At 31.9% G+C, this 60,948-nt stretch overlaps 1 protein-coding gene across 1 annotated transcript; it reads right to left on the bottom strand.

Annotated features, from left to right (window-relative positions):
* Window positions 1-3,544: 3,544 nt before the first annotated feature.
* Window positions 3,545-42,006, bottom strand: LOC108778260 (titin homolog). The gene is given in 7 exon segments (XM_083287330.1): window positions 3,545-3,900; window positions 8,262-8,404; window positions 17,453-17,636; window positions 23,291-23,510; window positions 27,271-27,512; window positions 41,753-41,849; window positions 41,851-42,006. Coding segments are annotated over 7 exon segments (1,161 nt in total). The 3' UTR covers window positions 3,545-3,781.
* Between the last annotated feature and the right edge of the window lie 18,942 nt (window positions 42,007-60,948).

Raw genomic sequence — 60,948 nt, 5'->3', positions numbered from 1 at the left:
TTGCAAATAGAACTAGTGTTTCAGACATCTCTTCGTTTCCCAATCAATGAAAATCTCGCATATGTATTCTGGGTCGCGTTTGTAGCGGGAAATCGAGTAAGCTCCGAGTGAGAGAGGAAATACCTCGTTTGAACGAGACACGCGACAAACTACGGAAGAGACGATGTCGTCAACGTCAGCTGTACGTGCGGAATTCTAATTCGCCATGCTCGATTTACAAAACTTCGCGCACGATTTTGCGTCAACGATCCTACTTTCCGCTTTGTGTAGTGCAATGTGTATACATTGTCAAATTCGATACTTTTTCCGATTCAAATAAATAAGTCAACGCGTGACAATCCCTTAATATGATCAAACAAATGTTATGTGAAAGGAAATGTAATCTGAATTCTCATAAAATGGGATTTGAAGAATTTTTGTGTAGTTTCGAGTTATTTTGAAGTGCTATTGTAACTTTTATATATACCTATAACAGGATAAAATTTGGTTACATAGTTTTGTGTTTATCAAATCAAATTAGTAATGTATTGTACATTAATAAAAAAAAAAATTATAGATTGTTATATTTTACTAAATACACAAAATAATAATTGACGTTTAAAATATTTACCTTTAGCTTCGATTCAATGGGCGAGTTCAAGCGGACAAAGCGCGGCGGCTAGGCATATTTGTCGAACAAGTGAGCATGATTGATTCTTACTTGTGGATCCAATCAATCATAGTTAATGGTCGGCAAGTAGACCTAGCCGCTTTGCTAACTTGAACTCGCTCAATTTTTCGAGAATGCATCAACGCACATCTGGCCGCACATCTTTCTACAGATAAATTCTCTTATGCCCAATTTCTTCACTTCCAGATAAGTTACGGATAACTTTATCCAGGAGATATCTCCATTGTATTCTGGGAGATACCTTCTGGATAAAGATTATCTAGAAGAAATTGAGCATTAGACAGTCAATAGATCAATTTTCAATTCATCGGTTTTTTGGTGTAGGATTTTTTTTGTATTTTAACTCTTTAAGGAACAGAGTTTTCTAACAAGATAACTTACAAAAAAGTTTACTTTTTAAAAGTCATCGGGATCGCTGAATTTAATTCAATTCTAGTCTTAGAATTCTAAAATTCAGATTTAAAAAAAATAATTTAATTATCGTGAAACTCAGATGTAGGAGATTCTTGATATCTCTGAGTTTGAATGTAGTCTGAAAATATCGAATTTCAATAGGATAGTAATCTCCATGAAAGAGGATTTATAGTGTCACAGAATTCATAATCAGAGTGTGAAAGTCAGTTTGGAAACTATTCAGTACCAACTGAAGTACCAATCGTTTACAGAGCATTAATAAGCTTTAAATAAAGCGAAATTGGAAATTTGATATTACAATACATATAAATTTCGTAATTAAAAATTCCTTAAAATTGACTTTTATATTAATCAAATTATTTCTTTTAAGTTTTGTGTCTGTCATATTAAATTCACGATTCTAAAGTTTTTTATTTTTGATCTCAGATTCTAATAAAGCATTAATTATTATTATAAACAATTGCCCTATAGGCTAAGTTTCATAAAAATTGAGCAAATAATTTATACAATAAAAAAAGTTGATCTCAAAACGACGTATACAAGAGATTAATATAACTTATAGTAGTTCAGGGTTTTTTTGTAAATATACATATGTTATGTTATCACATAGCAGGCTGATATTAATAGTCGTCATTTTGATATTAAAAAAATGGCATTTTTAATGCTGACAATGTTAGCTTGCTACTTATTTGTAATAATTTAATAAATACACGAAACTTTGTCATACCAATTTTTATGTCACCTTCTATGCGCCTTTTAAAGTAAATTTTATTCAGAGTGTATTACTTACCTGAAAGAGAGATCACATCCGATTATCATCCAGGCTAAACTTCTCAAATTAGTACTGTGAGGCATACAAAGAGACAAGGCCAGTTCTTGTAAAACGCATATTATATATTACGTAATTTTTCGTTTTCCTCACGATAAAACGTTTGGCTTAAATTTATATATTATAGCGCGTAATTTCTCTCTCATTTTCTTTCTTTCTCATACATACACGCACACTTTCATAGCATGAAGATTTGGTTGGCTGCATGAAAGACAAGCGTACCTTCATCACTGTACAACACATATTCAGATGATGTTTACGCAAGCCGTGTTTTAAATTTTGCTGTTGAGATAATATAATTACGAGATATGAATTAAATTATGAAACGTATTTGTCTTCATATACGCGATAAAAAACATAGCATCTGAATATGTATCTTGGCGATTTTATACAAACATACAATACGTTAACACCCTGTTACAAAGAACCGGCATCGATATTGATAAACAGACGCGCAATCGATTCAATGTCTGCTTTAGTATCATTCTCCCTTTAGTACTTTTCATTAAAAGTTATTATAGATTAATTTAATTTACAGCGCGTATAATATATATATGCATCCATATTGTACAATATTATTATATTATAATTAACAATGATAATTCATTATAATAATCAAAATAATCTCGAAATATTCAACAAACCCTATATCAATAGGCAATAGCAGTCTCCGATAGACCGATAACCAATGTTGTCGACGAGATGCCTTTTAATTATCAATAATAAAATTATATTCGATAAAACGATGGAAGCTCGTGATCCCGTTAATTAAAAATTTACGAATCGCGTGTGAATCCTCACACTCGTTTCACGTTAAAAAAAACGCTTCGATGGATGCCGAGAATTTTGTAATATAATGGTGTGAATAGTGATGGATGGAGGCCGAATTGAACAGCGCAATTTGTCTCGATTATCACAGCCATAGTGATACGCGATAGCAGCCACTCCAATGGCTCGGTTAGCAGTTTGTGCTCCGAGCCTTTATTGTTTACCGGTTATTGGTTATTTGGTTATACGCAGATTTATGATTTTACTGTAGTTTTGGTCATTTCTAGCTGCGAGAGCGACTGAGCTATGATAACTTACCGAAGTGCTAATATCGAGTAATCAAATGCGTACCGTATACAGCATACGATCGATATTAATAGCGTCGCCGTATCGTTTCACAATGACCGAATAATTTGCTTCGCATCTGGTAAGCGACATGCTATACTTGCGGTAATTTAGTCGGTACGAGCGCGTCTTGTTGGGTGTCGCATGGAAATATTTAATGGAATTTCGCAAAGTAAAATTCGATCGAGTCGAGCTAAAAATGAGGCACATTAGTGCCCGATATCAAGAACGACTTATCATTTTAACAAATAATAACTAAATCCATAATACTCTTATAAATGAGTACATAATATTGTTAGTTCTCGGACGAATTAATTAGCTAAAGAGATTAAAACCGGCCATTCACTGAGGCGTCTAACCTGCGTGGAAAATTTTAATCTCGTGTATAAACGCTTGAATAAAATTGTGCTAGAATTGACGAAGGTATTATTTTGCGATATAGAAACGCTTCGACATAAATCTCGCAAATGCCGAGCGATCTACATTGCGTTTAGAATAACGTTTCAAGACAACGCAGCCAACCGCCTCTGTCTTTTCGCCTACGTCTTTTATGTCAACGTAATATGTTAATGTAACACACTCCCATTTTGGCCCTCATGTCCATTCTCGTCACGATAATAGAAAAGTTCGTGCGGTGCACAGGTGATAACGTTTCGTTCACCGTTGAGAAGCACTGTCCCTTCGTCATCGCCACGAAGTGGCTCTCTCATCAACCTGGGTAGTTTTCGTGGTACCCAAGGAAGCTGGTCGAGCCTTCATCTGAGCACCTGACCTGATCGGGCTAGAACGGCAGCCAAGAAGAATAGCGATGAGCTAGCGGCATCCGCTCGAACGAGCCGTGCACCGCTATGATGTAACTCGGCTAAACTTTCTCCTGAAACAGTGTTAAAAACACTCACAAGGAAGTGCTCGCAGATCCTTCTTCGACATGAAAGCATCGCGAATCTTTACGTCTGCCTAGCTGGGCCTCCACATAATTAAAATTTATTGAATGAATTATATAATAATAATAATGCGCTACGCTTATAACTCTCGGATATTTTATAAAATAATAGTGCGTAATTAAAATAAAAGTTATAATACAAATTTAAAATCTAATGCAAACATTTTAATATTAAAAGTACACTTTTTTTTTTATTAAAGATCTCTTAGTTTGAGCTAAGTAAAATCCGAGGTTTCTCATAAAAGGAGGACAACAAAAAAGCTTACTACAATAGTGGGCTAATCCACAACGTGGAAGATGTGGTAGAAATGATGAGTGACAGAGTTCTCTACTTGTCAATTGAGAAAAATAAATTTTCGGTCAAAGCGGATCTTAATGCTTAAATATTTTACAGTAAATTTATGTACATATATCCAATCCTGCAAACCATGCGTTAAAAATTTTTTTTGGTCTTGAACGTAATTATAAACAGAATTAGAGTAGGGATATTATTATACATATTAAATTGACAAGCAATTTAATAATTTTCATGCTAATAAGCATCTTAGAAGAATTTATAATTTAATGCTAATCTATAAAGCGTCTTAAAGAGAGGTAAATTATTTAATTTATTGTGAAATAATATTATCTCAGCCATGATTCGAAGCCGAATCTCCCGTATTCTATTCATAGGTTTCACTCATCATTCGATCACCAAGACTTTAGCAGTAATTTGTCGCAATAGCTAGGAAATCCATGAGATCCGGGTCCAAATTCCGGTTGAAGTATAGTATTTCTCGCAATAAATTAAATTATTTATAATTTTTAAGATGCTTAGATTAGCATCGAATTATGAATATTCTTTTAATAGTAAGATGTTTAATGATTAAAATTATTACATTCAGTTTAAAATGTGATATTACTATTCTAGTTCTGTTTATGACTGCGTTTCAAGACCGAAAAATATTTCAGTGAGTGGTTTATAGAATTGGATATGTATTGTACATAAATTCACTTTGAAATATTCAAGTACTAAGATCTGCTTTGACCAAAAATAGATTTTTCTTAATTAACTTATTCGTAGGTCTAATATAAATTATAGTTTTCCTGTTTGTCCCGGAAGTTAAACTCACTGTTATTGCTGTTGTGATCATGCAGTGATTCGTATTTTTTATCACTGTAATGTAAACATCTGATGCAGAACAATTTTATTCTCTGCATAATATTCCTTATTTACGATCTGTAATAAACCTTTTGAACAAGTGTGTCAAAATATGAGAATTTTTATAACAATGCATAAATATGAAATGTATATTTTCCATCATTTTATAATTTTAACAGAAAATTAATTTCTTCGATTTATTTTCTTTTACAAAATATATATTAACCTACTGTTGTAGCTAATCCTTTATTTAAAGACATTATAACAACAATCGATAAATTACATTTTATAAAAATAGAGAAAATGAATAAAGGGTTTTATCATGCACCAATTTCAGTATCACATATTTAGCTACATTGTGAATTAGCTTCTATTATTGTTGCAGTAAGATCTTCAATGTAAACGCTTCCTTGTCAAATAGTGTGAGCTTCGATCAAATTTAAACGCGTTTAGTGAACATTAGCTTGTAACGAGCTACATAATGCAAGTATCAAATGGTGCTTTCCAGCAAGCGACACAGTGTGACATATAGTGATCATGTCACCTTTGTTTAACATTAGCAAACAACAAGGATGTAACGATTCACTACGTTACACTGTGTTATCTTACTGGAAAGCACCCAAAACATCTGATACAATTTAGTTTCAATTGAGATGTGTCGAGCCTGTGTGCAGTTCTACGCAGGATAATCGAAATGACGTTTGCGTGAGTCATGTTGTAGCACGAGGTTCCTGTGGGATCGTGAAATCCCCGGCATTTGATTCCAAGTAAAACCGCAGACACAATCGTATATACTGAAAGATGTTTGAATTTATGAACAAACTATTTTTGCATGCCGTGTGAAGTGAGTCTCTTCGTCATCGACATCGTGTCATGCAAAATTCTCTGTTATCTCTTTGTAAAATAGAAATGTTTCTACTATGATATATATATATATATCCTTATTTTTAACTTTCTGTTGAAAAGAAAATATAAACAATTGAAACAATCTTATTAAAGAAACGAGAAAATTATTCTGTTTATTACGGAGCTTTTGTATAACAAGAACGTGCTAGTAATGAATACTCCAAATTAAAAATTGTATTTCTTTTCCTTGACAAACTATAATGGTTTTACAGAAATCTAATATTGATCAATTTAATATTAAAATTAATCATTTATTTTGAGTATTAAAAGTATTGTTGTTCTGCAGTATAATTCAATATTGCCTTTTAGTATTAAATTAGCCAGTATTAATTTTTGTAACAGTAATAAGAAAAATTAATAAACATAAGTAACAAACATAATGAAATAAAAAAAGCTATAGAATTTTTTACAAGAGTTTTCTTTTGTCTTGGAGAATGTCATACGAGTTTGATAGACAGAGATTAACTCGGAAACCATAATGCGTAAGTCGCAACATCAAAGCATTTGTGCAAAGTTTGTCTGTATAGTTAGAAAACTCAACTTGCGTACTTAGTTTCGTCACGAGTTCCTGCGCGAAAGCGTTTTAAGAAGATCCTTTATAACAAGTTCCGACATGCGAACTTTCTCATAGGAGTCAAACACCAAGAGGACTTTTAGGCGCATCTGCGAGCGCAGTTCAAGATAAATATTAAATACTTCAAAAGCATGTACTTCGGTAATAAATAGCCGAGTCTGCAGCTATTACACAGAGAGTTATACTGAGTTATAAGCAAACGTTTCAGCTTTTGTAATAGGAGCAAGCGCGAATACCGTGCATCAGTGAATGTTGTGAATTCGTCAATTATTAAGACTTGCAGCACGATTCCCTTCTAACTGTTATCAGACTGTTTCCTACCACGTTAACCAGCAAAATCATTTAAGACAAGTTTTCACAGGCTGTTCCAAAACCAGATTAAATTTCGACGATAGATTTTTCGAGACAAATTTCAATTCCAAATTAAACGAAACGTGTGTGCACATACAAAGGTAGTACAATAGAATTCCTGTACTATTTAAACACCGTTTAAACGAACATTCGATCGTTCGAACAGCGTCATCAAAGAAACGAAAATAAACATTTCACGTATTTCAGTATAAACAAGTATGTTAGTTACATATACACGAAGTGCTCTTAATTCATAGTAGTTTAAATTCTACAAACGTGTAATATTTGCAAAATGTAAAAATGTTACGTATTTCCTAAATAAATTGATTTCTACAAGTTTTGAAGCATATGTTCCTTTAATAAGTTTCATGATACAAACAAAAAGAAAACTATAAAAATAGCTAAATGATTAATAGAAAAACGAAGAAAATAAAAATAAATATATTAAAGTAGACTGTTAATATAGTTATAATTTGTTTGTTGCGTTTACAAAAAATATCATATAATAAATAGTTTTTTAAGTTAAAACATTATTTTATTCATAATTGATTATATAGGATATATTAGCGGTGCAATTTGGATAACAGGACATTTTGGTTCAAATTTCGCGTATGCTTGTTAACTGCGGAAAATCCCGCCAAAAATGTGAGGTGTGGTTTCATGAATAATGTGTTAAAGCTGTAGGAAGAAAGTAATTTATTTACGGTCGCAGTTTTTAGAATATCCTTTTAACTTTAAGTTTTTACATGAAAAAGCTTCGTTCTATATTTCTCAAGAAAAATTTTAAGTCTTTTTTTGAATATTTTCTTTTATCAATATGTATAGATAATGTTTCAATAAAACTGAAAAAATGCCTTTCAAATATATTAATAATCATTATGATTCAAATTGTCTCAGCCTTATATAATTTGATTTTTAAATCTTTTTGGTACAAAAATTTAGCAGTAAATTGGACACTTTGCTTTTACAACATATAGCGATATTATGTATCTGACATTACTGTCAATATGTACATCAATAGTGAATGTTTAATTTGATTGAATACACTATGCGACTTCAATCTTTGATATACAATTAAAAAATTTCGGTATTTATTCAAAACTCTTTAGTATTTTTTGTTCTCCGATTAAATTAAATATAATGAATTATTATAAGTATATCTAATATAATAGAAATTTTATTTTGTAGCAGTTTTGATATATCCTATGTAACGCAACTGAATCAGATGACACTAAATATCGTAAATTTTATACGCTACGATGATAAAAGTGATTGCACAAAAGAGCAATCGAAAAATATCGATAAATAAATTATCCTCACCGTTCAAAACATGCACGTGAATTGTGGCGGGTTGGTCCGGCATGGTGGTAAGCTGGCAAGTATAATTTCCGCTATCCAAAGGTCCGACTTTAGCTATGCTGAGAGTCGAATTGGCCCCCTCTTCCATCAGGTCCGTTTTCACGCTATAATAGATAGATGCAGTATTGAAATTTCAACGCCCCAAAATCTCGCCAAGAATATTTCATGCACTGTATATATTTTGTACTACACATTGAGAGAAAGAAATAATTTTGCAATTATTGCAATTTAACTGTAATTTATAATCACTTTTGGTGTCCGTATACTTATGTACTAATATTGTAGCAGCAATTAACTATAAAAATGGAGTTAATCTAGTAAAAATATGATAATTTTACATGTAATCTTTTTTACAATGCAGTATTGCATTATTGAATCTGCATATGTTCAAAAATTTTAATTAACGAGTCCTCATCAGAGTATCTGTAATAATCATAAAAAAACATCTCCTACAAAAAGCTATTAATTGAATGACTGAGTACATCTAAGATTAAAAATGTATCAATCACGACAACAGGTTTTTGGAAACATTAGTTTCTCGAGAAAAATGGCCAACGCAAAGTCGTGAATCGTTCGCTGTAGTGCGAAAGAAGAGAGCATCTCCTTAGGCTAACGAGAACTCCTCAATTTTGCCGGTTCTACTGCCCTTGCGCCTTGCTTCTTTGTCCTAACTAATCGCTGATTCTCCATCACCACTCAAGTCGTTTTTCTTCTTTCCTCGACTTCTTTTTATCTCCACTCTCATTCGGCACGCCCGCTCCTCGTTCGCACGCTTTTATGCTAACTTTCTTACGCGGTAGAAGATAAGTTAATTGCAAATTGAGCCAAAATTATCGGTTCTCGCGAGAGTGGTGTGCATATGCGTACTCTGTGCAAACAATATGGAATAATAAGTTTTACCGAATAAATATTTATACAAAGCCGTCGATCTTGATAACGCACTTCATTTCTATCAACGCTTGTTTTTTCTCTTGGCTGCGTTAAATTGCGTATTTCAGTCTCGTGTAAACAATTCACAAATTTGCTTTTATAAACACGAGAGATGCGTTATTATAACATAGTATCACAAAAGCTTGAGAAAATTTTGTAGAGTATAAACAATTTTTCTGTTTGCATTCCTAGAAACAAAACGTGAATCACGAAATTCGAAAGAATTTACAAACACAGTACTTAACATATAATATTTCATACTTTATGTCGATATGTTATTATTCCCGCATGTTTCTAATTCTTCTTGTATCGACGTCACAAAACAACGTTCATCATTCGTATAACATCGGATCTACATAAATCATTGGATATAGCAGTTGCTTATAACGAGATCTGCCCATTTTGTAAAATCGTATTTTGTAAAATCGTAAGTTGAAAAAAATGGCGAAGAATGCGACGAGACAATGACTTCGTTAAAGTGCACTAATTGCAGGCAGAAATATAGCCGGTTTCTCTCGAGGGAGAAAAGTTTCCGCGTAAAACTGCATGCTGCAGAGACGTCTTGCGGAAAATTGCTCTCGTACTTGACGTTCCTATTTTTGTGAGAAACTAGCGGAAAAAGGGGACTGTTCGAGCGAGCATTTTGTACGAATGCGAGGTGCAAGTGACGATTCGGAGCGTTTCAGCGAAGCGGTAAATATTGAGAGATGACGACACACAGTTAATAGTTTTTAACATGATTACGATTTTATATCTTTTCAAAATATCAAAGCTACATGTAATAATAACGGTATTCGGTAAAGTAAAAAAAATATGAAAGAGAGAGAAAAACGAAAGTTAAAAAAACAATATGATTATAAAAGTTATAACGTTGACAATTCTACGACTTTGACGACGATCGCGTTGGAGCTATAACATGACTTTCAGTTCGCGCTTTTAAAGGCTACTTGACAGCTAGAGCGGCAAACGTTTGTCCGGTAAATATTTCACAGCGAAAATTTTTAGCATTTCCTTTTTGCGTTCTGTACGCGACAGACGTGACCGCACGGAACAGAAGTGTGCGCTTTTATCGCGATACCGCCCTGAACGTATTGCCGCTACGTTCGCCATGTATCCTCTGGGAATAATATAAGTTCTCTAAGTATTATTTGATAACTGCTCTCTCTTTTTAGTTTTGTTTTAACGACTGATCATATCGTGCCGAATTTAATGTGACTTTTCTCGCAAGACCAATTGATATCTTTCATGGTATAATGCAATAAAGACTTTTGAGAGTAAAAGGATATTAGCGAGAGTAGAGGGAGCAAAAAAAGAGCAAGAGAGGAATAAAAGCACCACAAAGAATGATTTAATCTGGCAATCTTGTCAAATGGATTCTATTAAGGATTCGATTCACGCTACTGCAACTGTTTTACTTAATTGGAATGCGACTGTCCACGATTTTCCGCAGCGAAGCATTTCTCTCTCCCATCTCTCTCGTTGTAATTTGGCAATGACGTAACCTCACATGTCGCAATTGTTGTTCAATAGTTGTCGTTCCCTTTACATTCTACCACTGTTAACGTGAAATTCCGCAGGGAGACAAAGCTTTCCCTTTTACAGCTGTTTCCCCAGCTTCGTTATCCTTTCGCGAAGGAACGTCCTTATTTATGCCGGGTTGCGTGTCGCTGAGAGTGGAAACTTGACCGAGAAAGGTTTTGAATCGCGCCGAGCAAGCGAGACTTTAATCGAAAAACTTCCTCCATTGCAATTTGTCGCTTTCGTTATCCCCAGCCGGTTGAACACTGGTAGGTGATCGCTCGTTTATCCGTGACGTCGAGCGTCCACTGCCTGCACCCACCAACGTAAGAGAGCTTTTGTGAGAGAATTCTTACAATTAATCCGATACAGAAACGAGAAATGAAAATAGAAACAGTTACCAGGAGTCGTGGGATCAATTTAAAAAAATAGCATGGTCCAATGTAAAGTTAAACTTGGGTATTTATGTTTTTAAATATAGGTTTAAAGTTGTGCTAGAAGCTACACCTTTATTTCAATTACTGTACTGTAAGTAATTTTTAATTTTGTGCTAATTCCACAATAGTTTTTAGAAGAGGTTGAACGCCGCCCAGCGTTAATTTTTGCGTTTGTGAATAAAGTTAAGCTGCGTACGGGCTTAAGTAACGAGAATTAACGTCACTAATTAAAATTTCTATATGCATGACTCGCGTAATTTTAATGCGATGATAAATGGCAATTGGCCAAGTTGCGGAATGCAATAATTTGGAATAATAATTAAGGGATTGTGTCATGTATTAAATTAAATATTGTTTATATATTGTAGAAACTGTATCTTTTATAATCGCTTTAAAACTTGTACTTTATTTTATCCTTCCCGGCGGGCTTAATAAGCAAGCATAAAATTCAAATTTTTTTTACATGTGCGGGCGCGCAAATACTCTTACAGGTACTCAGTTATTTTTTTTAGCAGTACTCGAAAATTGACAATACGTAACATGTGTAAAGCAGTCGGCAAACGATGATTAATCGTATACGAAACACTACTTTGATCAATGGGTTTGATGCGGCTGTTAACTCTATATAAGCGATTAGCTATTTCTTTATTCGCGGCGCAATCAACCGAAACGCATCTCAGTATAGTATAGTACCTACTAGCAATTTATCATTCAACACGATGTTGTCACGGTGAATGCTCTTTTTGTCACTGCGACATGGGACGTATCCGTTATGTAAAATAAGTTCAATAATATATCTGTTAGTGTTCTTGTATATTATGTGACAACAGTACGAAACTGTGCAAAACGAAAATTAATGTTTATCAAACATTACGTCTTATTTTATATATTTTCGTAAATATTAAATTTTAATTAGACAGAATAGCACAAAGAAATGTAGGAATAAAGAAATATAAAATTTTCATAAGGTAAAATAGCTACTTTTTTCATAAAAATTTAATTAATTAACAAACGAGGTATCTATTGTAGCTTTTAGGCAGCGGCAACACAGAAAGTATGATTTTATTGAAATATCTAAACATTTAAAATTATTAGACATAAATCTAAAAATAATTTTTTTTGTTGAACTATTAAAATTATCATATAAAACATTCAAGCATAACAATGCAGCAGAAGACTGATATTTTAGCAACTAATTTAAACGTTCTACGTTAAAAATAAGTATAATTATTTTGACGATCTGATAAAGTTTATTTTCAAATTTGTATTTAGTTAAATTTTAAGATGCTTTATCAAAACTGATCTTTATCCGTAAAAAGATACTGATCTTTATCCGTAAAAAGATTCTTTCAATTTTAATAATGTTGTTACGTGTTTATTTAAAGAAAATCAAGCATCAATTTTTAGTAAAAGTCAACAAGTTCTGTTTTCGCGATTTAGAAATGACATTGGAAAAATTTCAATTTTTTTACACATAATATTTTCTTTGATTCTCCGTTTGGATATGAGCCAGAACTTAAACGCAAAACAGTTGGTGTATATATATTTGAAGATTATAGCAAACATTTTCATTGTCTATTGTAATGACATCTCTTCATTGATTTTAATTTCCTGTCGTGTGTAAAAAAATCGGCGGTCGTTTGTGATGGATCACCACACATTGAGAAAATAAATACACAAAAGCGCTAATATGTTCAAACGAGTAATGTCCTTTATCACGGTACAGATTGAGCCAGGTTAAACCTACAATGGGAATAAATTAAGATAGATCGTAAACATAACGTTGATTCGACGGCGTGGAAAATTCGATTTAACGCCGGTCAACTATGGCTACGCTTTGTGCATTACTATCGTCGTCGTAACCGGAGGTTTAATTACGATCCCGAAAATTTAATGTAATTTGACACTGCGTAAAACGTTATTTTCCACCGTGTAGTTCCCCTTCATTCGATGATCGTTACGCCGTCAAGGGTCCTACTGTAATTTAATGAATTGAACGTGATGTTAAGCGCTATAAATTCATTGTCACGTTACCTTCAGCCCGTCCACAATAATTCGATTAACGATTAATTCAAATCGTTGTTATATCGCTACTTTAGCAACGTCCAAAAATGTATGCATGTATACATGTCATTTAAGAAGATATTGGTGAGAAATTTTCAATGCTCCATTTCCATCAAATATTCGGTATTAATTGGACAAATTATAATATTGTATTTGTATAGTATTAATTCTGAAACAAATATAGATGTAGTTTAGAAAGAAAAGTGATTCTATATGTATAATATAATGCCGAGAGAATAAAATAATTTATTTTTTATTGTTAAAGATAAATTAATTCATGCTAAATAAAAATTTTTAATAAAAAAATTCTATCAAAATACCGCAATGTTGATCGGAGACGACAATATCTGAAAGCGTGAGACCATCAGCGACGCATCGTTAAATTATAGGGGATAGAGAAAGTCGGATAGACGTCAGGTGATTAATTAAATGAAAGATTAAATTAAGCCAGATAGCAATAATTCTTGCTCGCCCACCACTGCAGATGCTACTGTATTGGGGAAACGAATGCAACGGTACTGCAGCTTTATGTGCAGCGTGTTTACGGTTTGTGGTTCACAGAGAATTTCGCGTGAAAGCGAACGAAAGAGAGAGAGAGAGAGAGAGAGAGAGAGAGAGAGAGAGAGAGAGAGAGAGAGAGAGAGAGAAAGAGGGAAAAATAATATTTAAGCATGATTATCTGATGTATTCAAACTTGGCTCAAAATACTGAATGATTAAAAAAACACGTAAAAGGGAAAATGGAGAAAATGCAAAGCTAATAGAAACGACAGAAATCAATCTGAGAGATACAATATAATAACCGAAAGATTTTAATCCATTCCGACATTTTAATTTTTACTATCTCTTATAGAACGGCGTTAATTAATATTTTAATGTGTTGCAGACGGCAAAATATTTAGCGTCGACAGTATTGTTGCCGGGCAGATCGCAGAGGGACGTTATTCTCGCAACGGGATCCACGACCTCGTGTATGTACAGTCGTCCGTATGTACAGAAACGCGCAACGCAAACTAATTTCATTTACTGTCCCACCGTGTCTCACCGGCACCTAACTTTACTGTCAGGGCGGGCCCATGGAAGCGTCGGTTTCGACCAAGAACCGGCCCCCCAAACACCGGAACCTTTCTCGTTGACACGCTGCCATCCTAACTCTCGCGGCTGCTGTCATCAACCACCATGTACTCCGTATGAGCACTCTACCGGTACGTATTTTCGGGTCCTTCGGGGATGTTCTTGTATCCTGGCCCGAGAAATCGCGAGCAAAAAGGCGTACTGAAAGCGATGACATATCTGCGCATCAGATATACGAATATAAATTTCACGAGAAGCTCCTATGAAACTCTCATAAAAAACGCAAATGTTCGATATTAGTATACAGTTTTTTCTAGAGAGAGCTTATAGAAGAGAGTTTATTTTAAAATCTTTTAAATATAATTTTTATGTATGCATATAAACGAAAAAGGATTTCTATGGTTCTTTTTATGATCCATTTAACCGGTAATAATATAAATATATAAAATATAAAAAACAACTTTTGTTTCATATAGTAATAAATCTTGATACATTTTGTACTATTCGTCCGTTGTTATAAAAAAAATTTTCGAAATTCGATTGTTTAATATAGTAACATAAATAAGTTGTCAAAGACGTGTAAGTACATTGCTATAAATTCATTCCTCGTGAATCGTCAAATTTTCATTTCGTTTCGCTTTTTGAGATTGCAGCTATGAACATATATTCAACATGATAAATTGCATCATTTATCATACTTAACAAAGTGACATTGGACGAGACAAGAAAAACGCGAATATGCGACAATGTAGAAATGGGGTGAAATTTTGTGAGTTTTTTTCGATTTTCGTGAAATTTTTGAACTCGACTTGAGTAAAGCGTGTAAAACGACCGGAACACGTTGCATAACGGAATGTTTTATGTCCCATACCTCATATATTATTGAACGATGTGAAACGAACTATATATTAACGAAGCTTAATACGACAGCGCGTCGCTCTTGCCTTTTTCTTATTTCCGCTTGAGTTTTATTCAGCGCGACAGTTGAACGAGCCGGCAAATCTCCCCTCCATTATATGGATCGCGGATAATGAATTCTTACGCTCCAGAATCGGTTCTTTGAAATTATACTGTTCCAGCCAAGTTGCAGAGAATCTATAATAATATATAATCCGAGAGAGACGCAGAGGAAGAGGGAGCCGTATTTTTTAACGCTCCGACGGAACGTACAAAGAGCGGGAATTATGGTACATACGCGATCTAAATTTGACTTTTCCCGGTCGTTTCTACAGGAAGTTGACATAGTCTTTCAACCGCGCATAAATGCCCGTCAAACAAGGAAAAGTTTCGTGAATTAATTACACTTTGCTCGCATAACCGCGTCAAGTTTGTCTGACATTTAGATTATGCATTTCTCATATTTGTCGAGAAGCATTCCGAGCGAGAACGACTTCGCGCGAGCGAATTTTGAATAATAGACCTATTAAGCTTAAAGACCTCTTCGCACCTATGCAATTTATGGCTTAGGATATAGTTGTATTATACATATTATAACAATTTAAAATTATATATCTGTGTTTGCTTTAGCACTGAAAAACAAATTTGATATTCTTCGATCATATATACACACAGAAAAGTACACACTGTACGCAAAAAATAATTACTTGTTTCAAGTATTTCAAAAGTTTATATTTCCGCAAATCTGTTATAAGTTTATCACAAGCATCAAATTTATTCAAAATAATTCTGAATCTACGTAAATTTAATATTCCAATCATGATTGTTAAATTAAAACAAATTCGATTTGCTTATTATAAAGTTGCTTCTCTTTGATCAATTTTATAATATTGTTCAAAAAAAAATTAATTTTTCTTTTAAGTATATAATAATTGTTAAGTATATAATAATTTTTCTAAAATTTGTAAAATAAATATATTTTAAGATTATTCTCAAGAAAATATTCTTTGTTAAAATAACGTTACTACTACTAAAAGGAAGAAAGTAAATTAAGTAACTTTCCTTAGAAATAGAATAATATATTTCTGTATATAATTAATAATTATATATAGACTATTAATGCCAATTTTATATCTGATCTGATAAATTGTATCATCATTACCTAAATAAATAAATTAAGAACCAATAATATTATATATTGTACCTCAAGCGTCACTAGTGATCCACGCTAAATTTTTCGTTCAGGCCATTTAATATTTTGACAAAAGGAAACGTAATTAAAAATAATTTTTAATATTATACATAATTATAATATACAATGCATGATTAGGCTATCTTCTTTATATAATAACTTTATAATTTTTGAAATTGAAGTTATTTAACAAATGTAAAGGCAAACAAAGATACCGTGAGTTACCGATGACTCACATGCGTGGTGGTCATTTAGTCAAGTCACTTAAAAACTGCCGAAATATAATATGTAATACACAAAAGTATTAAAAAATATCTAAAACATAAAAAATATGCATCTAACATTTTATTAAAGATGATTTGAATTCATATAGCCTAACTGTTAAGTTAAAAGCAAATATTTCATTTTTCTTTTCACATTTTAGGTAATATAAATAGCGATTTGTTTCATTTTGAAGCATTGTACGAAAAAGTGGAAGATGCTAATAGTTCATGTGTATGTGGTCAAAGTTGATAATAATATTAATAATAGCCATTAAATATCTTTTATTTAGCATATTCATGCAATATTTAATAAAAACATTACCAAGCATAATAGTAATAGTAACCAACTGTTTAGTAATAATTAGAAGAGTAAGATAATATTTTATCGTTTAATTAATTGATTTAGTAAATGGTTTATAATGTGTTTATATTAAAGATTTTATTAAAATTATTTCCGAGCTTTAATAACTATATTATCTGTATCATCTAGACTTTTATCAGTGTTTTCATATTTGGTCTTATAACATAAAATATATGTTGATACACCACTTTAATACATTTATCGATATTGTGTGTTTATTGTATAAAGTATTATATTTATATTATATTATAGCGCACAACACAATTCTGATGTAATAGATGAAAGACGGACGAAAGATGTTAGCAGCTTAAAAATATATAAACTGGTTAAAGGACAGATTAAGTAAAGAATATGCCTTCATTTCTCTTAGCTAAGCGGCAGAAAGAGAATACAAATTCTCTTAAAAATTCGGATTACCTGATACCGCCTCTCGTCGTATCGTAGTTTAGCACTCTATTGCCGTGGAGCCACTGGACGACGCTGTACTGCACCTGCATCGCTATATGACGTACGACGCACAATAGTTCGATGGTGCTATCAGCTTCATAGTATTTGTCCCGCAGTGGTTCGCCTAGGGCGTCCACTATTTGGACGGACGGCGCTGAAAAATTCAAAAAGTAAAATTCATTAGGTATTAATTTTCGATCAGCAATTATCTTAAGAACTCGGATAATTCTTATTTAATAACATCTTTTATCATTCTCGGAAAGAAAGTGAAATTAATACTCTTTCCAAAAGTACATTGATATCTCTTCGGGTAGCAAACATCCGAAGTGCCCGACGCGAAGTCATAATTTTGGTCAATGAGAAAAAGATTGGGAATGTCGCAGCCAATTCGGAGCTTTCCAAGCGCATCGTCAACTTAAAGTTTTCATCCTCTTACAAGAAGTTTTCGAATCCCTATATTTGAAGTAGAGGTACTTATAACGCTTAGTTTAAATATATCAAAGTATTCGTAGCTTGTGCGAAAGTTTTGTACATGATATATTATGTACGCGGAGCCATACTGTTACACTTTTGTTGAAAAGCTGTCTTTCATTTGAAACGTAATATTTCAACCCATTAATTTCTGATATCCGATTTCCTTTTCAATTTATCGATACTGTCTACATTATCTCTTATTTCGCTCAGATTGTCGTGTAATCTACTATGTTATATATATATATATCGTATATTCTTGCAATTTCTCGGACTTAAGAATTTATTATTTAGTATTGGAAAATCAACAAGTGAAAGCAACCGGATATTCAAAATTGGAGCATACAAAGATATACTTTTGGAACTTAAAGTGAAATATATATATTTGACATTTGGCAAAAGAAAGAAAATTTAGCGAGAAAATTATAGCCCAGAAATAAAAAGCAGACCTACACTTTTTATTCGTCGTAACATATTTTTGTCACGATCACTATCGCAAATGGTAATTCCATCTTACGGCGATCACTTGAAAGATCCTTATTCTAACACAATCAGCACTATTTACCGAGTTTGTCAAGTTCGCCGTGGCAATTTGCGCGTCATGAAATTTGGCCGTACATATGAGCGTGATATTGGATTACATCGAATTCGGCTTCAAATATTTAACTTTATGGCCCAATAAATATCTCTCATATTGACGTCATTGTGTTGTCCACATGATCGAGTACCAAACCTGATCGAGCAAACCGATTCATTCGCGTATCTCCATCTTCCGTTTGGTTGGAATCATTTCCAATTGATTTCTCTATCTATGTAGACTATATCGTGGTCACAAAAATTAAGCAATGTATTAGGGTTACCGGAAGAAATCGTGAAAAAGGGAAACGTTTTGGAGATAGATCAGAATGTTCTCTCGCCGACCTGGTACTCGACCTCATGAATACCGTGCGAAATGTAATCTCTCTTACGCTCTCTCTTTTCTCTTTCGCCCGGTTTTCCTTTCTCTTTTTACGTTCCCCATCTGAGGTAAGCCGCATTTTATTTTACACGCTTTTTTGCAACACTATACAAAATTTTCCTCATTCCAACATCGTGTCCGGAAATATGTTTTTCGCTTATTTTTCTTTTCTTCTCTCTTTACCTAATAATTTTACGTTAACGCTTGCAAATTTCAAAGTACCATATGTTTTCGCAGTTAATACAAATAATAAAACTCCGAGCAGATATTAGTAGTTTTCTAAATACTTAGTGCGAATATTTATTTATGTATAACGTTATAGAGATGAATGTTATTAACATTACAACGTTAAATTTAATCTTAAATTAAGTGAATAAAATTTTTAGACAAATAAAAATTGTTCTCAATAAAACGCTAGAATTTTCGCATATTTCATCGCGAAAAATGTGCGAACGATAGAACTTTAGTAAAGAACAAAGCTTTCTCACTGTTACATTTGAATTTAAAACACATTCATTCTACTCTTGAATGTTTCAAGAGTCGAAAAGCAGATTAGAGATTGTATCGCATTCGTAAAACTTATGCGCTCTTTTGTTAACATCGTAACATCTTCTTTTATTAATATATTAATATTGTATAAAGAACACGCGTCGACTAAATTATAGAGAGAGAGAACGGAGACAAAGAAACAGAGATCAACGGCAGGCGTATAGGAAGACGGACGATGGATAGAGGTCGAGAGAGTAGTACTGCATACCAAAATCTCAGTTACTTTATCTTGCGGAATCTCAGTCCTCTCATGGATTAAGTGTTGATCCTTCTTTTTACGTGCACCAGCACAGCGACGATTCTAGCGTTCTTCAAATATGATACAGCGACAATGGTTGCATTCAGCAGAGAAAGCAGCTCTGCACAACTGTTGTAAAATTCTTTCATATAATTGGTTTACATTTAGATCCAGTGAGGAACTAACAAGAGCAAGATCAAGTGCATTAAGGAATTTTACAACAGTTGCAAAGCTGCTTTCTTCGTTGAACGCGGTTATTGCGTTCAGCTGACAAAGAAGATCAGTAAGCGTTCAGAATTTTTTTAATAAGTATGATAAATATATATATTTATAAATCATAAGATTTATTTTTGTCATTAGTACTTTACTGAATTTAAAAAATCAATCATAATGAAGAATTATTGAGCATTCAATGAGTGAACTGCTTTGTCTGCTGAACGTAGTTATTGTCCACAAAAAGAAGTGTTTGCTAAAATATCTAAAAAAAAATTAGATACACATAAATAGATTTGAAAATAATTTTATTAAGCTATTGAAATAACATAAAAATCTCAAACATATAATAAGCAATGCTGCAAAAAATTCATTATGACCAATTCGAGCATTCTGTGTAATTATTTTAATGATCCAACAAAATTATTTTCAGATTTGTATCTAGTTGAATTTTTAAATATTTCAACGAAACTTCTCCGTGCAGAATTGGACGAGATTACTCGTTTTATATATTTTTCTTTGTATGGCAACTTGTGATCATACGCTATTGATTGTATCTTGGGTATGACAAAATTTTCATGTTAAATTATATTAATTGTAGTGTACGAAGAGAAAATTTTTCAGCATTTACATAATATACTATACTAATTGTAAATAATTACTAATAATAAATAATTATAAACTCAACAGATTAATTAATTTGCCATTGTTATACGTATATTTATCACGCAAACATAAATTCACTCTGTTCAAAAAATAGCATTGATAATTGATTGGAGCTTGCGACAATAGTGAGGCTGGGTACATTCATATCTCTTGCGTTAATTATCGTATGGCGCGATCCATCGATAAAACGCGATTGCAAGATTCGCACAATGGACAATTGTGTTTACCGTAATTTGACTTTCAAAGTTGAACAGATACAGAAAGAGAATAGAGGTTGCTGGGGGACAATGAGAATGCGCAATTCAACGATATATCGTTCTTTCAATGGCATTTGACGTTTCGGACCGCGTTACAAACGACCGCATGAAAGCTCACGCACAAAGGTATCAACAGCGTGAAACGATTAAATTTTAATTCTACGAATATCAAGTGAAATCTCGATAACACGAAGCGCGAAATAAACAGCTAACATCTCCATGTCACCATCGAGATGTAAAAATCATAATTATTCACAAAAGATTATTTATATAAAATAGCAATATTTCCAGGCAATCGATGATTGTCGCGCACACCACAGATATTATTTTGACAAATTACGAAAATGGAGAAATGCTACGAGGATAAGTACGAGGGACTTTAAGTAGATAATCCCTTTGAACTCGCGTTAGGAGTTTCTTGGCTATAACATGAAGAAGCTACGTCGTCTTATCTCGTAGAAGCGAAAGCTTACGATATAATCTCACATCAGCAAAGGCGCGCGAACCAGGAAATAAGTAAAAGAGAAAACTCTTGCCCTTTTTACTGTAACCCTGCAATTCTATACGATTTAGCGAAAACTAAGTCAAATACGATATCGCGTCTTTACTTATCTAGAACTTATTTATCTCTTTGTGCAAATTACTGTAGCTTTAAATTTGAGAAAGATTTTATTTACGATCGTACAATAAGAATGATGGACGGGTATATTTATTTAAAAAGTCGCGAAATCGACTTAAAGAAATACAAAAATATTCCGCACTGTTCAATGTACGCGATGTCAAAGTAAACAATTAGTTTAAAACAAAGTAAACGATTATTTTAAAATATCTCTCGCATGCGGGAAGAACGGTTTTGCTAAAGTAAAATTTAACTAGATACAGACTAAAACATAATTTTTTAGACTACATCAAAATAATTACGCAGGACGCGTCAAAATAATTGTGCAGGACGCTCAAATTAATCGCTAGAATAGCAAAACTTTGTGCAGCATTGTTTTTTGCAGCATGTTTGGAACATTCTACATAATTATTTTAATTATTAAATAAAATGATTGAAGTCCGTATTTAGTTAAATTTTTAGATATTTCAGCGAAATTGTTCTTTTCGCGTATGAAAGGTATTTTAAAATGATTGCAATAATTATTTACATCGTATATATTTGTGCGGAATATTTTTGTATTTCCTGGAGCAATCGATTTCGCAATTTTTTAATAAATGTATCCATCCATCCATCCATCTCTATTCTTTTTTCGTAATGCTAGTCGTGGACATCTTTATTGTTCGCCGTTAGCCTTTAAAATATTATGCATTTTCTCTCCTTACGTTTATTAAAATCTTCCTGCAGTTTGCAATTTTCTATTGTCCATTCCTCGCTCTAGCTCCCCTTAGCTGCCACTTCACCTTTACGTACCATCATTTCGCCGAATTAGTCGACACACCTCGATTACCGGACTACAACGAGATGAAGTTCTTCCGCTTTGCACCGCGCCATCCTTCCGAACCGAACAGACCGTGGATTTTCTCTTTCCTATCCCCGTCTCTCTATCTCAACTACAAGGTACTTCGTTTTCAATTATCCTTTTAAGCGATCTCCGCCGCAAGAACATTGCAGACGGAGGCAATTTGTCCGATCGCTAGCAGAATTGTGGAATTTGAGTTTCTCTTCTTCTCGTCTACTTTCTGTCGCTAGAATATTGAATCGTAGGTAGGTATTACCGGAGATGTAGCGTCTCTTTCTTCTTTGCTCTTTGGCTAATTCAAATGAGCACGAAAGTGGCATTGAAGAAAAGAACGATTTACAAAGAAAGTTTTTTCCATCTTAATTAGTTTGTGCTGATTCAAGTCTCACATTTAGCACTATTTTTAATTGTTAAAGCATATACATGTGTATAAGAATTTTATTCTATTAATTTTGTTTTAAAATATACAGTTTTCTATATTCCCCCTATCAAGTTTTTAGTTTACAAGATATAAAGAAAAATTGCGTTTTTATTCCAATTATTTAAATTTCTTTTATATTTTTTCTCTGTTCGTTATCGCGCTACATTAAATTCATTTCAGACACAGAAGGGTGAATCAAAAAGGTGTTAAATAGAAAAAAAGACATGTGAGCTTGAGAGAGAGAGAGTAAATATTAGAGAAGTTTTCGTTCTTTGCTTCGCTTCTTTTAAGAAGATAAAACAATTGCCGTCAAATTGCTCAAAAAGAATTCACTCAGAAAAATCTATAAATTATATTTTACAATATAAAGAATTTAAATCTGGCGTGAGTATGAAAAGAACGCAAATTTACTCAAATTTTTGAATTTACCCAAAGCGAGTGCGTGAATCAGAAACGTATGGAAATCTTTCTCTCGCAAAGCTACGGTTCGGTGAAGCATAATTGTCATCATTATCAATATTGCTGTCTCGAAATTGACGGTCGGCAGAAGGTCATTAGCACACGTTATCACTTACCGTTAATGTGTAGGTTGACATAAATGAACTTTGGTGGATGGGTGCTGATTTGACACTCGTATTGGCCCTCGTCGCTGCTGTTAACACGCTTGATACGCAGACGCCAGTTGTCCGGGTACTGAAATTCAATGGTATATCTCGAATCGCCCGTATATGTCTGCTGGCCCACTGTCAGCAATCTCATCTTCTCACTACTCTCCTGTCGCCGTAGCCAGGATACCTGCATGCAAATACAAAACGATCCTCCTGAAGAATTTAATTTAAAACTAAAGAAATCATTTTTATTACCTTTTTATTATTTATATAATAAAAAATTATAAAAAATTACGTCAAGTAATTTTAACTAAAGTAGATATTTCTTATATACAGATTTTCAGTTAATAAAAATAATGCCACAAATCAAATTGATCTATTATATATATTTTCCGTATTACGTTAGGTTTTAAAATTATTTCGAATCTTAAGATAAAAAATCAGCGACTTACAGGAAAAGAATGGCTACTTTCAACAAAGAGAATTGATCAGTGAGCGCTCAGTGATTCTTTAATGTGAGAGATTGGTTTCTACACTTAGATCTTGCGAAGAACTAAAGGCAAGAACCAATCATATTAAAGAATCACTGAGCACTCACTGATCAGTTTTCTTTACTGAATACAGTCAATGCATAATAAATCCCAAATCGTCAAATATAATAGGTGAATGTTTGCATTTTTTATATTGATTCTTTATTATTAAAAATCAAAAAATCATAAATGTTTGTTTGTTAAGAATACATTGCGTAGAAAAGCACATGTGCGCTTCGGTTTGATTCGAAATTGTGTGGTAGCACTAAATTCACTTCAAATATATATATTTTTAGTATAATATGAAAAGCAGCATTTAATTGATTTACCTTTATTTTTATACAACTAAGGGATGATTTAAAATGTCATCTTTCATATTTGTTTTATCTCCATCCCATTTTAAAATTGCATTTTCATTTTTAATAAAATTATAATAATTTATTAAAAATTTAATTTATAATAAAACTTTTAATAAAGAAGATTTTATTACAAAAAGAATGGGACTTATAACATTAAATCCAACTATTCGTTGTTATGATAAATTTGTTAAATATAAAAAGGTTTCTATTTTTCTACGCATTGTATTTTTTGCTAATACAGAAGCAATATGTAAAATTTAAACATTTTTATCTATTTTTATTTCTTTATTTAATTTATTATTATTCGTTTCTGTTATAATAACCAGCAATTTTTCATTTTAAAATTCAAAATAACTTTAAAACTTGACATACTAGAGTAATTTGGCTTATTTTGTTAAACGTAAAAAAGTTTCTATTTTTCTACGCATTGTATTTTTAACAAACATTTTTACTATTTTTACTATTTTTTCTTTCAGACAATCTTTTATTTTTTGCTAATACAGAAGCAATATATAAAATTTAAATATTTTCATCTATTTTTATTTCTTTATTTAATTTATTATTATTCGTTTTTGTTATAATAACCAGCAATTTTTTATTCTAAAATCCAAAATAATTTTAAAACTTGACGTACTAGAGTAATTTGGCTTAGGGCATTGTTTTTTTTGTGACCAAAAATTTATAAAAACACCTCTGGTTAGAGTCACAGGAACACAAATATTTTTTGTGATTTTTTATAATGATTATATAAATATGATGCGCAACACTATCTGTAGCCACTAAAGATTTAGATATTTTTTCGGATCAAATGTCTGCACCAGTCAACACCAAGTATTACACGTAAAAATATCAACAGGTGTATAGACAATCGTCGTACGGATTTTTCCGGTTGTATCGACAATTCTCATGTGTACGTGTTTTATAAGCAAGCATGTTGCATCGTTCTACTATCTTTTCTGTAAAAATATTCGATTCTTCTCACAATATATTTTATTTTTACGTTTTATTTTTTGATTAATATTTTTATCGCAATGCTGCGGTAATCGGAAAACTTAATAGAAATTTCAAACCAAATTAATATAAATTTATTGATTATATTGGAAATAAACTAACTTTACTTTGATTTTTCTTACAGAAACATTTTTATCGGACAGATATTTGCCTGATAACCATATGCAAATATTTTTCTAATAAATAAAATACCTTTCTGGAATTTTTCTTTTCCATACTTAAAAGAATAGCGTTTAATTTATGACTAAATTAGATTTCAATGCTTCTGTACAATAAATGAATTTATATTGTATTAAATAGAGATTATAATCGAAATTTATTCGAATTTATGTCAAGATTAGAGTAAGAGATAGCACATATGAAACAGAGAATGCAATTTATCCACGTAATTGACGTTGAGTAACATGTTGCTGAATAACCCCATTATAGATGTAATATCTTCTACATGAATCTACGGAAACTAATCAAGTATTATTGGTTTAGAGATTTGATATATAGGCTAATAATATATACATGTGTGAAGATACAAATTATCATCAGTTTTTAACTTCCGTTTTTTTCTTAAGAAATTATCATTTTTTTAAATAATTATTTTACCTACAAATGTAAAAGAGATAACTTAAAGCGGAAATAAATACATTAATCTACTTCTTTCATTTAAATAAATTCCAATATTTGTAGGACCGTTAGTATTCAAACAATGATTAAATAAAGGCCGAATGACGGTCAAGCAAGATTTAGGTTGCTACAGTAATGTGTGAATTTTATTTACCACGTATGTAGTCTTCTTTAATTGCGCGCCGAAATATTTTCAGACTTTTTACAAACGCAACTCTAAATAACTACTACTAGAGTTGCGTTTGTAAAAAGTTTGAAAATATTTCGGCGCGCGATTAAAGAAGACTACATACGTGGTAAATAAAATTCACACATTACTGTAGCAACCTAAATCTTGCTTGACCGTCATTCGGCCTTTATTTAATCATTGTTTAAATAAATGTATAATAATATTATATTATATTATATTAGTGTTAGATCTGTCTATATAATGTTGTTTGTCAGAACATTTAAGAATTAAAAAATTTCGTTACAAAAAATTGTTTTGTAAGGTTATCAAGTAAGGTTTTAAATCTTAATAGCTGAATTTTCAGACTCTGTCTTTATGCTGTTAATTAAGTAAAAAATAATTTATTTATTAAAAATGCTTTCATAAAGTTAGATACAAATTTTTAAAGTTTATATGTGTATATTAAACAGATATTTAATTTCAATTTAATTTGCGAATCTGTGGTATTGGTTAACTATAAGCTATATTATAAATTGCTGCTACGGAACAGGATATTATCTGTTCGAGCGCCAGAGAGATTCATGCGCACACAACCGATATCTGACCGCATAATTTGTTCTGTAGTTTTGGGCGTGGATAATGTAGAAACGCTGTCGTAACTGCATTAAAGCAATACGTGCAATCCAAATGAATATGGCAGTACTTGGCAATAAAGTCACTTGTAGCTTTGCATACTCATAAGGTGGTTTCGCAGCAGATTAAATGTCATTATACTTTTTTTTGTATACCATGTCAAATTTTTTTGCTTACAAAAATTAAAATTAAAATATCACTGCTGAAATTAAAAAAAATACGCACGATTATCTTAAAAACTCTTACGTTTAATACAAGATTTGAGTAAGTAATCATAAAATGTTAAGAAAACTTCATATAAATAATATTTTACGAACACGGATTTACTGCTAAATTATTATGTGCAGATTACGTATGCGAAAACCGGGTCACCAGCAGCGATTACGTGAATTTCTTCTTAAATTCGTTCCTTGAAATATAAAATGTACAAACGCGCCAGCGTAGCAGATTAATCATAATAAGCTAAACGTAGCTTACCCAAGGTGTAATAAGGCAAAATATTCTGAGATTAGTTGTGAATTATTGCACTGTACATTTGCAGCAGTGATTAAAAGCTGTGGGCAACCAGATATGAAGCACGAAGAGAAGGAGCGAACAGTATGACTGAGTAAGCGTTTTCACACTTACGGTTTTGTCCTGCAGCAACGATATTCTGCAATCGAGTGTAACACTAGCACCAGCTTGCACGGTAATGTTGGAGCTCTCGCCTTCGAAGTGAGGGCCCCATTTGTGATCATGGTGATGCTGATGCTTGTTCAAAGTGCTGTGCGTATCAAAGATGTAGTTCAGCATTGGTGCATCCGTCGGCACAGATCGCTTCGCCGCCGTCGTCGATTTCGTCGAAATCGAGTCCGTTGCCAGAGGCAGTTCTGTATCGTACAAAGAGAAAGTACGTGTCGTTAATCAAAAACACAGGGTTGGAATGTTATTTTATAAAGATAACACGGTATTGTTAACGTTACTTTTTATAAAAAATAATTTGTTACCATTACTTGTTATTAATTTTAAAAAATAATGTCTTTTACCGTTACCGTTACTTAAGAAATAGCAATTTAGTTACTTTTCTCATTACTTTTTTATAATGCTAAAGTAAGATATTAGATTTTTTAATTAAATTATTTAATATTAAATGTAATTTAAAATTTAAAATTATAATCTTTATATAGCAAACTTTTTTTCTTTTAAACCTTCTAACGAATATTCTAATTTTTTATATTAATATTTTTATTTTTTAATAAACTTATTTTTAGGAACTTCGATTGTAATTCATACATGAAAATTTTACAAAAATTTTTATTAAACATTGTTTTCAATGTTGTTGTTACCATAAGAGTGCATTCCAATACTTACTACTAATACTGCTAAAACCTATAGTTCACATTATACAGAGGTGTGCAAAAGTTTCCGGCTAGTGACGTTGTACTCTATTTATAAAAATTATTTTGTACTCTAATTTATAAAAAAAAACCTAATGAATCATTGTCAGATATTAATAGAAGATTTCATTATCATTTTGTATTATACTAACGCCTAAATAATTAAAATTTTATTAGGCTTTTTTTTATAAATTAAAGTACAAAATGTCACTAGTCGGAAACTTTTGCATGCCACTGTACATAATATAGACTTTCAGTATTGGCAGCGACTATGGAAATACTCGGGATGCAGCGCGTAAGATATAAAGTACTAAATATTTTTCAATATTTAAAAAATTCTATTTAAATAAAGTATTTCTATTTAATCTAATTTAATAAAAAATAATGCGATATATTGAATACATTTAAGGATAATAGGAAACTAAAATAACGATAAAAGTAATGACTGAATTCGTTACCGTTATTGTAAAAATATAATGAGGTAACGTTATCGTTACTGTCATATATAGACAGAAAAAAAAAATAATTCTTATAAAAAAAGTAACAGTGACATTAATAAGTAATTCTTAACTTAATAAAGAATACCTTAAAATGCTATTTAACAAAAAATTATATTTCGGAAATTGGAAATTTCCCGTATAATAATATTTTTAAGCATGGAGCGATTCATTTCGTTTAAATAATTTTCATTGTTTGTTATATGAATATGAGAGCATAAATTAACAGAGATCTGTATTTCAAATTATAATAAATACGGGGCTAGTGTGTTGCACGTATTATATCGTTCAACATTTCGAGCAGCAGCGCATACATTAAACGTACACATCGTGTCATCATTCGAATTGTCATGATTGTTTACGGCATCATGCGCTACATTTACATGTATTTTCATATTATGTACATTCTGGTGAATTTCTCCCTGCTTTTTGCATTCGACCCGTCGCACCCGATCGTAACTCGTGACTTTATTTAATCGATTCGCTGGCATTCTCCCGTTATGGGCCATCGCTCAGGTTATCGACATTCAGCCAACCTGCCAATAACGGCCAATATTCGACGTAAATATGCATTTACGCCCGCAACAGGCGCAGTCGAGACACACAACATCCTAGTGTTGATAGTACTACTACTTACAGTGATCATGTATTCGAATTTTTCAGTATGTTGCTGAATAGAGAGTACATTCCATTATTCTATCTAGAAAATCGAACTTCATGTAGAAAGAGAGAGAAAGAGAGAGAGAGAGACAGAGAAATAATCAGACAACAAATACGAAATTTATTATTTTTCATTAACGACATTTATATTAAAATATATATTATAAAATTTTTAAAAGTAAAAATAAATACAAATTTTTAATTTTTCTAATCATTAAATAATATATATCACTTCTTAATGGAAGAGTAAGTTAATTTCTTCGTCCTTTTTATATTGTAATTTATGGATTAAAACTATTACTAAATGACTTTAATTTTTGTAAGACAATTTCATAAAATTGTAAATTTTTTCGCATAGAAAGAAAAATATTACAGATACAAAATATGAAATTTATTGCATTTTTCGTTAAAAATTTTTTATCAAAGTATATTATAAAATTTGTAATTTTTCTAATTATTAAATATTTATTGCTTCTCGAAGAAGAATAAATTAATTCTTTCATCTTTTTATATTGTAATTTGTAATTAATTTATGAATTAAAATCATTGCTAAATGATTTAAATTTTTGTAAAACATTTTTTAAAATTGTAAGTTTTAGAATTGCTTTGAAGAACACGTTAATGTGGACTCTTCTCTTTCTATTACAACAACATAACGATACTGATTCAACTTAACAGCATTCCGTTTATGGTTACCGTTTACAGTTCTTCGCGCTTTGTACTCTCTTTTAACTTTGATAATGATAATTTCTATAGTTGCACTTTATGCTACCGACGAAGTTCGCGGTACTGTCCGACATTGTTAGATGTGTTGAATATCTTCATGGTTATTTCGTCGCAAGCAGAAAGAGAAAAGACGGACGAGAGAATGGAAAAGTCGAGAATGAAAGGGAACGAAGATCTCGCGCGGGGAGCACGACGATGAAGAAAGTCACGTTGCTCGTCCAAGGATCACCAAGTTAGATACTAACTCGCGATGACAAATTTTTCTGAGTTTATACCGTAGAAGAAGCACCTCCACAGTGTTCAGATATGTAATGTTTGGAGCCAAAGAAATAAAATAAGATGTCTTCTACTAAAAAGTTGAGGTGGAAGTTCCGTAGATTGCCTTACCGGTTATCTCGAGTCTCATTGTTCCTCTTTCACTAGTGTCTCATTGTTCCTTTTTCACACGTGCACTTTGTAATAATCTTATTCCTCTTGAATAAAAATTAAAAAATTTTTGTTATAATGAACATATCACTCTCTGCGATTGAAAAAGATCTATTTAATACAATATTATATTATATTTAATATGATTGACAAGTGTCAGAAACTATTTAACGCGAAAACAACTGTCAAAAACATTTACCCACGTACTTTTGCTGTTACAATATGTAATCTGAATACGTATATTTCAAAAGTAGTTCGAATTTCAACAACGCTGTAAATACAAGAAACTTTCATGGGGTATATCGAAAAATTTGACGTACTCGCGAATACAGACTTCTCCTTCATAAGTCCCGTCACGTAACGCCAACAGAAGTTCCATTTGAGAACACCGCGGACGTAAAACCCGCTGCAGTCGATTGTTCTACGACCGAAGACGAATTGGAGCACTTGTGCAGGTAATCCTGACTTTCATCGAGTCAGCGATAGGTGAGCACGGGAGTTCCCCGGACCTCCAACAATTCCGACAATCTTTGCGAGATCCGACACAGAATTCACGGGGTTGCGACAGAGGGAAGAAAGGAATATACGAGCGCACAATCCCACGACGAAGTCGCACGTCAAAAGGGATCAGTATGCCACGGAGCGCGAAATTTTCTTTTCCGCACGCGACTCTTCGCCGTCATCTCGTGCCTCTGAAGCTTCCTTATTCCTTTCTCTTTTCCCCGCACATTTCGATCTCTTCGCCGTTTTGCTTCATCGGTCGCCTCTTCTTTCTTGCACCAACGCGTCAATTCCGTTCTCCCGATCGTGGGAATTTTTCTTTTCGCCCGAGGGAAGAAAAACTGATCGAGAATTCCGGTGGAACTGTTGGAAGCGTGTCTCGGATACCGAGAAGAATCTATCTAGTCAGCCGTTCATCAGCTCGTCACTCTCTCTTTTCTCTCTCTCTCTTTCTAATATAAAAATAGTTACGTCCTATATTAGTAGTATCGTTAAGCTCTGCTTTAATATGATCGCGTTATTAAGAGAATGGATTTAGAAATATATGACATGTGTAAGTTGTCATTCACGCAGATCCGATCAAACTGATATGATTCAAAATGGAAACAAGATCGTGGAAAACGATGTCTCAATTGACACACTAGGAGCCTTGAATATTTCAACAAGAGATCGCGGTCATTAATTTGTTCATATGTTAAGTAATCTGTAATAGATGATCTAATAAACTATACGGTACAAATAATTATATTATTTATATAGCCGATGTTCGTAAATGTATCGAGAAAAAATTATCAAATAATATAAAATACAATAAAATTTATCTAACTTGTAAGTGTGGCATATACTTTACATGAACGAATACACGAGATCTTTAATCTTTCGAAACTGTGAATCTATTGGATACCCATAAATCAATTAAATTTCTTCGTCAAAAATGTCAAATGATTCAATTTTTTTGTTACATTTGCAAATTTGAATTATTTTTATTAAAATGTATTCAATATTCAGTTTTTTCATATATGACATTTTAGTTCCTTGAAATTAAATCGTGCTTTTTTCAGGTAATGTAAATAAAGTGGATTTTGCAGACCCAGCGCGTCAGTAACTATATGTTGTCTATATGTTATAGATTTTGGTGTCAGCTTCGCAAAACTAATAAAGGTGTATTAAATTTTAGGATATTAAAATCTAATTCTAGTAATTTTCTGTGATAGATAATTTGAATAGTTACGTGATATAACAATACTCGCAGTAAACCAATCTCTGAAAACATTCCAACGAGAAGGATTGAAATTTGAAACTGAAATAATATGATCCATGCACAAACAATATCCGAACAGCTGACAAGCAAATAGACATGGTAAAGCCATCGTTAATTCCCAACCACTCGCGCGAAATACAGCGTAATTCAACTTTCAAAGTCCGGCATTCGGGTATAGACTAAGCTGAAGAGAGATGGCCACGTCGGTATGTCACTGGTTCCAGCTGATTGCAACCATTTGTTGGCAAGATATACATTCTGAAATCACGCCGGTATACCAAACTATACGGTGTGACTAATTACACGAGTTTATTCCATCAGATGCAATATAGCGAAATCTTGAGTTAGTAGTGCGAAAGACTATACTTGGAATACCTGGGAGGAGCATTGTAAGTTATGCTAAAATAATATAACTTCAAACGTAAGTACATATATATGTATGTATATATAATATATGTGTGTGTGTATATACGGTAAAATTATCATATCTATTAAGAGTATTATTGAAGAGTATTAATTTTGCTTATTTAAAAGTATATAAATATATTTGTATATATATCTAAATCCTTACAGAAATTTAATACTAGAAGGTAATAATTAATCATTTATTTTGAGTATTAGAAGCATTGTTCAAGTAATTTTCAGTATTAGATTCCTATAAGGGAACGTGGCGTCTACACAATAAAGTAGTAAATCTTAAACTGTAAGAAATTGATTAATTATATAGCCGATAATGAGTACGGTCCATTTAGAATTACGAATGCTTCGAAGTACATAATATGCATAAAAAGAGAATTATTTTTCATTTTAGTCAGTGGTTTCAATTTAATATTTTCGTATTAAAATACATAACTCTAATATATAACGTCAAAAACATGCGCGTACGTAGTACGTATCATGCATTTCGCATATCGCGCGAATGAGCGGAGGACTCTGCGGTTGCGGCAAACGTTGATCTGTACCACTTGGGAAATGCGCGTGTCGTGTATTCTACATTCTATCTCCGTTCTTTGGGTTTAGTTCGAGAACGTCATTCTAGAACAGCGGTTTTCAACCTTTTTATGCCTGGTTCTATTTTCATACTCGACAATGCAAATGGAGAGCAAGGCGTGTCGTGGTGAATGCATGGTACAATCGCATAGTTCAAACCACAATAAATAATTCTGATTCGTAACACAGTCCAATGGACTTCTCATGTTTTATGCATCCTTCACCATGCGACTCCATATGTTACACATCGTCGTAGGCTTACGCGATGTTGCAGTTTAGAGATCTGTAGATCTTACCAATCGCCTTTTATTTTCAAATTTTATTCACAGTATTTTCTCTTTGTCCATAAACGAAATCATGTTGAATTTTCGTTATAACCATTTTTTATCTATTTAATGTAATAGATATAAAATTTTTTCATATATTTTGATTTATGTGAATATATTCAAATATAATATATCGATGTAAAAGAGGTATCTTGCAAAAATAATGTCAGTATACTTAATAGTAATTATTACATATAAGTACTTGAATTATTTTATAGGTATATTTTACACATTTTATGAATGTGCTTGTGTGCGTTTATGTGTGGAACAGGTTTGGAGTTTTAAATATGTTTTTACATCTTTTCTCTCTTCCTCCCTTCTTCTTCTTCTCTCTCTCTTTTTTTATGTATAGTATATTTTATCACGTTCTCTTATATTTTGCTAATCTCTATTAATTATATTCTTAAAAAACTTGCTCCAGAATACATCAATTATTTTATCTATCTACTTCTTTTTTTAATAGCAATATTATAAAATTATTTTTTATAAAAATATTTTCTATTTTGAATGTAACATGTACTGTATATTCTTTTTTTGATAATAAATAAACTTGTAGTGTCTATTATTAATCTTTTAACTAACTTTTAAATTAACTAGTACTTTTTTTAACATAACCGGAGACACTACCGCGTCTCCTGATCAATCTAAAATCATATTTATTCTCTAACTCATTTACTTCTCACAAGAAGTGAGTTAGATAGTGTCCTGATGGTACAAAATGTTCGTGTCCTAAGTTTCTTTTTATATTCGATTTACGATATTCGTATAATGTTTGCGAATATACAGAACATATCGTACGCATTACACTTTGGATAGCTTTGGGAGACCGATTCGTAGAACGAGCCGATTTATGACAAACGTGTTGCAGGTGCAACGCGTTGCAGATACTATAAATTGCGAGAATTGCAGGTATATACGGATGGACTCACGGCGAACGCTCGGTTGCATGTTCGAGTAGTTCTCCCGTTGCGGGTATTGCATACGTCATGCAGCCACGCACGCGAGCGAGCACGTGCATTACGCGTTGTGTCAATACGTTCTACATGTATATGTCGTATTGATTCAAGTAACATCCAGATTTAGTTTGACTATGTAGTGATTAAACTACGAAAAGATAGACAGAGAATGACGGAAAGGGGAATGGTATTGACTGACTATATCAACGATTGAATAGTCCGACAATTGATTATTCATTTACTATATTTGTATACATATATTATCAACAAGTAACTATTTAACAAAGGTACGTCAGAGTTTAAAATTCTGCGCGGTAATTCGTGCGCAAAAATTAGATTATATTGTATTTGTTCATGGAAAAAAATGATTTTGTTATGGATGCAAAGAGATTGCAAAATTTAATTGTTAAATTTATTTGCTGTTTATAACAAATAACTTTGCATATTTGACAAACATTTTGCATTTGCAAATAATTTTTACGAGTACGAAAAGAATAAATATTTGTTGCACCTGTAAATCCGTATATTCACAAATGGAATTTACCGTTATGGCATAGGATTAGTGTTCACAGCAATATTTTTTCTAACCGTGTCCCATTTTACATTAACAAGAACGTTTGTTAGTGGCTTGGTTTGAACCTTTCGGCTTAATTCAAGCCACCATTAGCGATCTAAGATTCAAAAGCAATCGTACACGTAGTGTCCAAAGTGAAATCCAGTTCCATGTACAGCGAATAGAGCCTCTTACAATCTCCATACTTGAAGAGAGAAACATATCAAATAATACTTGTGCTATAAAATGAACTCCGCTGTAATTATGACTGTATAATTATCTATATGTAGTACATATAGTAACGTTTCAAATTAAGTAAAAACGACGAAAGTGAATTATTAACAAAACAAAAACTGTTGTTAAAATGACTATTTCCAATTAAGTGCAAACTGATACGATAATACAAATATATGGCAAATACATAAATATAATTTTATATTTATATAATCTCGACCGCAATACGTTTATTTTATATAATTATTTAATCATCTTTCTTCAGCGGCCGTTTTAATTAATCAAAATCAATAGAGAGAGAGAGAGAGAGAGATGATGATATTGTGGCGATCGTGGAAAAGATGGATGGACCGAAGCTGCAGGTTACTGTATCATTAACAAATACGTGAGCACGTTTTCGGCATGTTCTGTTCGACGTACGTAGACGCATCTAATTTACATGCTGTACACAAGGATGTTAGGTAGAATTCCGCGATGCTGGCAGCGCGCTGGCACTGCACTGGGCATCGATCTCTCTGGGAATTAATCGCACACGTCGGCGTGCCGATCGCTTTGTCACTTTCATGATTTGCGTACGCGCCCACGTCGCGGTGTACCAAGTAGATTAGAAATTCTGCACGCGTTTCGAACGTCCACGTTGGTGCATCCATTCTCTTCCCTCAGAGGGACGTGACACTCCTATAGCTGCAGAGAAACGCGTCGATTGGTGGACTTTGCCGCAGCAATTCTCTTGTTTGGACCGTTTCTCTTCTCAAGCCGCCTTACGGTGCATTAATGACAAATTAATTATTTTCTTATTCGGTTTTTTTTTAAATTGAAAACAAAGTTGTATGCATTGTACCGAAATTATATTATAATTTCTTACGATTAACCGTAAAAATTCTTGTAACTTTGTAACGCTGCAGAATATGTGACATGCATAATAATATAGCAGAATTAATAAGATTGATTTAATTGGAAGCTATACACATGAGATCATGAAGTACATACGGTTCATACCTATAATCTTATTATCATTGACGCGCAAAATTCAAATATCGCATTATATCCATGAACCAAGCCTGTTTGTGATACGTAATAAATTTATTCGCTGCAATTTAGAGTACACTGGGCGTGCTAATATTTCAACATGCTATTACTTCGTTCCGACATTTCCGATAATCCTAAATTCATTGCAAAATAATTGACGACCGATCCGATAAAATGTAATTTGTATCTGAACTTGGTTAGCAATGAATAATTGATGCAAAACATTCGTTATAAAAACAACAATTCAACACCAGAAAGACGCGATAACTTTTTTTGTCTTAATCGAGTCTCCTAGTAATTGCGTGCTGCGTTCTGTTCTCGTCATCATGCGAACCTACATTGGCACTGTTGTATCTGACAATACCAAGATGGGCTGCTCAGCCCATTTCCACCTTACGAGGAACAATAATCGCCTTTATAGAGAGAGATAACATGTCTTTGGCAGAAGAGACCACATTGCTGTGAAATTCTCCAGCACATCGTTACATAAACTATTAACGATTATACGATCCAATCCCGGGAGTGAATCGCGTAGTTAATTCGAGGTAGCAAAATAAGATACGCGCTAAACGAGGCAGAAAGAAGTGCATGAAAGAAGTAGACTAAGATGAATGGATCAATTACGATGATTTACTATTATATAACGACGTACATTTGCGAGAAATTTTACTTTGTGCTTAGATTTTAGACATTGCGTTTTAGTATAACAAAGCATGCTGGTTACAATATGTAATTATCCTTTCAAACCCTTTCTTTCTCCCTTTTTCAACATAAGCTTTTGTTATATAAATAGTATGCTTTTAAGCAAGATTGGGAAATAACGCGTTACTTGTAACATCGTTACCGTTACAACTATTTTTTTTTTTTTCAATAATGGATAAATAACAACGTTACATTTTTTTATTCGTAACGTTAATAGTAACGTACTTGTATTTTTCGGATAACAGTAAATATAATAGTTATTTTATCGTTACTATCGTGTACATATACGTACAATACATGAATATAAAACGTGCATAAACGGAATTTAAAAGAAGAATGCGTTATATTTGACCAAGTAGTGATTATAATCAATTAATCAGTGATATACACTAAGAAAAAAATTTGTTAAATTTTAATAAACATTTCTTTGAATAGTCCTAGCGGAATATTTACTTACGGTAAATAAATATTTAGATAAATAAAAAAATGATAGTTGAATCAAACTATAATGGTTCTTGGATCTAGTATAAAATATGTGTGTCTACATTTATAGAATATTCCATTAAGACTATTATTTATTAATATTTAGTAAATGTTGTTCACAGTGTAAAAAATTGAAATGGTTATTGTAACAATAATAGTAATCCAGAATGTAGTCGAATATGTGATAGAAATGAATGAGTGCTAGATATTCTCTATTTGTTCTAAAATTTAAGCTAATTCACTATTACGTTTATACAGTGATTCATATTTTAAGAATAATGTAAAAAGAATGTAGAATTATAAAAGATGAGAAACGATTTTGCGGCGCAAAAAGGAAAAATCAGAGAAATGAAGTTAGCATATACATGTTAAAGGTCTATTATTCGTTTCAACTCATTTGCTTCTCTCGGAGTCTGTATATAGTCTTTCTTTTCAACCTCGTTGCTTTCACAGGTACACGTGTGTGTATTAAACTTTTGCGGATTATAATTCTCGGGATATTAGATTTTCTTTGGAATATGAAGCTGGAGTAGCGGCAATGCAATCGTTATAATATTTTTTTCTATCACTCGGCAAATATAATCATCTGATGCAAAAAAATTTATACGTTTCATAATATTTCTTATTCACAATCTGTAACTTGTAATAAACTTTTTGGACATGTGCTGCAAAATAAACACATTTTTGTAATAAGACGCAAATAAATAAAATATATTTTGTCCATCAACTTTAACTTTATTTTATTCAGACTTTATTTTTCCGTTTTTACAAAATGTGGGTTAACCCATTTTTGCAGCAAGTCCTTCAAATAAAAATACCACTCGAAAACAAAAGTAATCAAAATTCAAGGAAAAGCTAACGGAAATTATAATAACTCGTTAGTTTCGAGTAATGGTAATGGTAACAACTTTTTTAGAATTAGGTTGTTCCACTTTTCGATAAATTTCACTTCGATGTTTTATTCTTTTACTCTCTAATACATTTGCTGTTTTACTCTCTTATTTATCTAATAGGTAAATTACTATAGGTATAGTTTATCCTAAAATGAAACAACCGGTCCTAAATCAATACAAACAATGGTAATGAATTACTTTCATAAAGTATACTTTTTTTGTAACTCTTTTAAATATATAAAACAGTATATTTTTATGATACACATTTAAATTTTCATTATTATTAAAGAATTAGTTTTAGTTTTGTTTAATTAATTTTAGTTTTTGTTTAAGAAATATATATAGTCCACACACAATACTCAGCAAGATATAAATTAAACAATATTTAAACATTAAGTCTTATAGGACCATACATATAAGAAGCACAACCAAAATAAGAAATTGCCTTTAACGGTCGAGCTGGATCTTAAGTGCTAATTATAATTCCGTGTGAATTTATATATTACGTACCTAGTCTTTTTTATGTATTTTATATATTATGTGTGTAGTTTTTTTTTTAAATATAAATTAAAATAATTTTTAATTTGTTTTTGAAGTAACTTCTAATTTGCTTAAAAAATAGAAGTATGCAATAATTTCTTTGTAATAAAACAAATATTGTATTCAAATATTTTTTTTGTCAACTATCGATAAGACGTTTGATCAGTAGCAATTTGCAATGTGAAACGACGCACAACATATCGTACCGTAGTATTATGAGGTAATAAAAAGACACAGTCGGAAGTTATTATCGTCTCTTGGATTTACATTCTGTCGTATCAAGGATTTATATTCGTCCGTAATCTAAATTTCATGGAGATTCATCTTGCGTCTCACGAGATAGGCTCTTTCGTGTGCGACACGTATATTTCAGATCCTCGTACGTTTCATACGAGCTCCAATCATCCACCTCTTCACGCACATATAATCCCATAACAAGATCTTTAATATATAAAAGAAAATTATGAATTTATCGAACGACATATAACTACATAAGGCGTTATTTTATATATATAATACGAAATTAAAATATATAAAATATATATTATATTATGTATAAAATATTCAAAGTATACCCAATTGTAAACTAATAATTTTTAAATATTGAATCAATCGAGTAATTTAATTTATTTATATGAGGCTTACTTTAATTTTTATAATTTATAAACTTTAACCTTTATAAATGTTTTCTTATATCTTACAACTTTTCCTTAGGTTAAATTTATTATAATTCGTTTCATTACATTTCTTGTTTTAAAATATGACATTGTTTCAATGCCACTATAATGGCTTTCTCATTCGAAGTAAAATTAATACCTATATATGAATAAAAAGCATCTAATAGTGCAACTCAGATGTTGATAATTCAAACATTGCATTGGCTATTTGGTTATCTAGTGGGCTATTTGGGTCTGATTACAAGCAATAAATATAATGTCACGCCGCTAATGGGTATGGAGCAAGAGCATTCCCTATCGTCATTAAAGTCATGAAGTTATGGGATCCGACTAAGCATCGTTCCCTTGATGATAGACGTTAGTCGGATATTTGACGCATTCGATACGAGTCTCAGTGACCATTCACAACGTACGACGATGATTTATCGCGTGCCATGAGTTGCGATGGTCTTGGAGGAATGTCGTGGAAAGCTCTTCACGACGTAACGCGACGCGGTGTTACTGCCACTTCCATCGAGTGGACCGTATTTGGACCGTAACAAAAGAATTGTCGCGGCGGATATTTTACTTGCGAGAAATGTTTAGACTTTAAATTATAATGTAACACATACGTACGTGTAACACTGGAATGGAAATATCAGGCTAAAAAAGCATAATAAAGTTGTAAAAATATGTCAAGACCCACGAGAGTCACTTTTTCGTATGGATAAATTTTATTTACGACAACAGTAATAATTTCTTGTTCATGCGATTTTTAATAATGTTTAATATTGTATTACCACATTGTAACCATAAATCAAAGTTATAGCATTTATATATATTTATATATAGAAGGGATATAAAGAAGTTTCATCAGCAAAATTACAAGATAATATTGCTTTCTTACTTTAAAAGTGATTAAAAAACACGATTTTCGACTTATTATCATAATAGTTAGGTAAGTTAGATAAATGTCAAAAGTGAACTAATTTAACTTTCTTTTAAAAAAATCATTAAAACGTTACAACTCAAAATTGGTGATTTTAAAAATATAATCAAAATTGTCACAACTTTAAAAAAATGTTTTTTTAAGGGATGTAAAAAACAAAAACGGCAAAAATGACATTTATGTTAAAAATATGTTCTTTTTATCGTTTATTTGATTTCTTCAATGATTTTCTGTCAAGTTAATAAATAGTTTTCCACTTTTCTGGATAATTTAATTTTTTTAGTTATGTTACTTTAGAAGAATAAGACAGCGATATAGTCTTCAATTATCCACTTGGGATAACAAAATAGTTCAAACTTAATTACTTAATTAACCTTTAAATTAGCGTGGCATACTTAGCTTTCTTTTTCCAATGTTTTCCAGTACTTTATTGTTGTTTATATAATTTTTTTATTAATAAAAATATATACAATCTTGTGCTCGTTAATGTCTGTTCTATTAATTAAAAAACAATTTATACGCCACATTATGTTTTTTTGATATATTAATCGATATATTAATCAATAATAGTTTAGCAATAAATGGATTAATTATTGAAATATTGCATAACGTCGCAGTATGTATTATATCTACAATATTTCTCAAAATATTGCAACAATCTTGCAAAATATTGCAACAATATTTCATTTTAATGGACATAGGAATATTGATGGAATATTTTATGAAATATTACAATTTTTCCAAGTACTAGTTACAATATTGCTATAATATTTCGTGTGTAGTATAGCGTTTAAGGGGGGAGGGGGAGGATTAAATATTTTTAACTAATTTATTGTTAAACGATTTATATTGACACGTATTGTTATTATTATTATTTAACTGGATCATAACTTATTGATTTATGGCACGAACGCTTTTACAGCGTTTTGTAATCGATCAGCAATGTCATAGAACAGCTGGTAGGTGCCACACACCTTTCATACTAAATGTCGGCCAAACGATTCGAAATTCTCGATACGATCTTTATGGCGGACGACATTGTGTTACCATAACTCACTCTGTGTCGCTGTGTCACAGGCAGGTCAAGCGAGGATTCGTGTTGTTAATACTTGGACGTGCGCCATCGCAATAGCGCACACAGTACAAGTCATAAATACAATTCGCGTGTGACCTGTAAATCGATTTCGTCGAACTGTTGATCTAGTTGCGACGGTAATTTAGGAATTAGCAATGCTTGTTTATTCTACCGAGCGATCTATCCATATTTGTGTCTTCGCTTGCTTGCCATTTTATCGCGTATACGCTCGAAATTCACAACGACAGCGCTCATTTCTCTTCTTACGCTACTCACCTGTCTGCGTGCCGGATGCCGAGAGATGAGCCAAGCGGTAGATCGTCAGCAGCCGAAGAAGCCACATGACACTACACATGACTGGCTCGGCGCGCGGCCCCTCGCTGCCTTATCTATTCCTGCTGCTGTGGCCTGTGTACCACGGCCTCGACATCGCCATCATCTGAAACACAGGTGCGGGAATCGTGAATAAGTAGTCAGGCTCGTTTACGCCCCGGCTTATCTCTCGGCCCCACTCGAGTTGGCCAATTCATCGTGTCGAGTAATCCGTGAATTGGAAATCCCGGCGCTGTTTCGTGCCAGTGTAAGAAGATTTTCGTAAGATGACTTTATCGCAGTGTCGAGTCCTGACGTTAAGTCGTCTAGAAAATCGTTGAAAAATATATACCGACGAACGTTTCATTATACACGTACATTAGAGTTAAGATGTATTTAAGAAGTATAATTTGCCAAGCTCAATTATCGATTTTATCGAACATACAACCTGTCAGACTATATCACAGCAAATAACTGTTTATACAATATATGTCTGTGTACGGAGATTATAAATACTGATAAAGTCATTAATAAAGCAGTTAGCGTAGAGCAATTAGGTGACGGACAAGTAGAAGAAATAACGTATATAAAAATTAAGGATTTCCAGTGTCACAAAGCGAATGTCTCACGTAGAACGCGATGTCTGGATGCGGGATGTTCTCGCGCGTCGGGAAATAACAACGGGAAAGGAGGAAGATGTGCGCGGCGCATCGTTGCCATAACGTAATTAACTCGTTTTATACTGGCGCTCGTAAGTCGGCCGAATGCCGCGCTAATATGAAAGTATCGCCGTCTCTACGGGTATTAACTTCTAAACTTTCCCACGGGTAGAGCGTGCGAGGAGTTTAATTAAAGTATGATTAAACAGCGTAGGAGTAATTGAATGAAACAAGTAATTCCTTGCATTCATGCATTTGGTATGAGGTATTATATATTGTCGACACAATATTTTATATCACTTTATCTTAAAGAATTTCAAACGTTCCCTTTAAATTTACAAAGCGATTTTAAACTTTTTTTGAATTTTTGCAGATTTATAATTCCTTCTCTCAGATCTCTTCATGTAAAGCCAAAGTCTGTCAGCAAATTTATGGCCTATACAGTTTGAGATCTTTGAAAGATTAAATAAAGTAGTAATTGAGAAATTAGATTGGGTCACTGGATCAAGAGATACCCTACACGGTGAACGCGAGTGAAAAATACGCGATCTCACGTATCATTATCCAATCTTGATTTCGACGACGCAGCGAAATTAAAGGCGACGGCAATTGAGGACATGGAATGGGACGTATCACGTATCGTGTTAGTGAACGTAGTCCTTCTAATGGCTCGCTCATCGACCCTTTCGTTAAAGCTCACATTGATGCAACTAGCAATGAACGATTTCAAGAGATTACCAGTTTCGAAATCGAATGCGTCACAAGCTTGCACGATCGCCTCTCAAGATGCTGTTAAAAATTATTGCCATTAGGTAGTGCGTAATTACTCTTCTATAAGATTATATTCTGTAAAATTAAATTTCTACAGCTTAGAGTATAATAAAAATACATTTAAAATATACATATTATACAAATATTTGAAAACTAAATTGTATATTCAATGCTATTTAAACTTTATATGCATGATAATGCAATGTATTTTTTTTATGCTGCTCGTACTTTATATTTATTCTTCAGAACTTCGAAAAGAGTGAATTTGCTTACGGGTTTCTGATCGCTAAAATATACCTGCAATTAAGACGACAAATGCTAATGGAAAAGCCACACCGCTCTTTTCCAAATTACATTAGCATAAAGGATCTAATCGGCAGTCTTAACTCTCACTCCAGGGCGCTAGAACTTCCCTCGTATCCGAATTCCTACAACATCGTCGCTACGTGCTCGTTATTCAATTTCAAATAAATATACATATACAAATACCTTAATTTTTAACAAAAATCACGGCACAATATCCAAGTTTTATTCACACTCCGCCACGTTTTAGCAAGAAGGTAACAATTCTTACTCTTCTCCAAAACGCTGGTGTAAAATGTACTCGCGCAAGTTACAATCAGGAATCGATGTCACGTAGAAGAACCAATTTTATAGAGACATAAAGGAGCTAGGCCAAATTGGACGATATTGCTTCGTGACTCTTATTAGAATGTTACTAGGTAACGTATTCCTGCTGAAGAGCTTTCGCAAAATGCTATAGTCTCCAAGAATCGGTGCACAATGAGGGCGCGAGGAGGCGATATATCGTCCGATTTAAATCTCCCTCGCGACGATGCGCCGTCACGACGCGCTATTAATTCCGTGCGATATATTTCGGTACGCGCAAGCACGACAACGGAGAAAAGAGACTGCGCCATCATTGCAATTTATTTATCTCCAACCGATCTACCTCGTCGCCAACCCCCATAGTATCTCGTCGTTAGTTTATTTCATTGAGAATCGTGGCCCAATGCCAAAAATCGACCATGTATCCGTATATCGCGTTCGCACTACTACATTTCGTTTTATACTCGCCATTGGCTCCGCATTCTGATTCTTCCCTTTTCTCGCGTTCTGAGTTTGAAAGTTTTCGCAAGCCATAAAATCTCTTCTACATGGGCTAACATTCACACTCTAAGAATCTTATTGTGTTAATTTGTGATGCTATACGACATCGTTTCAAACTTCTGACTTTATAGCTTGTAGCGACAGATAGTTCTTAATCGAGAATCAATTTTCCTCGAAGAAAAAATTCAAAGAAACAAACATTATCTAGTTACATAAAAAGAAAATAATTTTGTTGGATTATCAAAATTATGTAGGAGATACAAGCATAATAAATAATAAGAAGTTTTGATAATCTAGCAATTAGTGTATCCTGAGCCAAATAAAACCCATTTTTTATTGTATTTTATTTTTTAAATTTTGTATATGAAGATTGAAATAAACTAAGTGAGAATAAAATCTTTATTATATTACTTACTTACAAAAATAAAATATATATCTTCTATATTTGGAAATAAAAAACGTTTTTTTAAACTCATTTGACTTTATTCAGCTCAAGTATCTTAATTATTGTATTTTAATAGTAAGCTAACAAAATTATTATTAGGTCTATTTAGTTAAATATTAACATAAACGCCAATTCGGTTAAAACATGTTTTAGTATCTAATAATCATTTTTTAATATAAATTCTACAATTATGCATTTTTTCTAGTTCAAGGAAACTACAAGTTGATTAGTTGTCGAGTTTGAAATACAGTCGTAGACTAAAGTTAAAGTATGTAATATCACATATTAACAATTTTATATTAATAACATCTTTAAAATAATGTAAAAAAAATCAAGATTAATTATATTTTCAAATACTTGAACAAAAACGTTCTTTCCATATACAATAATATTCAATATTTTTGTCTCAATAATTTTACACAAAATAACTTTAAAATAAAGTTCACTCTAATTTAATTACTGTTAGTATTAATTAGTATATTGACTATTTATTTAGCCTAATTACTGTTACAACATTTCAATTAACAAGTTAATTTTAAATACATAAGAACATTCGTTTTTAATATTGTTAATATTGTTGAACATTCTATGTTTATCTCGAGCAATTCAATAACGCGTATAAAATGTAAAAATAATTTTACGAATAAAATAAAATTGGATCAGATTTTGATAAATTGATAATAGGTATAACCTGTATCTAGATATAAATAGTAAATTGACGCATGATACATATGACAGGTTTCACAAGCATGCTATTTTGCGTTTATAACAGTAAATCGATTCATATTCATTTTGATATTTTTTATTTTCAGTCATTAAAGCAAATTTAAATTTGTATATGCTCGTGCGCATGCACCCAGTATATGTATTGCAAGTTTATCAGTGAATATTTGACTTTAATGTCTAGCTTATTTATACTCAATTTCCAAAAGGTTCGAATGACTGAATTATATATTAGTATCGCGATATGCAAAATTATTTATTTCTTATAAAATTTGTATTAATGTTTTCGTAGTATATGGTCTTTAAGTAATATCGACGCAAAATTATCCTTTTGAAACACCAATCGTAACTATGGCGATTCAAATTCTTGAAAATTGCAATTCGCTACGGACAGAAGCGTGGCAATGGTTAAATCCGTGTCGAAAATGGATGTAGCTATTGCAACACCTTTTTTGCCTTTTGTATATTCCTTTGATGCACGTCGATACTTCGTTACAAAGTTGAAAGCGTCAGTACGGAACGCCCCTAGAAATTTTTATGCACCCGCAAACTTTGTCCAATACTTCCTCGCAGATTTGGCCTAGCTTTTACCCCACAAATTTTCATTTTCTCGTGACTCTTTTACGCGAGATATATTTAAATGTACATCGACATCTCGATTTATTCTTTCTCATAACTATTCCGAACGGCACTTCCACTTCACTGCAAAACATGATTTATGCAAATACTTTACCGTGCTACATGGATAGGTCAAAATTCCGTGTGGTGATATTATCCGATAATTATGTCCCCATTCGAACAGGACAGATTGCCGGGCGTTACATGCGAACTTGTAACGATTTCGGCGAACTGTGCGTGCAAAATACGAGTCAACGAAATTATCGCAATTAAATCGCTCAACCTGGCAGAGATTCAATGAAGTATAATAATATACTTATAATTGATCAGAACAGGCGAAACGGACTGCTGACTATTTGTAATTATTAGAAAGCGTGTTACTATTTTTCATACGATATTAGAGATATATAAGTTCTTAGAAAACAATTAAAGAACAAAAGGTTTGGTGTTTTAAATAATTGTAAATTCAATTACAATTTATCTTGGAATTAAATACTACGCTTTTGAAAACGTTTTCGATGAAAGTTTCTTGAATAAATTATGAGCGAGAATCAACAGTGTATACCGCAATACTCGAGGGAAGAACATCTAAGCGTCTTAATAGAGCGATGTATTTGTACGCGTTGAGGCGACCAAAGCGTGTAATCTCGTTAATCTTTTATTGCCCAACCGACTTGCGCGACCGCATCTTACGTGCAGCTTGTCACAGTACTACGCGAATCACTCTATATAGGGTCAAGATGTGCAAGCAAGTTCTCAGGCGAAGCTAAGATGGTTGTAGGTAAAGTTGTCCAAGTTTAGAGGATAGAACACCACTCTGGACCGTCGTGACTTTAGAAGCGATATGAGGAAGAAGAGAGGCGGGACAAGGAAAGAGAGAGAAAGCGAGAGCGAGGGAACTACTTGCGCTGCAGCCGTTCTTGGAGTTCGGTTTTAATGAACTTTGCATAATGTTGCGCTGCTTCTGCCAGTCCGTGCGATTCCCATCAGGATGCAAAGAGAACGCTCGGCGGCACAGAATATTTTTATTCGATATGATAAAATATCTTTCAACGCGTACCTAAAAGATAGGAGCTGCTCTTATTCTTTTTGAGCAAAATATAGTCTAGTAATGTCGAATAGTTTATATACACCGCCTTGGCTGGACATAAGAGATAAGCACGATGGTCTTGTTAGTACTTGTAAACGTGTGTCAAGCATGGAAATCACGTTGGAATACAGAAAATCACACTGTTTCGGTATCGCTTTGTGCTATTTTACTTTTTCATATAGATCCGTATTTATTGCTAACAAGAGGAAATAATATCGTATCATCTGCATTTTAAGTTGCTGTAATTTAATAAAAAATATTTTTAATTGACAGAAATATTCATTATTTATTTTTGTAGATTAGAAATCATATTTTATTTTAAACAAAAAGTTATATATAAAAATAAAAATCTTTAATTCTATTAACAAAGTGTTGTAGAACAATTAACAATTAATGTGTATCGGTGCACATTGCAAGCTAAACGAGTCACATTACGTAGTCGTACAAGTGTTATGCTAATGTCTAAATTTACATACGTCGTAACGTTCGAATGTCACGCGACCGATATTTGTTGATCTGGTTTATCCGTTGTACTATCGATTATGTAAGTAAATTTATTTATGTATACGGTGACACATATAAGTAAGCTGACATGATAAGGATACCAGAAAATTAAGAAGAGGGAGATGGAATACCTTCGCACGAAAAAGATTCCCGCGGCTGCACATGGGATGAGGTATAAATCATCCCTTTTTACTCGTGCTTTTATCTGAAGCCCACTATATAGCGATCTAATATGTTTAATGCGCATTACGATGCCATTCAATATGCCATAATGTAGCCCACGTAATATACCTCGGCAGCTACTGTAAGGATAATAAGGGTCGCAGATCGGTCTAAGTATAATCCAGCAGCTTTTGCTTAGGTAGGATAATAGTTTTTAAGGGAGAATGTCTTTCACACAAGTTAGGATCGAGAATTTATAGGCAATCTCCTGCAATTAATTTCGGATATGACGAGATATGCAACGTTATTGAGATATCTGATGACTATATTTTATAAAATAGTTTTGACATGCGTCGGTTTGTCGCTTTATACTTTCAGTTTTTGTTGTACTATATTACGGATTACATAATCATATTTTGAAAATATATAATATGTTACAAAATGTATAAATCAATATACGATGTTAACTCTCAGAGTAAACTTCCAATTAGTTTATATATATATATATATATTATATATAGAAAATATTTTCTGATTGGTTTTATTTTTAACAATTTATATCTCGTAATCAAATGATTTATGGTAAACAATAACACTCTATGGAATAAACTATAAAATAAATGTAGTATTTCGCAGAATGTATTTCATAAAGATAATTTCGATTTTATATCGTTTTATATACATATACACAAAAAATTTTGCTGACGCGTCTAAACATTTATTTATTATACATATAGATTTGCAAATAACTTTGTTAAACTATTAAAATAAGACTCAAGTAAAATGATTTTTGCAAAAAATTTTGATATTCTAATAATCAGCTTGAGAGTTCTATTCATTTTAACGATCCAACAAAATTATTTTCAGTATACAGATAAATTTTTAGATACTTCAGTAAAATTTTTTTATGTATTATGGCATACACGATAGTCAATGGGAATATTGTAGTATCATTTATATTTATCACATTGTGTAAAGTTCGCTATTTAGACTCTCGAATTTTGAGGTTGAAAAGTGTAGATCATGATAGCATCAACTCAATATCGTTTTTCTATCCCAAGGCATTCGCGAAAATTGGATTCCGAACATGTACTGTTTATGAGGGTTGAAAAGTAATCGTTTTTAACGTAAGTTTTTATAGGTACCTGCGGGGAAAGTAATTTGGGAAGTTGTTACTATCACGAGAAAGGATCATTCAAATCCCTCTCCATATCAGATCATATAAGAATTCACAGAAAATTTATCTTTAATTTCATGGTAGTCAATCGCTAAATTATTTTATATAAATTAAATAGAAATGAGATTAAGAGAAATATAATAAATCCTAAAAAAAGTTAAATGTATTTACCAATATCTCATAATTTTGAATTTTGCCGCATACATTTTGTAATTTGCATATATAAACAAGAACGGCAAAAAAAAAATAAATGCGTTGAATTTAGATAGAATTTTTCCAACTGAGCCGCACAATGACCCCGTGTAAATTCAACGCATTCATATTTTTTTCGTATGTCTATCTTTCGTTATGATTTCATTTAAATATGACGTTCATATATTTGACATATATTTGATGATATCTACATATAAAATTGTATAATATAAGTAACTGATGTTTAGTTAGACGATTTTGAAAATGCATAAGAAAATATAATTTACTAAAATAACTGCAAGATGTTATTTTTAAATTAAAAGAAATTGTGTACGATAGGTATTTAATAATAATATATACAGGTAATATATTTTTTACTTTTATTATCTTTTTTTTATCGCTGATCATTGAAAATTAAAATTTAATTTATGATAATATTATCTTTACAAATAATATAAATAAATGTTTATTTTTTTATAACTAACCTTTGTGTTTGATATATTATTAGATATATTAAGAAGTCAAATTATTTTTACAATGTAAGAAGTGGTTACATGTGATTGAAAACTTTTCTATGGTGCTCCTTTTACAATTATATAATCTAAATTTTATTATTATATAATATATAGGACATTGAATATTTCTTTCGTTGACTGGAAAAAGTTTTATACACAAGGGAACATGTATTATACATAAAATATAATATGTTCCTTTATCGCATTTTGTAATAAGAGTAAAACATTGAGAATTTCAAGAACTTTAATTCTGAAAACAGTAGAAACGACGATGTCACCCATTTAAGCGATTTCAAACAATAAGGTAATTTTTTTTTATTTAGCTTTATCATCTCAAGTATTTATGTGAATCAATTTTATAATTCCATGGTAAAGAAAAAAATATATATGCTGATAATATTTAAGCAGATGATATTTATGACAATATTGTTTCGAATAAGTTTCTTAAAATAAATATGCGAGAAACCGATTTTATTTTAAAATATCTTTTTATGACTGCCATATTTTTTAATTTTACTATTTTATTATAAAAACTTTAAAAAATATCATTTAAAAAGCTTTAAAGAAATATAATTCACAAATTCGCAAAAGTGATACGTTGCGCATTTCTATGCCCGTATAAAATTGTACTTTGATAGAACATGTTCTCTTATCAAATAGAAAAAATCAGGAGCTTAACGAGATTCGCGTGAACGATTACCACCTTTGCAACGATCATGGACGGTTGTCTCTTTTATCTCACTACCCGGAGCTTTCGTGCAAATTAGGTTTGAAAATTTACGTCCTTTGCAAACGAACTTTTTATAACTTACGAAACATTTCTTTGTTTAATGCACCGTTAAGTGTGTTTGTTATCTTGCTTGATCATTAAATTACCATTAAATTCTATGTTTCAATATTTGAAAATGTTAATTTAACAAAACAATGTGATTATGTTATTTAAATATTAAATTTTATGTTAAATTAATATTCAATATTTTTTTATAAGTGACAAAGTGACAAAATGTGTGAATAAATAAACAAGTAATTTATAAAAAATAATGTATTTTAAAACGTAAATTCTAAGCAATTGAATAAAAGCTGTTTTATTTAATATATCATAAATGTTAATTTTTTACATTACATTTGTTGCTTTACAACACCTTCATTTTGTGTTAACTTAAACAAAAATGTAAGTGCATTGTTTGGGACACTTTATCACTAATTTCCCAACAGTATATTAATATACAGTGATTAATAAGAAAAAGTTTAAACAATATTCAATACTAAAGACCGTTAATGTAAGAACATAACATAATACAAATACAAAGCCTATAACAGTCTAGCTTGGATCTTTTAATCGCTTACATAAAACTACCGCGGTACTATCACGAATTAAATTAAATTAATAATTAACTAATATACGTAGTCCCTCTAAAAAAAAGTTTAACAAAAACACGTCTCTATTTAATGAATATCAATAAAATTAGAAAATCTGTTTAGAAATGGGTTTTTGTTACATGTCAGGTAAATTTAGGAAATTTGGGTGCCTTAAAGGAAATCTTTTTCTTATATATACTATTTGCAAGATTTACGAATCTATTATGCAAACATAATTTAACGCTACCTCGTCTGTCGCGGACCGCAATTTCTTGTTACGTCACAAAATTTCGAATACTATGGCTCGTCAGTCGCGCGGATGTACTGATAATGAAAACGACCAAAGCTGTACAAAGATTCCTTACCGCCTTGCCTAGTGCATTCGTGCAGATTGAATCGCAAAACCGTGATATTTACGAGCAAGAGATAAACGAACCGAAGAGCAACGCTGTTCAAATGTATTCTACAATACGATTATTTGGTTTTCATGAGCGTCGGGCCGGGAAAGGGAATCTCTCTGATTTTACTTAACATTTAAATATCAGGAGTGCCTGTCGCCTTTTGTGACTTACGCAGGTAAACTCGCAATTAAATATACATGAATTCTTACAATAGCATTCTTCATTCTTAATGACTTAATGAGTTGTATAATTTCGTTGTTAAATTATAAAATTTTACCTTTACAATAATTATTGAAAAAATATAATACACTATAAGAATTTAAAACGTATAGTTATGACAAAACAATCGCGCGCGAAACGTATAGTATAAAGTGCATAATTGAAACTGATATTCACTAACAATAACCAGTAATAGACTATCACCTGTCATCTTTTGTTATAACTATATATTTTAAATTGATTTTTGACTTAATGAGTTAATTTTAAAACTCTCAATAGTTTTGTAATGTTTTATATTCAAATTCTACTATATAAGAATTAATATATACATACTTTAAATATATATGTACCTATGTAAAGCAGAATTAGACCCAAAACAAAACTATCTTAAGAACTATCTTTGGACTGTAGAATATATCAGCTAAAAAACTAATATCAATGTTAGTCAAAAATTAAATTAATATACACAAATCTTGATTTAATTTGTAATGCTACGACCTTATAAAATTTGCAAAGTACTACAAAACGCGATTTTACATGAGAATTAAAGCAAACAAAGAAATTAATTAAGTTTTAAGCCAATAAGAGAATGTATGTTTAAACTTTACACAGATATTGACAATCAGAGAAACGTAATAATAAAGCAATTTATGAAATTATTATATTTTTGATAACGCTTTGAAATATGACACATACTACCTTAATTATAGATTAGCTTTGAGTAATTGCGAGACGTAATTGTTCATGAAAAGATATGGGCGAGAAAATTAATAGTCACTGGCGATGATGCGAAATTCTCATTTTATCGAGGAAGAGAGGCGGTACGCTCGAAAAGTCTGAATGAAAATTAGGATTAACGACCTCGTGAGGAATAAGGTCGATGGAATTGAAAGAATGGATCAAGTAGACAGAGAGAGAGAGAGAGAGAGAAAGAGGAAAAAAGAAGAATGATAGATCAGTGAGAGGAAAAGGGAAAGTGGATGAATCTGATTTACGGTGAAGAACAGGAAACGTAGGCAAAGCATAATCATAGCTCCTTTTCAGCGTGAGTAGAAAATTAAATAGGAGCAATAAAAAAAGAATTACTTTCTGTCTTCGTGTTCGAGTGATTTATATACGAAAAAAAGCAACGGTAATAGTAACATTACGACACAGCTGAACTTTTTCTCCCATCGCTTTCGCAATCTAACGCACTTCTTCATCCCTTTTTCACATCTGTTTCTATGTAGTAATTTTATCTCTCTTCTGACTTTGTTCTCGAGTAATTAGAATTATTATGATTAAACTGGTCGTTGGTTTTTTTACAGTTTAATCTTCTTTACCCTCCGGCACCGAGCCAAATTACATCTGCTGCCGTTCATGCGAAGAAAATCAAGAAAGTCCGTGACTTCTGCTGCGTCCTTTTACGGTTAGAGCGATGTTTTTTTTCTTTTAATTTTTCTACAGCCAAAGGATATTCTCCTTGTCGACTCTAAGGAGTCATAATTTGAAAACTTTAGATAACGCGTCGTATTAATAAAAGTAAAGCAAATGCTTGTAAGCTGTTATTTAGTTTCAAAAGAATTTATTTATTTATTTTTTCAAAATATTCATAGTTGAATGTAGAGAAAAGATCTTTAAGATATTCACTTTAGAGTTCGTGAAAAATATCAATATAAAAAAAGAAGAGCATATTCCTTTTAAAAAATAAGTATTATAGAAATAAGTATACTAAAAAGTTTTTATTTATATAAACAAATGTATTTGAATAAACAAGATAATAAATATATTTAATTTTACCATGATGGAGTAATTTTGGCCCATAATTATTCTACCTCCTAAATAAAATTTTTTTAATTTATTATTTCTGCTACTAATATTTTTTTCTTATTATACGAATGTAAAATATATAAGGAACAATTCAGCTAGGATTTAAAAATTCTATAATTTTACAAAGATCTCAAAACTTTTTGAAATTTTAAGACAATGTTATCGGACTTGAAATAATTGTAATAAAGAATAAATTAAGAATAAGGCTCTGTGTACGTATAAAACAATATAAATAAAAATTAATAAGAGCAAAGAGCTAGTAATATGATAATTTTTTAATTCAAATAATAAACAAAATCATACGTTTCGACTCAAATTGGGTCATTCTCAAAAATAATTTTATTTCAAGTGCAATATATCATTGATTGAGAGACCAATAAATTCCTTGGATCAGTGTCATAACAAAAAAGTACTTAAATATTAATAATGCATGAAACATACGATCAATTTAGAGATTTGACACAAAAGTAGAAATAACTTACTCAAGAAAGAAATAATAGATACTTTTGAAGCTTCTATGGGTATTTACTTCAAGATTCTAGAGAGTTTGCGGGTTATCACCGTGATCCATTGCTAATGCGTTTCGTGAACCTTGCCGTTCACTTCATCAGAGCGAAGAGCGCACTGATACTGAGCTGTTCCTCCGGAGAATTCCCTTTATGTAAACGTTGTTGAGAGGGAGAGGAAAAGGGGAAAAGCATTTCCTCAGCTTGTCAGGAGAGCAGTCTTCCATATCTTACATTATAGCCTACGACTCTGTTTAAATTACCTAGATGTTTCTGTATTTCTACAGCTTCTCTTTCCTCTCTCCTTTAATAGCGTTTACATACACAAAATTTTTCAAAGGAATAACTATCAATGCTTAATATTCTTCCTCTGATGAAATAAACGATAACGTTCACAAAACGTTAGCATTAACAATAGATACAGTAATAATCCGCAAATTTTTTGGCAGAACTTTATTCAGTTACTATGTAAATGTAAAATATATAGGATATCCAGTAAAGACATATAACAGCACATAAAGATAGATTCCTGAGATTATTTTGAGATGAAAATCCTATTACCAAAATATCAAGGCTATAATAGTTTTTGAATTAGAAGCATTTAAAGTTAGCGAATCATATCGCTTAAAGTTCGCGCGTTCAAATGTGGTTGGTATTTTGTTCAGTATTTTGCGTTATACCGCACCTAACGTGCGAACTTTAGATGGTATGATTCGCTAACTTTAAATGCTTATAATTCAAAAACTATATTATATAATCTTAATATTTTAGTGTTAGGATTTTCGTCTCAAAATTATCTCAGGAATCTGAGCGTCATTATTATTGTCTTCTCGAATATCCTGTATACTTATAGTTTAAAAAAATTTGAGAATAGATAGCTAGTATTACTACGAGTATATATATTATAATATAATATATATAAAAAAGAAATTAATGGAAGAACAAGAGAATTAAGATAACAGACGAAAGAGAATATGGAAACAAGATAATTAAGATTGGATCAAAGAATTGAGATTAGCCCAAATTGTTGGTTAAAGTTACCCCAAAAGCGTGTATAATATTTAGCACAAGGGGTAAGATAAAAGAAATTTTATTTTATATATTAATTTTATGTCTACTATATATTTCCTATATAAAATACATTTTATTCAGAAAATTTTAATTTAAAATACTCAAGTGAAAGTAGTAAGGTTATACTTTTACATCTATTGAAACAAGTAACTATAGATGTTTTTATTTATCTATGCAAAATCATAATTTATAAATAAATTTTTCTAGAGATCTTCAAGTATAAGAGATTAAACATTGAACACATACGTTTGGTTTATCATATTTGCTAGGACCTGCTTAAGATAGAATAAGAATTTGAGATAGATTATACATAAAATAGAATAAGACATTTTCGTATCTCATTTAATCCTATGCGTTTATTTAATTTCATCTTGAGCAAGTCCTGAAAAATAGTCCTGGCGGACTAATCAGATGTCTAAACGATGTTCAATCTCTTACTTGAATATCTCTAGAATTCTCTAACTAAAGATTCTATCTAAATTTTTAAACTAAAATCAACTAAATCGAGTACTCTGCCGAACAGCAGTAAAAGAAATATTTTTAGAATTTGGACCAAAGTTACTCTGACTGGGTCAAATGTATCCATTTTAGGATATACGTCTATATATGCTTCTTTATAAAACTTATAATTGTAATTTAAACTCAATTTAAACTCAAAGAAAATAATAACATTCTTATATAAATCCGACTTATTAAATATTATAAAATTTTGTTTTAATTAAAGAAAAGCAGTTAAGTTTCTAAAATAATAAAATTCTTCGTATTTATAAATAAATACATAGAAGATATATCTTCACAGTTTATTGAGCGTTTTATTTCATTTTCGCGGATTAAACAGTGAAAAGACAATAAGATAAAAGTTCAACAGTTATGACAAACCACCGCGCCGTATCGACAGGTGTATATCATTGTATTGTGATTTTGCATGAAGCATTGTTCTCAATGCTACTATGATTACATGTTCGACAAGGCAATTCCGTGATTCAAGATTTCGCGCTACGCTGACAACAATAACGTATTATAATTTACGTTTAAGAAGAGCCTAAGCTGGACCAAAGACAATTTGATGTAACGAGCGTTTAACGTAGCTCTGGGGCGTTCGTTATAGAATGTTCAAAGGAAGATAATAAACTCGTCTGGTCCGCTCTAATTACGCCTAGCGGGCATAGCGATTATCGGCATCGTATAGTGTTGCTGGATTTTAAATAGCTGGCCGGTTACAAAGCTGGTCTCGAGATACAATGCTTTCTCTCGACAGAATAACGAAGGCAATGAAGATGCTGAAAAAACTACGGTCGTGTATGCTGCCAGTTTGTGTGGGTCTTTTAATACCGTTCGGATCAATGCGTCGGACAAAGTGAAGTTTAGTTTGTAATGCTTGGATGTCGATTTTGTGGCGCGAAAAGCTTCCGAGTACTTGAAATCAAGTTATATATTAGAACAACTAAACATTGAGAAAAAGACTTATTGAAGATGTCATCAGTTTGTATAGTTATGTCAATCTATCGTTTGTTAGAGTTTAAAAGCAAAGTGATAAGAAGATTGGATTCTCGAACTAAAACATTATTTATTCCGAAAAAAGTACGAAAGTCTACAATATGTAGAATAGAAAAGTAACCATTGCTGTTTACGTTGCTTGTAACGTCGTTACTGTCACAATTGTTTTTTTTTCTACAAATAGGTAACATTTCCTTATTTGTAACGTCAATGATAACGGTAACAAATATGTATAATTATTCTTATTGTTACTTTGTATATAAATAGTATATGTATATGAAACGTGCGTGAATGAATTTTAAAAGAAGGAAGTCTTATATTGTGATTAGCCATAATCACTCGCGTTTAATTGGTGATTAGCCATAATCAAACGCGTTAAATCTCGCGTTTAATTGGTCAATTAGCGACATAGACAATTGACAAGTAATAAAAAATTATAACCATTCATTAGTTCTTTAATAATGATAACGATAAAGTTATATTTTTAAATCAATAACGTGAGTAACGATAACGAGTTACTTAAAAAAAAAAAAGAACGGTAACGGTAGTGAGTTATTTTTGTAGTGAGTTATTTTTGTAAAATAACTTCCAACCCCGACATATACATATGTATAATATAAAATACAGGAAAAGTCTGAAACAACGAGCTGGATAAAATGGAAAATTTTCTTTTTACTTTGTAGGCCTGTCACATGCTCAATAAAACTTGGGAAAATTTTTGACTTTCTGACATGACAGCTTAAAGTTTCTACTCTCTCTACAAAATTGTTTTTCAAAATGTTCCTAAGACTTTTTGTTATTAAGTTATCGCGGATTAAATAAAGAGAGCATTATGACTTTGACTACTCATAACTCCGTTAAAAATCATTGTATCGTAATTAAAAAAAATTTAAGCTAAAACTTTATTCTATCGAATGATATAATTGTCATTAAAAAAAACATGTAGACATAATCTAAATGAAATGGTACTACGAACTTTAATGTCAATCTAATAAACGGAATGCAACTTGCCTTTTGTGCCAATGTGAGCCCCGATCTTGAAATATATATATATATATTATACATATACATATATATATATATATGAAATATAAATATAGGGGGAAGTCTATATTATACTCCCTAACGTTTAAACAAAATTGTAACAAAAATACTGAAGAGATCAGAATATTTCTGAACTTACGTTAAACTTCATTGGCAATAAAACAAAATGATACTTTTGCTTTATATATATATATATATATTATACATATATATATATATATATGAAATATAAATATAGGGGGAAGTCTATATTATACTCCCTAACGTTTAAACAAAATTGTAACAAAAATACTGAAGAGATCAGAATATTTCTGAACTTACGTTAAACTTCATTGGCAATAAAACAAAATGATACTTTTGCTTTGATATTATTTTTTAACCGGCAATTGTGTTTGTATGCGTATATGCATGAGATAGGTTGGAAAGGTATAGTTTTTCAAGGCAGAAGCCTGCTACAACAGTCCTAATTAAATATCACATTTCTGCAAATTGAAATTGTCTTAAAAAATTAATTTAAATAACATTTTAGCTTTTGATAAGGTATGAAATTACATACCATACTTTGGATATGTGTACAAGTATGAAGTCCTAATTAAATATCACATTTCTGTAAATTTAAATTGTCTTAAAAAATTAATTTAAATATCATTTTAACTTTTGATAAGGTATGAAATTACATACTTTGGATATGTGTACAAGTATGAAATTCTCCACAAATTTTCTCGTCTACTGCAATTTTGTTGTCCATGTTTTTAATAATTAAAATTTGTGTTCTTAAGTTAATTATTATAATACGATTTTTATTAATTTAGAATATAAACAATATTGATAAAAATTATCTATAAAATTATCTGTTGACCAAAACTTTTGATAGCCATCACACATTTAAAAAAAGATTATAATTTAACAAAACGTATGCAAATTTTTAAAAATAAATGGAATATGTTAATTTGATGCACCATAATGGCTTCACTGCGAATCACAAGGTGGTTGACACCTGTTTGTGAAAGTCTTGAGAAGCTGTTTAAAAATGGCGAAAAAGAACGAAGTGAAGAAGAGAGGAAACATCCCACAGGACTATAAATAAAATTATAAGGTACGCTATGAACGAGGAAAAAGAATAAGAAAAATATGGAGGGAAAGACTGGCGTCAGAAATAAGACTCCGTGGGAAAGGGTAACCGCTTGGTTTTCTTTTCTCAGAGTCTTTAGTCGTGCTTATGAAAGAGAAATGTACTGTCTACCGAGACGGTCGCGAAGACTACTCCCGAAGCTTCTAAGGGCTGATTAAAATCTCAGTCTGCTGATTTAAGTGATCAAATTAAGTTCAACCGTTTCAATTCCCAAGCGATAAGACTGGTTTTATTGGCGCACAATTGACAAATCTGGCTGTAAAACAAGTATTCTGGCGGTAGCGTGGATCCTCGCTCAGAAAATGGAGCTTTCATTTTAGTTTTTACGACGTTACATTATCCCGCAAATCAATGTAAACGTCATTATTCTTAAAGCGTTCTGGACGATGTTGTCGCAGGGTAGAGAATTTAAATAATTGATCGATATTGTGGCCGTTACTTCGAGGTTTAACTAAGTTTTAACTTTGCGATAAAAACGTTTTTATAGCGATAGAAAAGAGTTTATAACTGATTCATATAAATGTCGTTTGTGATAACATAAATCTCAAGAAAATTGGTACATTAAATGAGTAATAATATTGTACATTTCGTATAAAATAGAAATATTGTGTATAAAATTAAATTAATTCCTTGAAATCATCGAATTACCTTTGCGATTGTATGATAAAGTAAGTCGTTGTTATCACATATGAACATATTTTAATATATACTTAATGCAGACAAACGCAGTATGTGGGACGGCATAAAATTATGTTCCAAAGACGAGAAAGATGAGGTATTGAAAATGAGAAAATATGAAATCGAGGACAGTTGTGGTAGACGGTCGTTTTTTAGTCACATTCAATTCACTGCGTTTATTAGCAGCCTTTTAAATCCCGAGTAAATCCACGCATGGCTGCGATTGCTGGCGCGTATTTTCACGAGACCGAATTACGCTGCTTGCATATGCGCATACTACATGTTCGCTCTGTGTGACGATTTATACACGAATATGCGGGTACAAACCTTTTCTAGCTCGCGGACCCGAAAAATTGTGTCCTGTTTCATCGATGCCGTGTAATCAGCTAACAAACTGATCGAGTTTGTTGAACTTCGCATAGTAAAAACAATATTTTCATTTCGTTTGCTTCGTCATAACTACCCTTCACATACATGGTAGAAATGAATAATATTGACGAATGATTAAAGATCGTAGATGGTAAAAATAAAGATAAGATGTAAAATAAGAATCTTCTCGAAATTTTCGCCACTTTTACTACTGTTTTCTCACTTTAAAAGTGCACGCTTTTCTAAACCTGCGTTTTAGTTGGTCGTGGTCTTATCTTAACAGAGAAAGAGAGATCGATGCAAAAACGATCTCGCAGTACAACATAAGTCTGTTCGCGTTTCGACGCTAGAGCGATTCTTAATGGGAAATGAAAGGGTATCGCATGCTCAGAAAAGTTGGATCTTCTTTGGAAAGGTTTCAGTCCGTAAAAAAGCGACGATGGTAGGAGGTGATTGGTATGGTCAAAAGTACGAACAGGGTCGATGGTAACTGTGATAGCAGGCCTTCGACCCCCGTAGACCATGTCATTCTGGAATTAGGCACTTTTAGCACAGGAAAGTACTGATCTGGTCGACTGTATGGGTTTAGAGAGCCAGCTAATTACCGCGGCACTCTGGCTCTTTTCTCTCTTTCTCGGTTCTTTCTATATATATACTGTTTTACTACTCCTTTCGCACGTCTGTCTCTTACCCTGTTCTTTTGTTAAATTTTCTACACACACACACACACACTCTCTTTTCCTCTTTCTTTCTATACAAATCGCGTCAAACTCGTTTCACGCGGTTTCAAACTTTAGAATTCACCTTTACCGATTTGCAAATCCAGTATGTGGTTCTTTAAACACTGGATAATCGATATCGTAATCTGCTATTCGGAAAACGAGTTTCTTTTGTTAAAACTGCAAATCTCCAATCAGCATGAAAATAAAACTATGAAAGGCTGTAGCGCCAGGTAATTTCGGAGTATTTAACGAACTAATTAAATTTTTTTTTTAAATTCTATTATGCGAATAAAACTTCAGATATAACGAGCAACGTGAAAAGTAAGTAAGCACAAAAAGTATTCAAACCATAACAATAAAAAGCATAATTTTCACATTACTGCTGTT

Source organism: Cyphomyrmex costatus, unplaced genomic scaffold, assembly GCF_001594065.2.
Source record: "Cyphomyrmex costatus isolate MS0001 unplaced genomic scaffold, Ccosl1.0 scaffold5, whole genome shotgun sequence".
In the NCBI taxonomy this organism is placed as follows: domain Eukaryota; kingdom Metazoa; phylum Arthropoda; class Insecta; order Hymenoptera; family Formicidae; genus Cyphomyrmex; species Cyphomyrmex costatus.
This window is presented reverse-complemented; position numbering and strand designations above follow the sequence as displayed.